The 70,294-nt window shown below is 42.6% G+C and overlaps 9 protein-coding genes across 9 annotated transcripts; 8 read left to right on the top strand and 1 right to left on the bottom strand.

Moving 5' to 3' along the window:
* The first annotated feature begins 1,381 nt into the window (after window positions 1-1,381).
* LOC106914278 (olfactory receptor 11A1-like) lies at window positions 1,382-2,331 on the top strand. The gene has a single exon (XM_014980967.2). It carries the CDS (start codon window positions 1,405-1,407, stop codon window positions 2,329-2,331), a length of 927 nt encoding a protein of 308 aa, XP_014836453.2. The 5' UTR covers window positions 1,382-1,404.
* Window positions 2,332-3,967: 1,636 nt separating this feature from the next.
* On the top strand, window positions 3,968-4,909 carry LOC106914279 (olfactory receptor 11A1-like). The gene has a single exon (XM_014980968.2). The coding sequence runs from the start codon at window positions 3,968-3,970 to the stop codon at window positions 4,907-4,909; it is 942 nt and encodes a 313-aa protein (XP_014836454.2).
* Window positions 4,910-11,563: 6,654 nt separating this feature from the next.
* LOC106914270 (olfactory receptor 52K1-like) lies at window positions 11,564-12,505 on the top strand. The gene has a single exon (XM_014980954.2). The coding sequence runs from the start codon at window positions 11,564-11,566 to the stop codon at window positions 12,503-12,505; it is 942 nt and encodes a 313-aa protein (XP_014836440.2).
* Window positions 12,506-14,523: 2,018 nt separating this feature from the next.
* On the top strand, window positions 14,524-15,481 carry LOC106914334 (olfactory receptor 52N2-like). The gene has a single exon (XM_014981065.2). The coding sequence runs from the start codon at window positions 14,546-14,548 to the stop codon at window positions 15,479-15,481; it is 936 nt and encodes a 311-aa protein (XP_014836551.2). The 5' UTR covers window positions 14,524-14,545.
* Window positions 15,482-22,088: 6,607 nt separating this feature from the next.
* LOC148155705 (olfactory receptor 52N2-like) lies at window positions 22,089-23,134 on the top strand. The gene has a single exon (XM_088012154.1). It carries the CDS (start codon window positions 22,199-22,201, stop codon window positions 23,132-23,134), a length of 936 nt encoding a protein of 311 aa, XP_087868280.1. The 5' UTR covers window positions 22,089-22,198.
* A 5,934-nt stretch (window positions 23,135-29,068) lies between these two features.
* On the top strand, window positions 29,069-30,051 carry LOC148155704 (olfactory receptor 52N2-like). Its single transcript, XM_088012153.1, has one exon. The coding sequence runs from the start codon at window positions 29,116-29,118 to the stop codon at window positions 30,049-30,051; it is 936 nt and encodes a 311-aa protein (XP_087868279.1). The 5' UTR covers window positions 29,069-29,115.
* A 3,514-nt stretch (window positions 30,052-33,565) lies between these two features.
* On the top strand, window positions 33,566-34,654 carry LOC106929756 (olfactory receptor 52N2-like). The gene has a single exon (XM_015006871.2). The coding sequence runs from the start codon at window positions 33,658-33,660 to the stop codon at window positions 34,597-34,599; it is 942 nt and encodes a 313-aa protein (XP_014862357.2). The 5' UTR covers window positions 33,566-33,657; the 3' UTR covers window positions 34,600-34,654.
* A 3,701-nt stretch (window positions 34,655-38,355) lies between these two features.
* On the top strand, window positions 38,356-40,031 carry or55e1 (odorant receptor, family 55, subfamily E, member 1). Its single transcript, XM_015006884.2, has one exon. The coding sequence runs from the start codon at window positions 38,384-38,386 to the stop codon at window positions 39,419-39,421; it is 1,038 nt and encodes a 345-aa protein (XP_014862370.2). The 5' UTR covers window positions 38,356-38,383; the 3' UTR covers window positions 39,422-40,031.
* A 45-nt stretch (window positions 40,032-40,076) lies between these two features.
* arrb1 (arrestin, beta 1) lies at window positions 40,077-67,929 on the bottom strand. The gene is made up of 16 exons (XM_088012103.1): window positions 67,828-67,929; window positions 55,829-55,894; window positions 51,766-51,826; window positions 51,642-51,686; window positions 51,327-51,523; window positions 50,920-50,979; window positions 50,779-50,846; window positions 50,546-50,681; window positions 48,764-48,848; window positions 48,617-48,689; window positions 47,077-47,214; window positions 46,906-46,989; window positions 45,824-45,847; window positions 45,567-45,637; window positions 44,783-44,831; window positions 40,077-42,699 (listed from the first exon to the last, which is right to left on the bottom strand). The coding sequence occupies exons 1-16, from the start codon at window positions 67,927-67,929 to the stop codon at window positions 42,588-42,590; spliced, it is 1,371 nt and encodes a 456-aa protein (XP_087868229.1). The 3' UTR covers window positions 40,077-42,587.
* Window positions 67,930-70,294: the final 2,365 nt, after the last annotated feature.

Below are 70,294 nucleotides of genomic sequence, written 5' to 3'. Positions count from 1 at the left end.
AACAACCCTTTCCCTAGACTTAAGATGGCCCTCATACCAGGAATTGTTCTGCAGAAGGCCTAGTAGAAACTGGACTTCCTGCAGCAACTTGACTATTCATAGGTGCTGCTGGTCATCTTCTCCAAAGCCATTATTCAGTCTGTCCTGTGTTTGTCAATCACTGAACAGTTTGGCTCATCCACAGAATGGGTCCAGACTTCCTACTTCAGTATCACATGGAGTTTTAGATAACCCAACTCTGTGCTCCACATGCTCCCACAAAGGGTTTAAAAAGGAGAACCTCTATATCTCCTTATTCTATGTTAATCTATCCAAGATTTGACTTGAGATCTTCTCAGATACTGTTCCTGAGCTTTCTCTGGGATTTCTTTATGATACCTACCATATTACCCTTTGCTTTTGAGTGGTTTAAGGGCTGACTGCGCCTTTATCAGGCTGTATGCCCGAATGGTCTGAAGACAAACAGATACACCTGAACCAATGGAATTCAACAACAGAGAATATCTGCATTTCCCTATACTCCCCAAGGAGTTTGATGAATGTCCACTGTGTGGATCTTCCTCCAGTCACAATTGAAACTCTCTTTGCTTCCTAACGTGTTTCAGGATAAACCTAACCTCCAACTCTCTGTGCTGGACTTCCTGCAGAACTTAACTTTCCACAGTGCTGCTGGCCATCTTCTCCAAAGTCATTATTCAGTCTGTCCTGTGTTTGTCCAGGATCAGTTCAGAGGATGAACTGATTCTGTCTAGCATTTGGTCCCTGAGGGTTCAGAGCCAAACAGACTATGCACTTCCCTTTGGGATTTGAAGATGACCATCCTAAACAATCATATGTTATTCTTATTACCCTTCCAAGATGTACCCCAACAACACCCCTCAAGCCAATAAGGTACAGTAAATAGTAAGGATGTGATGGACAGATGGATGTATTAATATTCTTATTACTTTCATTATTAGTGGTAGTACTATGAACATTACTAATATTACTCGTGGTTGTGTTTACGTGATGACAACCAATGCAGTAAGACAACCTCCCTGATGGGTCACCTGGCAACATTTCAAAACAGATTTTATATTTCTTTCTCTCCTAAACTTTCTGAACTTCAACAAACTTCTGTTAATGATGTCCCACTGCAGCTGTGGGTGTCTTAAAAACAAAATAAAACACCACAGACACACTCTCATTTGTCCAAAGAACTTCAACTGGAGAAGATGCTGTAGATGTTGGCTAATTTTTCCAGATACCATTGACTCAAACCTTCAACCTGACCATGACTGAATGACTGTCAGTATTATTACAGTGTCCAACATGTAGGATGGAGGCTGCGGTTGAATTCAGTTTCTTTCACTAAAGGAAACTTTTAACATTATAATCAAACTATTGGGAATGTGAAACGTTATAATGACAAACTCTACACAGATTTTATTTTTCTTCCTGACTGCTTATATTGACTCTGGGGTTCTGGCGTATTTATACTTCACTGTGGTTTTGTTTTTGTATATTTTAATCATTGTCTCCAACGTCCTGCTGATCGCGGTGATCTGTGTGAACCGGAGCTTACATGAACCCATGTACATGTTCCTCTGCAGCCTGTTTGTGAATGAACTGTACGGCAGCTCAGGCTTGTTTCCCTTCCTGCTGGTTCAGATCCTCTCTCATCTTCACTCAGTTGCTGCTCCGTTCTGCTTCCTTCAAATTTTTATTGTCCATACGTACGGAGCAATTGAATTTCTAAACCTAGCTGTCATGTCGTATGACCGGTACCTCGCTATCTGCTACCCCCTGCAGTACAACACCAGGATGACACCTAAAAAGATAACTGTGCTGATCGCTGTGAGCTGGCTGTATCCGTTTGTGGTGGTTTCCTTCTCAATGTCTCTGATACCAGTGATGCTGTGTAGGAACCAGATTAACAAAGTCTACTGTGACATGCACTCTCTGGTCAAACTGGCCTGTTCGGACACCGTAATGTCAAACATTTATGGACTTATTGCTACGTTCAGCACCATCTTCATCTCTTTGCTCCTGATCCTCTACAGCTACATCAAGATCCTTGCTGTGTGTTTCTCTGGGTCCAAACAGACCCGTCAGAAGGCTGTGAACACCTGCACACCTCACCTGGCCTCCATCTTGAACTTTTCCTGCGGTGGAAGTTTTGAGGTTTCCCAGAGCAGATTTGATATGAGTTTTCTGCCAAATGTTCTACGGATTTTTCTGTCGCTTTACTTCCTGACTGCCCAGCCTCTTTTTAACCCGCTGATGTACGGCCTGAAGATGTCAAAAATCAGAAATATTTGTAAAAGTCTAATTATGAATGCAAAACACTGACATAATTGCACCAAATTAAAAATATTCAAAAATTAAATAATTTAGAAATAATTGCAATGTTTTTAGTGGCTGAAATTGAATCTTAAAGCAAACTGGGTCTATAATCAGACAGTGATTTGTTTTTAAGGAGCTTTCGGTTTGAGAGGATAACAATAAAATTTTCAAAAACTCATCTTTAATTTATTTCAGTAAAGTGTTTTACAGACACAAATACACTGAATAAGGTATTTTTGAATGTATCCAGATGAACATGTTTATTTTGACGCCTCGTGAAAATTTTCAGACTTCAGAAAAGCTTCACTTCACATTTTCGAGAATTCTACATTTTTAAATAAATTTTAATGTCTATCATATATTGAATTAAAGTGGAGAAACATGAGTGTTACCTCTAAATTTTATATTTCAACCACTATGGGTTTGTTTCTGTGTTTTACAGAGTCCTCTCAGTAGCTGATTGGGGGATTTATTATTTATAACCCAATAATATGGACATAATTTACCAAATATTAATGATTTATTCCTTGACTAGACCTGTTTGAAAGTCTGTTACAGTGTCAACATGGACAGTGGTGGATTAGACCATTAAATCTATATTTAATACTGATGAATTCACAAAATCACAACTCAACTCTTAGTCAATCTTTAAGTGATAACTAACATAAAATAACCGGTACCAACAACTTTATTTGCCTATTGAATAGTATGTTAGTTTGAGCGCATTAGATTGATTTGTTTTGGATGCAGCAATGGATTATGTTAGTATAAATGAGTAAACTCCTTTTAATTATTTAAACTTTTATGCTCCTGAAAGTACAGGGTGCAGAGAAGGAGTAAAAATCATTTTTCCTTCAGATTTATTCTTTAGTCTCAGCCCTCGTATTAGCTACAGCTGTTAAGAATGTTTTACCTTAGTCATCCAAACTGTAAAACACTAAACCCACTAGGCCTTACTGTAATATTTTTAGATCAGGTCTCAGATTTACTCTCTGAGTTTTAATTAAATCCTGGTAAAATAATCATAATGGAGGATTTTAACATAGTGGTCTCAGTTGGTGTTACTGTAAGAATCCAGAGACCTACCCACTCCTGTCATCATCTTAACATATGACAGTGTGAAAAAATAGCAGTACTTTCCCATAATACTGTAATGGCTGACCATTTCCAATACACCTTGAGTTTATTTCAGCAGAACCATAATGCTGTATAATACTTAGTTTTGTTGTATTTTCTGCTGTTCCAAAACTTCCCAACCTTCAACAAACTTCAGTTAATGAAGTCCCATTGGACATGAGGGTGTATTAAAAACGTCATAAGGACCACAGAGGAGGAACCGCTCCGTTTTGGAGGGAGGGGCACTGATGATGTTCCCACGCTGGCTGTGAGGAGGAAGGTGTCTCCTGTGTTTGGGTCAATCTTCAGTGTCCTGTGATGATGTTAGAGATGTTGGTTCCAATCTCCAGTTACTGTTAACTCAAACCTTCAGCCTGATCAGGACTGAGTGATGAAAATCCTCAAAGATTGTTGTCAGTATTATTACACTGGGTCCAACATGTAGGATGGAGTTTGTGGATAATTCAGTTTTGTTGGTGAAATTCTTTAACTAGAGGAAGTTGTTTCATGCTCTAACTGAAATGTCATGATGGTCAACTCTTCACAGGTTTCATTCTTCTTCCTGACTGCTTATATTGACTCTGGGGTTCTGGCGTATTTATACTTCACTGTGGTTTTGTTTTTGTATATTTTAATCATTGTCTCCAACGTCCTGCTGATCGCGGTGATCTGTGTGAACCGGAGCTTACATGAACCCATGTACATGTTCCTCTGCAGCCTGTTTGTGAATGAACTGTACGGCAGCTCAGGCTTGTTTCCCTTCCTGCTGGTTCAGATCCTCTCTCATCTTCACTCAGTTGCTGCTCCGTTCTGCCTGCTTCAGGTTTTTATCGTCCATTCGTACGGGGCTGTTGAATTTCTAAACCTAGCTGTCATGTCGTATGACCGGTACCTCGCTATCTGCTACCCCCTGCAGTACAACACCAGGATGACGCCAACGAAGATCGCTTCGCTCATCGCTGTGAGCTGGCTGTATCCGTTTGTGGCGATGTCCTTCATGATGTCTCTGATACCGGTGAAGCTGTGTAGGAACCAGATTAACAAAGTCTACTGTGACATGCACTCTCTGGTCAAACTGGCCTGTTCGGACACGGCATTAACCAACATTTATGGACTCACTGCTACGTTCAGCACCATCTTCATCTCTTTGCTCCTGATCCTCTACAGCTACATCAAGATCCTTGCTGTGTGTTTCTCTGGGTCCAAACAGACCCGTCAGAAGGCTGTTAACACCTGCACACCTCACCTGGCCTCCATCTTGAACTTTTCCTGCGGTGGGAGTTTCGAGATTTCCCAGAGCAGATTTGATATGAGTTTTCTGCCAAATGTTCTACGGATTTTTCTGTCGCTTTACTTCCTGACTGCCCAGCCTCTTTTTAACCCGCTGATGTACGGCCTGAAGATGTCAAAAATCAGAAATATTTGTAAAAGTCTAATTATGAATTATGAATATTTTAAAAAAGCATAATACATAAGAATAAAAGTAATGTTTTTTGATGTTGACATATCAAATCCAAGATTTTATTGGTTCCATAAATATGGCTTCCAGAGGATTTATATAACATCTTTAAAAAGATTTTAACCGTTGTTTTTTTCTCTAACAGGTCTTAAGCACAAAAAGACAGAGTTAAGTATTTTAGAGAGAAAGTCAGAAGAAAATCTGATAATTTTAACATAATGTAAAACCTACTGAAAGTTGTTTTTAGTTTTTATAAAAGTTGCATGTATAACTTTTAAATTAAATCCAATGTCTATCAAAATGTTGCAACAGTGGAGAAAAATATGAGAATAAAGAATTTTCTTCCTGGATAAATGTGAGTTTCATCTGGCTGCTGTCTAACATCTTTAGATCAACCATAATCTTTTTTTTTCTTTGCAGATTCTTCTCAGAAAGTTATAGTAGATAAATTTATTGTTTATAATTTGCATATAGTTCACAAATTAATCAACATGACATGACCTGGTAAATAAGGAGAAGTTATGCATAAAGCCGTCAGGTAGCAGAGTAAACATCGGTGGATATGGTCAGTGTAGTATTTCATAGCACACTGGTTCTGGGCTTGGGCCAAAGATTTACACTGAGGGAAACCAAAAAGGCAAGCTATGAATCCCCAACTCTGCTTTAGTTTACAGTTTATGCTGAGGTAAAAACCAAACATCAGAAACTGTGTGCTGTGTCTGCAAAAAGAGACTGACTTGATAGTTTATTGGAGATTCGTCTACTTTCAACCCTGAGACCCCTTCAGAGCCGATGCACAGATTTTTAATTTCCTTGTCGACCTGGATAAATAAAAAAAACTTTGTTCAGTAAAGTCTGTGTAAATAGTGTAATCTTCATAGAGCTCTAACATTGACCTTTTGAAGGTGACACTGTGTACGACATGTTGGTCCCAAGGCCTGGCACCATAACAAATTTTTCTGCATGATAAACTGTCCCAGAAGTTACGGCGATAAATGATAATGTTGTTTTGACACCACGTCAAGGAATATAATGGTAATAATGGCATAATAGCGCAAGAATACGTTCTCAAAGATCAATAAATCTTCATTTCTAATTAACATTTACCACCAAATTAGTAAACAACAGGAATAGCAAATCAAACAAATTATGAAGTTTCTGTAAACAAATCTGTCCTTAAAAAAGGTTTAGTTGAGACCAAAGCACCAGACTGAAGACGTTCATCATCTGGTTTGTAGCATAAAGAGAGAAAAGAGACAAAGAAAATCATGCAAATAGAAATTAAGGTTGTTTTAATTTATCATGCCATGAATTGATTTACTGATTATTGCAACAGACATATTGGTCACCTTTAAACTGCTGATACGAGGACGTTTCAGGAAAGATGTTCTGTGTATAAAAACGTAGAACGGAGGGTCTCCGTTCATTACAGGCCCTCATTACATCATACGGATTATTGCACAGATCTGGATGAATCTTAGCTGAATCATAAGAGAGTTCCCAAAGAAATATGAACAGTTCAGATCACACAACTACTGCATCTGGTTTTTGTTGTCACAGAGGACCGGATGATATGGAAAAACCTCCAGTTGAAGGTTCTGTTAACCCAAAACTCCCTGAAACAGGACACTATGAAACTCAGCATTTACTGTGTTCTGGCGAAAAACATCCTAATAGCCGTCCCACATCTGTTTTTTCTTCAGACATAGACTTCCAGTCTCCAGTAGGAGTGAACTCATGATGAACTTATAATAGTCTCAAAGCCTGTCGGATCACAGAATGGGGCCAGTGGGATGTTGAGGCACTTAGTGTAGAGAGGTGGCCATCTTTCATCAGTCAGTGACCACAGACCTCCAGCACTCTTGTGCTGTTGAGATTAGCCAAGAGCAAAGCAAGAACAACTTAATGGATTTGGTTTTCACTGTGAGCAGCTGAAATGTTTCTCTTGTTTGTTGTGAATCTTTGGGGCGATGGCGGTGATAGTGGCAGGAGTTCGTCCTGTAGCAGGACGGTTGGTAGTTCAAGCTCTGGTCTTTGGTGTGTCCTTGGGTAAAACGCTTCACCGACGCACCTGCTAGTGGTCAGAAGGGCTGATGGCGCTGGCGCCTCTGTCAGACTGCCTCCGGGCAGCACTGGCTACTATCCAGCATCTATCAGCATGGTAATGTGTGCATGAATGGGAATGACTGAGTTCATGTAAATCTTCTTAGTTTCCCAAAAAGCAGCTATGCATGTCTCATTTCATTTCATTTTTAAAGCCAAACTATCAATCTGACATCGCTGAGTTTTCATTGACCATACAATTGCGCAATTTGACATTTAAAAAATAAAATTGCTCAACTGACACACAAAAAAATTCTTTAAAAAAATTCTCGTTTTTCGATTAAAAAATGTTGCCCCTTTGATGAGGCTGTATCAGAATTGGATTATTTCACAAAACTGCAATGGAAACTTTTTCCTTATCACACAAGTCACATAATCAACAACTGGTTGATGCAGCTGGAGCAAACAACGAAGAAGACGACGACAGGAAGTAGTTGGAGGATGATGGTGCAATATGATTTTTAATGACTTATCGCGTGAACAAATGTGTTTATGTTTGATTTTAATTGGATTTCTTATTTAATGGAAATACCGCAATTACAAACTTTTGTTTTTTCAACATTAGCGGAAAACAGACATTTATTAAGGAAATTCAGCTAAGAAGAGAAACTCCGCTGTCATTAGCCGAGTTGTCAGCTAAACTCTGACGACACTTTTAAGATTCTATAATAAAAGATTTTTATCATGCTCCTTTTTATTAGACAAACTTCTCTTCCTCTTTTTGGCTAAAAATTCACAAAGTGAAGATACAGAAAGGGAGGAATTTGAATATGCCGGATTAACATGAATTTTGGGGTAAATTACCTAAAATGATTTGAGACTTTGGGAAAGTTCAGTTTCCAGTTTGATAGAAACCTAATGACTGAGTGTCTGTTTCAACTGGCAGACATAAAGGTGACTGAAAAGACTCCCAATCTTCAGATGATGTTGCTAAAACTAAATGAATTTAAAAGTTATATGGTGAGTTGCATTACCATATAATAAAGTTTGTCCTTGTTTGCCATCCTTCCTCGGTTAAGTACAGTGGAGAATAAACACCCAACGCAGCAACCTGGAGCCGACTGGTGGTTACCATGGCAACAGCAGAGCATCCTCTCCTGGTTTCTCCCACTGCTGGCTGCACTAATTGTCCTGCGTCATAATGTCCACACAGAGACGCCCTCTGGGCCCGGCGTTGTGCTCCAAATGGTGAAACTGGGGCTCTCCACAGGGGCTCATTACCGATGCGACACAGTTAGCATGATGTAACCGCACAGATGACCTCCAGGAGTGACCTTGACAGCACCCTGCAGCTCAGAGTGGTTTCATCTGTTACTGCAGTTTCATGACCCAGAAAAAGAAAGTAATGGATGCAATCTGAAAAGCTCGAACAGAATGGGCCTTCCACAAATAAACTCTGAACTTCAGCTGCCATTTTATTAAAAAATTATTTTTACTTGTAGATTATTTTTTGGACATCTCTTTTGAATTTTGAAAGGATCTTTCCGTTACTTGATAGCAACTTTTGATGACTGTACCTGTGCAACAGGACTACAGTTCCCATAATGCTTTTCGGCACAGAATGTCTGGACTGTGCATGTTCCAGGGCTTCCAGTAAAGCATGTTGTGATTTACAGTATCTGGGTTTCGGTGGGATCATCTCACACATCTCTGTGTGTATTATGATCTCCTGGTCATAATACACACAGAGTTTCTGCATGTGGGCCTCATTCCTGCCTCTGAGTTGGTCCGAAGACTCCATGACCTTCTACAGGCTCCTGGCGTGGCTGTATGAACCCTCAGCAACCCTCAAAGTAGCATCTGCTTCCCAGTATATTCCTTCTGTTGCATAGGTTTCAAAGGCATTTGGAGTTAACTGCGTAGATTGGGAATTCTCAAAAAACACCAACAAACTTGGATGTAGGCACAAAGTGGGAAAGTCCACCTTTACAGAGGAATGGGAAAGAACGATCGGTACCAGCTCTGATGGACTCGCTTCTGTTAGTCTGCTGCTATGTAGCTCCTGTGTGTTAATGGGTGAATGACTGGATGTAAAGTCCTTTGGAGTTCTCCGGACTGGATAAAGAACTATAAAAGAGCATGCCATTCCTACTTTTCCTTAACATACAAAGTACTCCAACTTTGTATGTCTTCAGACTGTCTACTAGAGAACGGCCGTCCACAATGAGCCTTGTTCTGCTTCTGCTGGAGATTTCCTCCTGTTAAAGAGGAGTTTCTCCTCTCCGCTGTCAGTAGATGCTTGTCCATGAATGCCTTAAATAATAAATTGAACATGACTGCGTTATGTGAATTGTAGCATCAGTCGGACTGGGTGTGTGACCAGATTGAACTGACTTTTCATTTTAAAATGCCTTGAGATGATATGTTGTGAATTTACACTATAGAAATAAAGTAACTTGAATCAAACTGTAAATTAACAGTTACATATTTGTGGGATTTTGTTCTACAGTTAGGTGAAAATATTGACAAGTTTAAAAAAATTGTATTTGTTGATCAATATGCATCTTTACTCACGCAATGTTTGGTGCGACCAACAGATTGAAACATTCCTTACTTTTTTCTTTTTGTTTTGTTTATATCTGATAAGAAGAGCCTGGCATAAACAAACATCCTGCTTTGATCTAGTTGTATTTGTTTCAAACATCGTGGATGTTTGAAACATCGTGGCAAAATACACTGTAAAATGAAAGCATTTTACAGTGTATTTTGTCAACAGCGACATATGGACGTTTGTAATCCATTTTTTATACTTTAGCATCCAGTGAAGCTTTTTAGCGTCTCGGTTTGGTTGCTCAGCGCTTTGTCTCCGTGGGGAGTTGGACCTCCAGCAGAATCAGAATATAAAGCTGCAGCAACAGAGGTTTTTACAGTAAGAGATATTTTCACTTTGCAGCAGCTGAAATCCTGTAAGATCCAATCTGTGGTTTCAGCTTCGATCTGCTGGGTTTTAATGATGCTGATGAGCTTTTCCAAACAGTCAAAGGATCTTATTGTAGTGAAATATTCTCCACCTGCTCCTCAAACTATTGTGTGCATTTAGTATTAATGTGGATTCCTTTGAACTTTAAATATAGTAAATACTTCACGTTATTAACTTGTTTCTTCTATAAACTTCACATTGTTTAGTAAGTATGGATGCTCAGCTCTGCATAAGGGTTTCCAGATATAATATTCGTCTATAAAATCTGAGCTTCTCATTTCCTCTCATGATTATAGATCTTACATGATAATCTCTCTGCTTTGCTCCGTTTTCTGATCAGTTTCTGTGTTTGACACAAAACCAACAGGGCTGAAGGTAAAGATTCAGGCTTCTCAGTTTTAGTGACAAGTTTGAACCGATGGTAGACAGTCGTCAGATAAACAACAAATAATTAAATTTTTCCATGATATCGGTTTATTTAATAACTCAGTTGTGGTTTCTATCTGACTTTCTCTTTGTTTGGTGTTCAAGGATTATGGTTCATGTTTGCTTTCCTGTGTTGCTTCTGTTTAAAAAGGTTTGCAGACATTTGTTTCTCCACCGCCCCATGAAGGTCCAACCACAGCATTTCTTTAAGATTGAAGTCTGAACTTTATCTTAAACACAATGAATCTTTTCTTTTTTCAGCCATTCTGCTGTAGTTCGTGTGTGTAGTCTGTGTTCGGGATCGTCACTCTGTTGATGACCCAGTTTGGGACAAGCTTCAGCTGTTGGACTGATACACAAACACTGGACTCTACAAGACTTTGGTTTATAGTTTAAATCGAGGGCAGCGGGGCATCCTGGAGCTTTGGCTGCAAACAGTGTTCACAGGCTGAGGAGGACTCAGTCCTTTGAATTAAATGAGTTGGAGAGGTGTCCAAGAATCGATGGACACCAACCCTTGAGGCCGTTAAGGGACACTGCTCTGCATGTTTGAGATGTCTTTCTCTGCTTCACACACCTGATTTAAATAAATGGTTCATTAACATATTGTTGCAGAAGTTGGAGAGGGAATGGCCCTTAAGGATGAGCTCTGTTCTGCATCTTCTGTCATTTATGGGTCGTATTGTCTGCTGATTGACTGTCGGTCCAAATTTTGTGTTTTTAACTTCAGCATAGTTCATGTTGCTATGTGCTTTAACATGTGACATATTTTCAGCCTTGCACAGATTTTCTGTGCCACACTGGTATCTTCCAGTTTTGGACTACAAAGCTTTGGTTTTGCCTTTAACCCTTCTGGTCTTAGCGCGACGCTCAGGCAAAGCGCAGCAGATGTCACAATCAGACAACCAGGAAGTGATGGGTGCGTCCTGTCAGCGTGTCAGTTCCCAACTTTGAAAAAGCGTACGTGGGGTCAGTGCAACCCTGCCAGGACTGCGCACAGAGTAAAAAAAATTCACACAGAGTCCACTGCACCCACTCTTGGGACTGCAGGAGGGTTTAAAAATGATGTGAAGTTCAAAACTTAGCATGAAAGTCAACTAAAAACAAAAGTATATTGATTTGTTCATAGTATTCATGAGACAGAAAGAAACTAATGTTTCTGTCTTTGTTTTCAGGCATCAAGGCTGTAACAGGCAGGATTAAGTAAAAAGAAGATGCAGAACATCTCTTCACAGCAGCACTTTATCCTGAATGGTTTTGCAGAACTGGGCGACCTGAGGCCGGTCCTCTTCGTCCCGTTCCTCCTCATGTTCATCGTGGCTCTGCTGGCCAACTCTCTGCTGGTTTATGTCGTCGTTTCTCAGAGGAGCCTTCATCAGCCTATGAGCATCCTCATCGCCGGCATGGCTTGTGTTGATCTCTGCCTCCCAGTGTTCTTTGTTCCCAACATGTTGCTCAGCTTCCTGTTTGACTGGAAGGGGATCTCTCTGATTGGCTGCCTGGTTCAGATGCACTTCATTCACTTCTTTGGAGCGTTTCAGTCCACCTTCCTGGTCTGGATGGCTCTGGATCGATACTTTGCTATTTGTACGCCACTTCACTACCATGAACTGATGGCGCTGCAGAGATTCCTGAAGTTTATCGTCCCACTGGTTGTCAGAAACATGCTCCTCATCTCTCTGTTTGTGAGTTTGGCAGGAAAGCTGTCGTTCTGCAGGAATGTGATGAACCACTGTTTCTGTGAGCACATGGCCTTGGTGGAGCTGGCCTGTGGCTCCACCGCCATCAACAACCTTGTAGGTCTGCTTACTGTCTTCCTCATCCCTGTGTTTGACTTCTTGTTTATCGCTGCATCTTACATTCTGATAATCAGCACCATGTTGAGGTCCAGCAGCACCAGCGTCAAAGCATTACACACCTGCATCACTCACGCAATGGTGATCACGGTTAGCTTAGCCGTGGCTCTCATTGCTTTACTTTCATATCGGATAAAGAATGAACTTCCTGCAGCCGTCCGAGTTTTCTTCAGCACCATGTACCTGTTGTTCCCGAGCTGCTTCAACCCGATCATCTATGGCATCAGAACCACCGAGATCAGGCAGCACATGCTAACAACGCTGACGCACTGGAAACGATTGGTCCAAACTGAACCTTAGTGTTCCTAAATACTGAAATAAGGATGCTGCTGTTGAATTTACAGTAAAAATGTTGATGGGAGACTGAAGGCATAAATATTTCAAACACTAACATCACTGCAGATCATTATTCTCTGGTTCAAGATGGGATTAGTGGTTAGCATTATGTGGTTATATATTAAACCATGTGGTTCAATTCAATTAAAAAATACTTTATTGATCCCAAAGAGAAGCTAAATGTTGTAACTGATGGCTGTGAGCAGAAAGGTCCTCCTGTAGCAGTCTGTATTTCAGCAGCTCTGAATAAGCCTCCTGTTGTATCACAGTCTGATGAAGAGGATAATCAGGGTAGTGCATAACCTTCTTTGTTCTATGTGAAGAGTATTTATTTTCTTCCTTATTTTGTAACTTATTCCAGTCCTAGTTCAGCTCCTCCGTGTCTATTATTCACATTTCACCCAAAAATAATCAAATAATCAATCATGTTGGGTAAAATATTTCAGACGGTCATGCCAAGGTCACCATCTGTTAAGTTCAACCCTGCAGCGATCTCAGGAACGGGCGAGCAAACTTCCTATGAGCTGCCCCCAAGTGACTCAGGAAAGGAAATGTGCCCCACCTTTTCTTTAAAATGTCGGAGTAGCTGAACATATAAAAGGTCTGAGTCAGTGGGAGTCTGGTTTCAGAGCCAGGTAAAGAAGGTATGAGCAGACGTTCAGTAACAGGTGAAACTATCAAAGCTGAACTGCCAGCAGATTATTATTTAAATTCAAATCATTTCTGTTGTTCTAACTTTGGTCTCACTCTATTTATTCTCCTTCAATCTTTCAGGGATTTGAGCCTAACACAGGAACATTTAATTATCTTTTTCAGTGTTTTAGCAAATGTGTTTTCAGATCAAAACTTCTCTTTTTAAGGTATGTCTGATGAGAAAATTCCTCTTGGTTGTTTCAACATGCATGTTTAAAATGTTGCCAATACGTTTTCTTTCAAAATCACAATCTGAACTGTTGTAGTTCAGGGGTCAGCAGGGAACCAGAACTTTATTCCTTTAAACATACATTGCTGATGTACAAAATTAGTATTTGTGGTATTTTCGATTTTAACAATTTACAATACAATTATGTTGGTAAGTGTAATTTGTTTGCAACTTGTTCAGCATTTAGCTGCTTTTCTTCTCTAGTTGGATGTCGTATTAAAGCAGATAAAGGTGTTTCCTGCCATCTTAAACTCTGAATGTTTTCAAAAGATAAAACTTCCAATGAGAAAATTATTGTGATTACATTTCAAATCTTCAGGATCACTCTTCACTCTCCACTGTTTTTGTTCCAGTACAAAAAGAAGAAATGTGAGAAACTGTCGGTGTAGAAAGTTTATGTAACAAATACTTATTTTTTACTAAGTATTTTAATGACAATATGAGTTTATGTAGGTGCAAAGACACTTATTTAACAAGTTAAATAAAATACATGTTGTAAATACAGGTAAAAACTTAAACTCAAAACCTAGCCTAAAATACTTCAGATAAAACTCAAACATTATTATCTAGAGAAAACCTTCTACAAAGCAAGTGATTTGTTTTGTGATAAAATATCACAAAACATGTTTATGACTTCTAAAAAATGGCCAAATTAATTTTTCATGAAACCAAAGTATTTTAAATGCATGTTAATACCTCTTTTTTTCTATGGGATATGGAGAGTTTAACAGTTGGCTTGGATTGAGGTTTTCTTTTATTTGATGTGTTGTTTATGCTGAGGGGTTTTCCACAGTTCATTGCATTTATTTGATTCAGGTGTGCTGGAGTAGTTTTCAAGGATGCTAATGTCAAGACAACAGGCCATGAAGGCCACAAATCTGTCAGTGCGATAGTTTCCAAGTGCAACTTAAAAACCAAAACTTTTGGATGAGGCAACATGTCTTCAACATCAGAAGTAATTCAACTGCTTTCATTTATGTATGGTTGGTTGGTAGGAAATCAACATTGACCTGATTTCTTTTTTCTACTTGTTTTTCAGGCTGACCCTGAAGCTCTGGACCAGGACGGTTTGGTAGGAGACGATGATGGAACCATTGAAGGAAAACATTTCTTCCCATGAATACTTCATCTTCAGTGGCTTCAGTGAACTTGGAGCTCTGAAATCCTTCATTTCTATCCCCTTCCTGATTCTGTTCTTTGTGTCTCTGTTTGCCAACTCCCTGCTGATCTATGTGGTCATTTCACAGAGGAGCCTCCACTCCCCGATGTACATCCTCATCGCCTGCTTGTCATTTGTTGACATGTGCCTGCCACTGATTCTCATCCCCAACCTGTTGCTGAACGTCTTGTTCAACGCGAGTGGGATCTCTCTGAGCGGCTGCCTGGTTCAGATGTTTTTAGTTCACATGTTAGGCGCTTGTCAGTCGGCTCTTCTGGTCTGGATGGCATTGGACCGATACTTTGCCATCTGCAGGCCCCTTTCCTACCATGATCACATGTCTTTACCTGGATTCCTCAGGTTTATCATCCCTGTTATGATCAGGGATGTGATCATGGTGTCAGCGGTTGTGATTCTGGCAGGTAAAGTGTTGTACTGCTTCAGGAATGTGATAAACCACTGTGTCTGTGAACACATGGCCTTGGTGGAGTTGGGCTGTGGCAGCACAGCCATCAACAGTCTAGCTGGGTTATTAGCAGTATTCTTGATCACTGTAGTTGATTTCTTGTGCATCACCGCTTCATATATAATCATATTCCGTTCTGTGCTGCGTTCAGGTAAATCCAGCGCTAAAGCTCTGCACACCTGCTTCACTCACATCATCGTCATGGTCATCAGTTTGACCTTCGTGCTCACAGCTTTCCTGTCGTATCGGATGAACAGTCTCCCAAACGCTGGCCGTCTCTTCGTCAGCATCATGTACATGTTCCTTCCCAGCTGCATAAACCCGATCATCTACGGAGTCAGAACCACTGAGATTCGACAAAGTATCCTCAAAGTGCTGTTTACTTATTGGTAGGCAAGAACTGTCAAACATTTTTTAAAAATAAAAAATAAATTTTAGTAAAGTACTTTTTCAGTCATCCTACTAAATCTCAAAACGAGAGGATCCGGTTTGGTGGCCTTAGGATCGCATCTCTGCTTTTTGCACATGATGCGATCTTATGGGCTTCACTGCAGCGGTTTGTGAAGCTGCTCAGGATCAGTGCCTCCAAATCCGAGGCCATGGTCTTGAGCCAGAAAAGGGTAGAGTGTCTTCTCCGGGTCTGACACTTCGAAGAGCCTCTGACACAGGGGACGATGCAAGGAATTAATCCACGCTACAACTAGGCCTGTCACGATAACAAATTTTGCTGAGCGATTGTCTAAAAAAATTATTGCAATAAACGATAGTATTGTTTCAAGACCTTTTGACGCTGATTTAATGGAAATGACTAATAATGGATGTGATTTCCTGCCATAGATAGATGTACTTTATTTTCAAAAGAACACATAACATTGGAACTGATAAACTATATAAACAAAACAAGCAAAAATAAAATGGATTCTCAGTCCCCATTAACAAAAAACGTACTTGAATAAAATCTAAACGTAAAGCCAAAGTGGAAACAAATACTGCATTCAACCAAAAGAGTGCAGATTATGAAGTCTGTATACCAGGGGTCACCAACTCCAGTCCTCCAGTCCTACCATCCTGTAACTTTTAGATGTGTCTCTGCTCAAACACACCTGGATCAAATAAACTGCTCGTTTCCAGCCTATTGCAGAGAGGAATGAATGCTGGTGAGGGAATTCAGACATTTTGGAGCAGAGGTGAATCTAAAAGTTGCAGGATGGTGGCCCTTGAGGACTGGAGTTGGTGACCCCTGCTGTATACTATATTGCCCTTCAGTAATCAGTAGATTTAAATAGAGAAGATGGGCACATCCGACTAACTAATGCAATAGTTCACACTGCACGACTTTTTGCCCCATTTTCCCCTTACGACAATCTTAGATCCTTGACTGATCTAAGATTGTCGCTAGTGATGTCGTAACCGATCATCCTGTAGTGTGATTTAGATCGTCGTGGCCGCTCCGAAATAAATCAGGGGTTTTCCCCAACTGGGAGCTTAACGCTGAATGTGACTGGTAGCCAATCAGAAAGCGCCGATTCTCCTTTGCGCTTTCTGAGGGGAAATTACGGAGGGGAATCCCAAACAGCTGACACGGCGCGACACGAAGTCCAGCGGACATCGGAGATGATATGTGGAAACTACATAAATATTTATTCAACATTTCGTGCAAAGAATATAGAAATGACAAGGGGAGGAGTTGGAGCCAAATTGCTACCGCAGCTGATAAACCCAGTAAGTTTTCAGCTGTTCTTCGTTAACGTGACATAAATAGGTTATAATGATTTTCATTCAGTCAGGACTTTACGCTGACTCTAGCCACATGCATCACAGGTAGATTCTAGTAAAGCATTGATTAATGTCTGATTTTAAAATTAGTTAACTGGACTGTAGCCATTATTTTGGACACCACAAGGCACGACGAACCCGATGGTACAGTTATACCCAGGATTTCTGTCGGCTAATGTGTCTCTCAGGTTTTGAAAATGGGCCGACAATGGGCGACAACTCGTGCCGTGTGCGCTGGACATTACACTAAGGAAAGGAGGGTCAGTGGAGAGACCGGAGCTGAGTCTTTCTTCATTCAGTGTCATCAAGAGAAAGAAAAAAAGGCAGGAAGAGACGATAAAGCCGATAATTAAAATGAGGTCAATAGGTTTAATTTATCTTGCGATTAATTGATTTATCGTTTATCGCGACAGGCCTAGCTACAACCGGACATTCTGACTTGATTACTTGCAGCTCCAGCATAACTGAACTTGGACTACAAAATTGCTACAAAGAAAAAACATGGTGGATTCCCTAGAACTAATTAGCAGGAAGTCATGACCTTGTTTTGCAATTCCACAGCAAATGCGGTGATGAGACAATAAATCATTACAGACAAGAGAAGAATGAACAGACTGAAAAATATAACCCAAAGAGATTACAAAGATATCTACGCAGCAGCAATAGAATAACACACAAAATACACAAAAAATATAGTTAAGGGCTAAAAAGATTAGATTTTGATTGATGTTCCCTTTAAGTGAAAAATCTACAGGAAGCACCAATTTCTTTTATTTGACTAATTGTTGGAATAACAATAGAATAACTTGATTGCTACAATGTGGAGTCTAACACCATTTTAAAAGTTAATGCTAAAAGCACCAAGCTAGCAGACTAACCCATAGAAATGCATTAGAGTGGCATCAACAACAAATTGACCAATTCCAGCCGATATTTTATTATACCACAGAACCAAACGGCTTCTAAAGGCCTCAGTTGTCGACACTACATATTGTCACATGATTAACTTAAGAGTGCCTTTAGCGTGGAATATTCCACAGAGTTCACAAAGTGCTGAGAAGACAGAAGGAGCAGTTCGGCGCAGAGGAACATCATTTTTGAACTCACCCCTGGATGGAGGGGACACCGGTAACCGCCTTGGCACCAACATCAGGAGCTACAATGAAAAGCCAAGCTAGGTTTTGTGTTTTCTACACTGATAATGAAGTTCATCATGAGCCCACCATTTAATCTTCTGATCCCGGCTGGAATCAGACGGCACCTGACTCCAGCCGGGCTTTAAGCCTCATGAATCCGATCTTTATTGGACATTTAGTGTCAGTGTTGATGGAGCTAATAAATGTCCAGAAAGGAACCAGCCGACTCGCGTCTCCTTAATCAAAACTGGCACAAAGCTCAAATTTTAACAGGGCAGGGAAACCCCAACACCGACCCACAACCACCAGAGACATAAACAGTAAACGCCACAGAGAGCTGAGCCAGTGGATGTCTTTGTTAGCTTTGATCATTTTCTAAAATGAAAACCTAAAATATTATGGGGCCCAAAAACGTTTCACTCGATCAAACAAGTCAGAGTTGTAAGGAAGTCGTTGTTTTCACTCTGTATGATGAGTGAAGATGAAGAGTACAACAGGAGTAAGTCGCAGTGCGGACATTTTAGGTAAACCCCATACAGACATCAGTACAGGTTTTACTAAGACTGTAACATTTCTCGCCATGTGTATTAAAATCTCCAATCTTATCGGATTTTTTATCATTCAGACAAGAAGTCTGAGAACTAGAGATGTGCCGATCAGTTTTTTCCTCCCTATACCGATACCGATCACATAATTATTTTTTTTTTTTATCATAAACACTACAGGTTACATTATGTGGAAAAAGGAACCATGAATTCACCTTAATTTAGACAAAAACTTGTTTTTAATAACTTTTTCCAAGAAGAAAACTAAACAAAACAGGCATTGTGCAAATTGTACTGCTATTGATAATACTATCTTTAACAGACTGATGACATATGAAGGATCTGAAGAGGCTAAATAATGCAAAGAGCCAAAATAAAACCTCTCAACATTGCCAAGAAGTTCAAGTATAAAACTTAACATTCAAAGGCAAAAACAGGATCCATTACAATAAACAATCCAGAGTTACTGAATGAAAACTTCCTGTTAGCATGGCGGCTAGCTGATTACTGCTAGTTCTGATTGGCTGTTTCTGACTGAGCGGAGTAATTATGCAGATCAGGGAGGAGATCGATTATTTTTTTAGAGATGATCTGTCTCATGTTAGGACAGCGAAAGTTTTAATATGTAGGTAAAATGTATTTTTTAGGTTAGATGCTGCAGCTTTAAGCAGGTTCGGTGTGAGAGTCACTACCAGGTGGAGCAGAAGCGAAGCTCCGTCTGTCAGATATTACTACCTGTAGCGTAGCAGCGGTTCAACAGGAGAGCAGAACCAGCGTCTTTCATCGCAGCTCGAAGACTTAAATAACTTTCCAGGTTATTTGTTTAGCTTTCTGACCGTCATGCTAATCCGGGTGAGTGTTTGTAGCTGTGCGCTGCTTTACCTGCTATCTGATCCTCCGTATGTCTTTTTTACTGCAGTGAGCCTCGATGTAGCCAACCTCCGTCAAGTATGGCATTGTTTTTATGTCGTATTAGCTTCGTTGTGTTGATGCATTTTGACGTGCTTCAATTTTCCGCCACAACACGCAAACTTCCCCTTTCACTCAGTGCGTTATAGTTCCACATCGCTGAGGATTTGTTGCTGCGCGTTTGCGCAGAGTGAAGGAAAGAGGAGACCAGCTGCACAGGCAGGCTGGAAATGAGATGATCGGTATCGGCAACAAGAGCCAATGATCGCCGATCACCGATCATGCACTTTTTCACGAAAATCGGCCCGATTATGATCGGTGACCGATCGATCGGCACACCTCTACTGAGAACTAATCCAGAGTACCATGAGTTTGGTCAAAACAAGAAAAACAAGAATGGAGGACGTTTGAAGATGCGGTTAAATTGATGCATAATTGACCTTTCATCTTTACTGGCTCTGAATGAAAGGTCAATAAAAAGTTACGTTTTGTGTCATTTCCCATCCCAGCATTTACGTCTCAGGTTGTAAAAGTTCAGAGGTTTGCTCTAACGTTTCTCTAACCAATAGCAGAGCGTGACAGAAGATATAAAAATCAGAGTCAGAGGGATTTTGTTCTCACAGCTGGATGAAGGAAAGATGCCCAGTCAGCAGAGACGGTCGGCACCAAACTCCGAACAGGTGAAACATTCAGAGCCGGGATGTCAGTGGATCAAACGCTAACTTCCAGTTTAACCATTGCTGATGTTTTATCTTTATTTATTCTCCATTTCTCTCAGGCACTCGAGTCTAATACAGAAATTATTTTTTCTGTTTTCAGCATTTTTGTTGATGTGATCCAAACTTGAGGAAACGTTTGGTCTTCTGAAGGTTTGATTTATAAATTCCTCTTTTTCAGTTTAACTGATATTTTTATTTTAAAGTGCTGCCACAAAGTTTAGTTTCTTTTCTTTGGAGTTTTGAAATTTGTAAAGTTTGGAGTTCAGCAGGAAACCATAACATTTTTAACACAGTATGAGTTATTTTAGATTTTAATTGCTTACAACCCGGTTATGTTGCAGAGTTTGATCTGTTGTTTTCCTGCTCAGCCTTTAGCTGCTTTTCTCCTTTATTTTTTTTAAATCCACGTAAAAACATAAGAGGCTACAAAAAGGGGTGAAATCTTTTCTTGCATTTTTTTTTACTTTTTGAGGACTTTATTAAAATGTAAGGAGTACATTCAACATTTTTCATGATCTCTTTTCATTCAGAAGCATTTGTTTCAGTAAAACTGGAGATTTACGTTCTTCCAAACGTTCAGTGTGTGAACAGTTGATCAATGTGGAGAGTCAGTTACAGCCGTCTGCCTTCAGGCAGAAACACATGATTTTTCAGAGTATTTTACAGAAATGAGAGTTTATCTTAGCACATATTTAATAAGTAAAATAAGATTTAAAGACAAAGTCACTGTGAAATGTTATTGTGGACATAGATAAAAAATTGTGAAACTTGTAAGAGGAATAAAACTACAGGTGTTGTCAAATGCCAAAGAAAATGATGTAAAATCTAATTATTTCTGTGAAGGTGAAAAGTTTTATTATTGAGATGTAAAACCCATGAAATGTTTTGTGCCTCTATATCTGACTAACCCCACTAAAAGAAGAATTTAATAATCCAAAACTCGCCAATGTTTCCTCTAAGATGGCATTAATTTCTCCTGAGACTAAAGCATTTTAAATGTTTGTCTTAATAGTTTCTTTTTATATCAATTAGTGCATCACAGGCCAGGTTAGCAACAGAGTTTTATGTTTGTGTGCTGTTTCAAATGTTTATATTATTATTTTTATTATTATTATTATTATTAAATCAGCTGTTAATTCCAAAACGATTTTCTTTTTTTTTGCGAAAAGAAAAGGTTTGAAGAGTTCAGATGATAAGTTCTTTTTGCTGCTAGAATAAGTTTATAGTAAAATGTGACTTTTCATCCATCTTTAAAAGCATCTGTGGATTTCCTGTTCGCAAAGACGAAACTGCCTGAAATTTAAGGATTAAGTTCATCAAAGTTTTCACTTTATGCACTTTAATCTTCATCCTGCCTGATTTTGCTCTGAGGTGGTTAAAGGCCTTCAGATAACAGAAGATGTGAGCATAGTGCTGAAAAGCTTGGTGCAAAAATCACATCTACACAAATCCATCATGTCTGCCTGTTCTCTTTACAAACTCAAGTTTCAGTAAAGAAGATTTTATCTAAGCCTTGAAATAAATGTATGAACTTGTAATTCTTGCCCAGAATGGTGAACCATGTTTCTAGACAGAGGCGAGGCTCAGAAACATCCACCTGGGTGCCGGTGCTGTGAAACGTGTCCCCTGACAGATGAAGGAGTGATCTTTGTGGTAGTGAATCTTCAGCGGCTCAGATTACTTCAACTTTTTAACATTTCTGAATGTTTTCTTCGTCAGGCCGCCATCTAGAGTTTGTCCTGTTGGGAGCCTTTAATGCCAAGGTGGGGAATGACAAAGTTACCTGGAGAAAACAACAAGGTGAACCTCTGTAATTTTAATCTGAAGGAATGGGAGGAAGCCATGAAAAATGGACCTTTGGTTGCTGAACCACTCAGTACCCTGGAAATGAAAAGCAGTTTCCATTGATGCTGTTTGGTTAACCGGATGATGGGTGGATTGATGGATGGGTATTAAGTGAATATTGACCTGTGTGTTTTCAGGCTGACCCTGAAGCTCTGGACCAGGACGGTTTGGTAGGAGACGATGATGGAACCATTGAAGGAAAACATTTCTTCCCATGAATACTTCATCTTCAGTGGCTTCAGTGAACTTGGAGCTCTGAAATCCTTCATTTCTATCCCCTTCCTGATTCTGTTCTTTGTGTCTCTGTTTGCCAACTCCCTGCTGATCTATGTGGTCATTTCACAGAGGAGCCTCCACTCCCCGATGTACATCCTCATCGCCTGCATGTCATTTGTTGATATGTGCCTGCCACTGATTCTCATCCCCAACCTGTTGCTGAATGTCTTGTTCAACGCGAGCGGGATCTCTCTGAGCGGCTGCCTGGTTCAGATGTTTTTGATTCATATGTTAGGCGCTTGTCAGTCGGCTCTTCTGGTCTGGATGGCATTGGACCGATACTTTGCCATCTGCAGGCCCCTTTCCTACCATGATCGCATGTCTTTACCTGGATTCCTCAGGTTTATCATCCCTGTTATGATCAGGGATGTGATCATGGTGTCACTGGTCATAATTCTAGCAGGTAAAGTGTCGTTTTGCTTCAGGAATGTGATAAACCACTGCTTCTGTGAGCACATGGCCTTGGTGGAGTTGGGCTGTGGCAGCACAGCCATTAACAGTCTGGTTGGCTTATTAGGAGTCTTTGTGGTCCCTATTGTTGATTTCTTGTGCATCACCGCTTCATATATAATCATATTCCGTTCTGTGCTGCGTTCAGGTAAATCCAGCGCTAAAGCTCTGCACACCTGCTTCACTCACATCATCGTCATGGTCATCAGTTTGACCTTCTTACTCACGGCTTACTTGGCGTATCGGATGAACAGTCTCCCAAACGCTGGCCGTCTCTTTGTCAGCACCATGTACATGTTCCTTCCCAGCTGTATAAACCCGATCATCTACGGAGTCAGAACCACTGAGATTCGACAAAATGTCCTCAAAGTGCTGTTTACTTATTGGTAGGTAAAAACTGTGAATTATTTTTTTAATACTAAGAAAATTTTCTACAAATGTCAATAAAGTACTTTTTCAGTCATTCTGTCGTACTGCTTCTTTCGGGATCATTGTTTGGTTTACGACCCAAACTGGACCAATTCCCTCCCTTTGATAAAGAAGTCACATTCCAGTCAGTTTTTTGTCCTATGGCCACAAAAAAGATCAAATCTCCAGTCTTATCTCCAGTGATAGTTGGAATCAAGTTTTGTTCTGAAATCAGTATCACCATAATTGGCCAACAGGACTTCCTACGAATTTAGGAAATCCTGACCAAACGTTTTACATCAGCAGGACTAGATAAACCCGCCGGGAGACCAAACCCTGCTACCAGCCCACAGGTGACCTTCCTAGACGACATCATGACACATCCAGGTGCTCAAAGATGGCGACCGTTCATCAGTGTGATAGGGAACAGTCTGTTGAATGGATGGTTTGGTGAATGCTCCAGTATTAATCCACAGATGGTCCATAAGCATGTGTGAAGACAAATGTGCATCAAGACAGCAATTCTTAACAAGCCAGCAGAAATTCTTGAAAATATAGATAGTAAACTAATTATAAGTAAATTGCATTATTTACTTGGATTGGACTAATTTCCTTACATTAAAATGAATATTCACAATCAGATCAACATACGTTGCAGAATCTCTAATCAAACATTGTAAATAAACTACAATAAAAATTTTAGCGCAAGTTTGCAACATGGTTCACTAAGCAATTGAGTCTTGTCCTTAAAGTGAAGTCCTGCATAGAACTATGAAACCTAGAGCAAGGTAGATGTCAGTTTTACATTAAAACAATCAACAAATTATCCATTTCTGATTATGTGAAAGTTTGTAAGTTGGTAGAAACCTTTGACCTGCAGATCAGGATATCTCATGAAATCATCAAAGCCTCTGTCCAGAAACTGGGAAACAGAGTTTAACTGGGAAAGACAGCTGGAGTTCAGATTGGTCAAATCCAGTGACAGATTTTGGTCTACTCTCCTTTTCAGAGTTGTGTTATTCAGTTGCATTTAAGGGTTTTTGAGCATGATTTGCCTGTTTAGGGTTATGCCACATCATCTCAATCAGATTAACATCAGGGCTTTTGACGTTAATCTCCTACAGAACCTTAATTGTTCTGTTTTTAGGCACTCAGAATTAAAAGTTTGAAGGAAGTTGCAGAGTTTATGTTGTTTTTCTCATTTCCCTTCCCAGCATTTACACCAGGGGTCCCCAAACTACAATACCTGAACAATACCAGAGAGCATTCAGATTTTTTTTCATTTATTGTATTTTCCGGTTTATATGTGGATTTTTCTTCAACCACCAGGGGGCTCTTTAGCAGGAAGTGTGTCCTGTAAACTGTGGGGCGAATTACTGCCATCTGTTGGACTTTTAGGGAACTGCTTGACTTTTATGTTATTTAATCAGTAGGTTGTTTGCTAGCGGTAGAGCAGATGAACACGTGTCTGTTATGAACGCTGCATTCCAGGTTGAATTCTTCGAAGCGATGCCTGTAAGTAGCAGCTTATACTTCAAACCGAGCCTTTATGTTAACATATGAGAAATTAATATATAATAGTTACTTTCCCTCAGTGGAATATATACTAGTTAGTCCCAGTGACCGTTTCACTCATGGTTTTTGCCCATGTGCTTTCTGGGTAAAAATCAATCGAGAAACGCACCCCCCACCCCCCAACAATCTCCGGCCCCCCACCAGAGAAGGGAAAAGTTATGTGGCCCTCACAGGAAAAAGTTTGGGGACCACTGATTTACACTTTTGGAGTTGTAATAGTTCAGCGATGAGCTCTATTTTGTCTTCAGCCAATGGCAGCGGGCCAGAAGGTATAAAAGTGCTGACGCAGAGGAAGTAGTTTCTCACAGCTGGGTGAAGAAGAGATGTTTAGCCTGCAGAGATGTTCAGTAGCACACGTCCAACAACAGGTGAAGCATACAGCATTATGTTAACTTGTAATTTAACCACCAGATCATTCCTGTTCTCACTCAGGTTTTAACTTGTGTGTCACTTTATCTTTCAGGTACTTTAGTCACCGATACAAAATCACTAAATACTTTCTTCCTGTGTTTTCAGCATATTTGTTGATGTGAAGTCAAACCCGAGGAAATAACTTCTGCTTTTTCTAAGGTTTGTCTGACAAAATAATCACTAAAGTTCTACTGATTTCTCTAAAGTTCGGCTAAAAGGTTTATATCAATGTCTTTTGAGGTTGAAATCTTAAATCACTGGAGTTCTGAGTTAAGCAGGGAACTGCTTAATCAGTGAGTTTATATTTTATTGTAGTTTTTAACAGTTGTTCAGTTTTTATTTATTTGAAACCAGCTCAACCTTTATCTGCTTTTCTTTCAAGATTATAAACTCAAGTGAAAGCAGAAGATGTTGCAAAGTCATTTTTCTTTATTTTTAACTTATTATAAAAGGTAAAAAAGACAAAAATTCCATTGAGAAAATATTGAATAGATTCCAAATTTGTTTCTTTTTCAACAACTTTTCTTGTTTCAGTGAAACAGGTGAGCCAAGTGAGGCGTTGGAGGTTGGGGAGTTACTTAAAGCAGCTTTCCATCACAATCGCTTTATTTGCCAAGACGTTTACAGCATGACAGAGTTTTTCTTGGCATAAACTCACATATTTAATAAATCATGCTGAAATGTTGTTAATATAAGTCATGCAAACTCTGAAACTTGTAAGATAAAATTATGGATATAAAATTCCAAATATATATTTTAAATCTTTTAGACATCCATTTCTGTTCAAATAAAAATGAAACATTTTGTTATTGAGATAAAAAAAAATCTGTGATGAAGTAAATGAAACATTTTTGCCTCCATTTCTGACCAAAAATGCTTTTTTCTGCTGCAGTGTTAATTTCTCATGAGACTGAAGTATTTTAAATGTTTTATTAATACACATCTATTAATAGATATATTTTGTTTTTTAAAACTTTCTGTTATTTATCTCCTTGCAGATTTCTTTAGTTTCTTGCTTTTCCAGGCACTGCACCGGATTTTAGCAATAGGTAATCCACTAGTTATTGATAAATGAGTTATCACTGATTATAAAATACTTTTCATGTATCATGTAAAAACTATCAGAGTTCATTAAGGGTTCTTGTTCAGAACATGAATAGTTCTTTGCTCTCAACTCCTAGAGTAAAATGTTTTATATATATGTGCGTGTGTGTGTGTGTGTGTGTGTGTGTGTGTGTGTGTGTGTGTGTGTATTTAAAGCTATTTGTGAATGTCCTGCACTCAAAGATGAAACAGTCTGGAATTTAAGGATTATGTTTATCAAAGTGTTTTCTTCTTTTCTGTAATCTTTGTCCTGTCTGTTGAAGGCCTTTACATAAAGGAAGCTGTGAGCACAGAGCAGAAATGTTTGGTGCAAAGACACTAAGATATAAAAATATTAATTTATTTTGAAGTGTAATCGTGTTCCTGGTGAGAATGAAATGCATTTGGAAAGAAACTAATGTTACAAAAAGCATTCAGTTTGTCCTCCAAGCAGCGCAAGCCTCAACTATAGAGGAAGGTCTGGATAACCTAAGCCAGCATAACTACAAGCTTCACTAAAAAATGAAACAGGTTTTAATCTTAAAAGTAGACAAGGTGTCTGCCTCACTGAACAGGAGCCTAAAAGATCTGCCTCCTGTTTTACGTTTAGAGCCTCCAGGAACCAGCAGTGATCGTGTTTTATGAAATAAGAAAGGTTCTGTTAGGAACATCTGGACCAATCAGATCTCTCATGTATTGTACAGATTGATTATTAACAGCTTTGTGGGCGAGAACAACTCCTAATTCCCTTATGAATGTTTATCAGAAGTCCTGGTCCTGTGTTTTATATCAGCTGAAGGCTTTCAACAGTGTTTGAGGACTTCCTGATAGTAAAGAGCCTTGAAACAGTGAATGCCTGGGCCATCACCGCTTGGCCAGACTGGTCAGTCAGCTTCCTATAAGACTCAGGACTTTGGATACACCAGTTCAGATTACACATACTTCCAATAATTTGTTGTCTTTGCATGGCTGCCATGTGGAGTTTAATCTTCTTGTGAGGCTTTATTGGCCAAGTGAGGAATGACAAAATTACCTAGATAATACAACCAGGTGAACCTCCTCCTTAATCCCAAGCAGAGTCGTGTCCGGTTGTTGAATATTTAATCTTGGGTAGGGCTGAAACGATTCCTCGAATGATTCGAGTACCTCGATTACTAAAATTCCTCGAGGAAAATGTACCTGCCTCGAAGCTTCGTTAATTTATGTTTTATTAGTTAGCGCACCGTGTTCTGGCAGGGACTTCATTTGCGTTGCGCGGAGCTCTCACTTCCGCCTCTGAGTTGTTGACAAAAGCTAAGTCTCAGCGGCATAAAGTCCAATCTTCAAGATTGGCCCGTGGGGATTTTATTGATTGATGATAATGCCCGACTTTTTATCGTTTTTGGGGAACCAATAAGCATCCTTAAAATGACTGGGGGAATGCCTGGAGTACGGCAGCATTTCTCCTCCGGGGCTGCTGGTTGAAAGCGAACGGCGGGAAGAGCGCTGAGGTGAGCGGATAGACTGAACAGGGCGGGCGGCTGAGTAGCTGATGCTTACCGTGTAAATGTAGCTTTACCGACGAACCGCACAATAAATTTCATATCCCGGTCTGAAGAAACGGGTGGCGGAGCGCATCGTACATGGCTGGTAGATGAGTTTCTGAGTGTGACCAGTGAAGGTGTTGTAAATATCCCGTATTGCTTCCCCCCGTGTTCGTCCCCCGGTCTAACGGTTCGTCAGTCCGCTGGTCTATTTCCTCCCCTCCTCCCCATCTTACGTTCGTTCATTCGCCCTCTCCTCCCACTCCAGGCGGCATTTCCCGTATTTTCAAACCCAAAGCGTGACAGGTTAGGTGGCAAGGTGAGTTTAATTAATCTATTAAACTCACTGAAGATGAATACATAAACTAAAAGCTGGATTGTAGACATTTTTATAAGCATATTTGTGAGCCTGCCTCTTTGTTATTAAATTCAATATAATTTCAGATTTTTCTATAACTTTTCTTCTGGTTAACTTAGAAAGTGAGCTATTATTGTTACAGGCTAGTTTTCTAAACTACAAAAAAGCAACTGTTAGGGATGCTCAAATATGAAAAATTGGACTGATATTGATATCTGATAGTAACACCGGTATTATGCCAGATTTACCAATATTTCATTTTATAATTTTTTTTATCCGATTACTCGATTAATCGTAAGAATAATCGATAGATTACTCGATTACTAAAATATTCGTTTACAACAGCCCTAATCTTGGGTGATGCATAGTCAACCCCATATTTATCATAGAAGCTTTAATGTCTTTAGGATCTGGTCACATAGGACTAGACATCAATAATCAGTACACCTACAGACATATGTCTAACAAAGGGACAGAAGGTTAAATCAATTATTGGCTGGTGTTAAATTGGAGGTGTAAATGACTACGAGACATTATGAACCCAATCAAGCTGTTGGGATAAGCTACAAACATGTGGAGATCTCTATGCCTAAGATTTTCCACTTAAACCTCAGAGTTTTGTTCTTGTTGTAATTTGGAATTGAAATGGACCATCTTCAAGACTTTGTTGTAGATGTGGCTTCCAGGAAGGTACTGGTTGTCTGTCTTTTTGGAAGTTGGACAACAGGCAGGAAAGGTTTGTAGAAGTCAACCATCCAAGAGACCTTGTAATGACTGACCTCAGGTTTAGAGAAACTAAAGCAAAATGAAACTGAAGGAACGTGAAGGCCGTGAAAAATGGACCTTTGGTTGCTGAACCACTCAGTACCCTGGAAATGAAAAGCAGTTTCCATTGATGCTGTTTGGTTAACCGGATGATGGGTGGATTGATGGATGGGTATTAAGTGAATATTGACCTGTGTGTTTTCAGGCTGACCCTGAAGCTCTGGACCAGGACGGTTTGGTAGGAGACGATGATGGAACCATTGAAGGAAAACATTTCTTCCCATGAATACTTCATCTTCAGTGGCTTCAGTGAACTTGGAGCTCTGAAATCCTTCATTTCTATCCCCTTCCTGATTCTGTTCTTTGTGTCTCTGTTTGCCAACTCCCTGCTGATCTATGTGGTCATTTCACAGAGGAGCCTCCACTCCCCGATGTACATCCTCATCGCCTGCTTGTCATTTGTTGATATGTGCCTGCCACTGATTCTCATCCCCAACCTGTTGCTGAACGTCTTGTTCAACACGAGCGGGATCTCTCTGAGCGGCTGCCTGGTTCAGATGTTTTTGATTCATATGTTAGGCGCTTGTCAGTCGGCTCTTCTGGTCTGGATGGCATTGGACCGATACTTTGCCATCTGCAGGCCCCTTTCCTACCATGATCACATGTCTTTACCTGGATTCCTCAGGTTTATCATCCCTGTTATGATCAGGGATGTGATCATGGTGTCAGCGGTTGTGATTCTGGCAGGTAAAGTGTTGTACTGCTTCAGGAATGTGATAAACCACTGTGTCTGTGAACACATGGCTTTGGTGGAGTTGGGCTGTGGCAGCACAGCCATCAACAGTCTGGTTGGGTTATTAGGAGTTTTTATGGTCACTGTAGTTGATTTCTTGTGCATCACCGCTTCATATATAATCATATTCCGTTCTGTGCTGCGTTCAGGTAAATCCAGCGCTAAAGCTCTGCACACCTGCTTCACTCACATCATTGTCATCATCATCGGTTTGGCCTTTACGCTCACAGCTTTCTTGGCGTATCGGATGAACAGTCTCCCAAACGCTGGTCGTGTTTTTGTCAGCATCATGTATATGTTCCTTCCCAGCTGCATAAACCCGATCATCTACGGAGTCAGAACCACTGAGATTCGACAAGGTATCCTCAAAGTGCTGTCTTCTTATCGGTAAGTAAGAATTGTGAAATAATGTTGTAAAAAAAGACCACAATAAAGGACCTTTCAGTCATTCTGCTGCTGTTTTGTTTGGGATCATTGATCAATTTGGACCAAACTTCAGCCATTGAACAGAATCAATCACATTTGACTGAACAACACAGAGGAGGTTATGGCTGACTCAATAGCTACAAGATCCTTAAATGACAAAAAAGCTCAAATCACTAGTTTTTCACCATACTTGATATACAAATATATAGACAATAATGGATCAAATTAACTGTACGTTTTTTTCTTTTTCATATAAACAAACTTTAAAGAAAAAGTACACAAAAATAGCGGGTTGTGGTAGTGGCAGGTGTGTGTCTGTATCTGGTGAATATTTGGTTCTAACATGTTTGTTTTTCATTCAGTGGGTATAAAATCCAGAAATCAAACTCAATTTAGAGTAGCAATAGTTCATAATAAAATGACTCACATAAACGTAAACAGTACAACGTGTTTTTTTTTCAGAAAGTTATTCAAGTAAATGCAATTGAGTAAATGTCACTACTACACAAGTATGCACAAAACTTCCTTTAAACTGAAGAAAATGAAGAAAATCCAACGATAAAAAGCAGACTGGAGAACTAAATTAATCGATTTCACATATTTATTCTGTTTCAGGAATAAAACAATCCATTAGCTTTATGAATTTAGCGTACGTTCATGTTATGCTAGTCCTAATGATGGCGGCTCCCACCAGGTTACTCACCCCACCGGGGATTACCGGTCCGGTAACAAAACTGCTCCAACTCCGGTCCAGCTGTCCACTTCGGCTCACGGTCCGGTTCTGCAGTTCCAAAGTCCAGGAAAACATGCAGAAAAATTTCATATCCAGCTATTTAGTTGTTTGTTTGTTTTTTTAAGTCCACAACAACATAGAATCCAGGTTCTTCCGGCGTGAACAGTCCGTATCAGCGGCCAGCTTCGTTATTGTTCCCACTATAAACATAAGTATTAAAAATAAAATAAAATACTTTGTACAAGAGCGCTTTATGGCGTTCGGTTCATTAGCTGTATTAGCTTACTCGCGGATCTGTTACATCCAAAATGGCGGGCGCTGTGACGTATCGCAGTTCTTAACCCCCATCTCTCCCCCCGAGCCATCATAGCCAATCAAATTGCTTAAACTTGATATTAACCTTGACTGACCAATAAGGTTGAAGCAACCAAAAGGATTTACTGGCGGTAGTAAATGGCAGTTACTAGCAACAAACGCCATTTGTACTGCACGTTTTAATGTCAGCAAAAAGTACACTTGAATATTTTAATGTGTATGGCTACTAAAGGGCATAAATAATAAAATGTTTAAGTGTAAAACACCAAAAGCTAAATATTACTGTTTGAGGTGAATAGGTGTACCATAAATTGCAGTTAAGGAAAGATTTAAAGTGTGTGAGAGAAACCAAAGATATGACTTTTTAGGATTATTTGATGTTGGACACATCAACATGTTTTCAGAAAAAAAACAGGCAAGTTAACAACTAAAGCTCTTTATTTCTTCGTTTTCTCAAGGTTAGAATGTGAGAGAGAGAAAACAAACTAAATAAATTTTTTATATTGAAATAACTTTTTATGGATTTTATACCAAAGATTGATTGATTTTACCAGAAGAAATGAAGTTAACACAGGAAATAATTTATTTTCAAACTGTATAAAATGTATAAAAAGATTTTATTGGTATTGTGTTAATTATTTTTAGTATGTTTTAAGTTATAATCTTTGCAGCCAATGGTAACTTGACAGAGGGTATAAAGGTGGAGATTCAGTGGGTTTCCTTTGACTGAAGTCATCTTCGGTTCATTCAGCAACAAACTCCAGCCAGCAACAGGTGAGACATGTAGAGCCGAACTGTCAGCAGAGCTTCAGTAACTCCCAATTCAACCATTAAATCTTTGATTTTCTCTGCTTATTATTGTCATATCGCAGGACGGTTGGTGTCTACAACAAGCCAGCTGATCTGAAGGACTTTGAATATTGTAATTTATTTCTTCAGGATTTTTATTGAAGTAAAGCTAAAATATGAAACAGCTGCTTCTTCTTCTTCTGCTGCTGCTCTTCCTGTTTGTCTGATGTTTGAAATATTACTTTTTATAATGTTATATAACCAGTTTCCATTTTTTTCTTTCTTATGCGAGTCAGAAATTTGGAGTCAAAAAGGATTTCTTAAAAAACAAAGCTGTAAGTATTTTTTTTGTCAGGGATCACATTTAAATTCACAAGAACTGATAAAACACAAGATTTCCTGTTTTGTGATCATTTGTGGATCCGTTTTGCTTCCAGATCAGTTTTATGTCAGTCAGGTTTTGCCCTTCATGTTCTCTTGCACTGTTGCTGCTTTGTCAGAAGTCAGAAGTTTATCGTTCAACGTGCAAACGCAGGACATAAAGTCCTCATAAAGATACAAAAACACAACTTTCTAAAAACAGGAATGCGTCAGTGGTCTGGTTTTGTTGAATATTCAACACATTTAGGGTGAAATTACAACCTGGATGCCTCAGGCTGCAACATATTCTGCATTTTATTTTGTTTTAAATTTTAACTTAGAAATTCTGTATCTTCACGTCTCAACTAAGATATTCTTCAATTATTTAAGACAAACTAATTAGTTCTTTTCTACAAACTCCACAGATACAAACTTGTGAAACAAAGGCCAGTTGAACTCAATTAAAAACTGATCAGAATATAACTTTAATACTGAGAGTGAAACTCAGGAATGACTGGACTTCATGGATAGCAGAACTGCAACAATTTATAGGCACATAGATATAAATTAGTTTGAATCGGCTGGAGAGGGAAAATCTAAAGCATGCAAAACAAAACTCAGTAGAATAGAATAAAATCTTTATTCTCATTGTAACAATGAAACACAACAAAATTTAGGTGCAACTCGACAGATAAAAAATATAAAAGTTAACTTAAAGACAAAAATAGGCAAGGTGAAACTAAACTCTTGGCAGCATTCAGGATGGTGAGGGCTAATGGGTAAAAACTGGTTTTTATTTTGTTGGTTTTTGTCTTTATAGATCTGAAATGTTTGTCTAAAGTCTTGAAATGTGAGCCGAAGCTTTCTGACATTCGCAGTGCAGCAGAAAGGCCTCCATTGCTGGAACAAGTAGAATAGAATACATTTTATTATCATTATACAAGTGTACAATGAAATGAAAAGCACTTTTTCCAGTGCAGACATGTACATTAAAAAGAAGAAGTGTACGTAAAATGTATATATACAAAAATTTACCAAATTTAGAAATACAGAATATGAATAAATATAAAATATATATAAATATTGCACAGTAAATATCACAAGTGGTTACACTGTAGGTAGGTACCGGTGGAGGTGAGGGGCGGAAATAACTTAGTGCATGTGTGAATTTAGGATTGTTACAGCTTTTGGGAAGAAAATGCAGGCATGAGGCAGACAGCAGTCACTGCAAAGAAAACAATATAAATTAGTTATATTGGACGTTTCCAGGGGCCAAGTTAGGATTGGATGGATGAACATTGAGAAGTGAATATTGACCTGTGTGTTTTCAGGCTGACCCTGAAGCTCTGGACCAGGACGGTTTGGTAGGAGACGATGATGGAACCATTGAAGGAAAACATTTCTTCCCATGAATACTTCATCTTCAGTGGCTTCAGTGAACTTGGAGCTCTGAAATCCTTCATTTCTATCCCCTTCCTGATTCTGTTCTTTGTGTCTCTGTTTGCCAACTCCCTGCTGATCTATGTGGTCATTTCACAGAGGAGCCTCCACTCCCCGATGTACATCCTCATCGCCTGCTTGTCATTTGTTGATATGTGCCTGCCACTGATTCTCATCCCCAACCTGTTGCTGAACGTCTTGTTCAACGCGAGCGGGATCTCTCTGAGCGGCTGCCTGGTTCAGATGTTTTTAGTTCATTTCTTAGGAACGTGTCAGTCCTCTCTTCTGGTCTGGATGGCGTTGGACCGATACTTTGCCATCTGCAGGCCCCTTTCCTACCATGATCGCATGTCTTTACCTGGATTCCTCCAGTTTGTGATTCCTCTTCTGGTCAGGAATGTGGTCATGATCGTGACAGTGGTGATTCTGGCAGGTAAAGTGTCGTTTTGCTTCAGGAATGTGATAAACCACTGCTTCTGTGAGCACATGGCCTTGGTGGAGTTGGGCTGTGGCAGCACAGCCATCAACAGTCTGGTTGGGTTGATGACCGTGTTCCTGGTCACTGTGTTTGATTTCTTGTGCATCACCGCTTCATATATAATCATATTCCGTTCTGTGCTGCGTTCAGGTAAATCCAGCGCTAAAGCTCTGCACACCTGCTTCACTCACATCATCGTCATGGTCATCAGTTTGACCTTCGTTCTCACGGCTTTCCTGTCGTATCGGACCAGAAACAGCCTCCCAAACGCTGGTCGTCTTTCTGTTAGCATCATGTACCTGTTTCTGCCGAGCTGCTTCAACCCAATTATCTACGGCATCAGAACCACCGAGATCCAAAAACACATCTGGAGGACGCTGTCATTTCGCAAGCTGTGACTTACAGCTGAAAAACGATTTACATATTGTTTATTAATAAAAATGTTTCAACCGTTTGCTTGATAACATTTCAGTTTTTAAGAGGATTTTACTCCAACAGTCCAAAATATTGTGATATTTGTAAGGAATCACTTTAAGTCTAAACTTCGACCCCAGGCTGTCGCCACATTTATTGTAGAAGCTGCTTTTAAACCTTATTTGTTCTGATCCAGCAGCTTCATGGCTGAATCTAACTTTACTTATCAACCAACAAACCAGCACCTGGTCTGGAAATGTGATCAGAACAAACTGCGGTTCTGAACTGCAGAGTTAGAAACCAGAACATGGAGCTCTGTCTTTTAGAAGACACCGCCCTATTGGTGGTTCAGTATTCACGGATTTTTCTGTAACGTAACTCCAAATTATTTGCATAAAATTTGCCTCTTCATGGACACACCTGATGGTCCTGTCGACCCGGTTCTACTGGAACCAGAACATCTGCTCCACCTCCAGAGAACTCTTTCTCTCTGCTCTGAGTCAAACCAACCTGTTCCCCTCCTGGCCAGTGGGGGCGCTGCACCAAGAACCACTGAGCGTTCTCCGGTCCGCTCTGTGTTCACATATGGATTCAAACCAAACCCAGACCGAGGTTTGGAAGACCAGAGTTTGATTAGCATTCAAAAGCAGGAAGTGGACTGCATCGCAAGGAATTCTGGGTAAATATATCTAAAACAAACGTGTTGCTTTGCATCCTGGGTTAGCGATCAGGGCAGAGCCGCAGCTCAGGGACTCCCAGCAGGAGAGACTAATGAAGCAGAGCAGAAACCAACGCCAGAGGAACATGAAGGCTCCCAACTCAACTCACCAAAACATCTGCAAACAGAGGTGAAAATCTGACCTTTTTCTGGTTCAACATCAGGAAGGGAAACGTAGGAATCCCTGACATGATCAGTAATTTGTTGATGAGTTTGTTTTTCAGTGATGATAAACACGTTTTATGAGTTTAACTTCACGGTTATGCCAAAATGGAGAATAAACTCTGGAGAATCTGATTTCAACCTCCTGCAGCCAATCACAGTGCTGCTGCCTTCAGGGTCAGCTGTCCTGTGGGACGTCTGGACGTCGACTATAAGACGATCTGAGGGGAGACTCGGTGTCCTGATGAGGATCCAGCAGCAGGTAGGACATTTAACTGGGTTAATGTTTCAGTTTCCCTGTAGACGTTTCCACACAGAAACTGGAGTTTATTTATTTAAGCAGATCAGAGGTTAGACCTGGTTTTACCATGAAAATAACTTCATGTTTACGCAACTACTTGGTTTTAATTTAAACCAGTCTAACGAACCAGACTGTGTTGTGGTGAATTTCTCTGGTTCTTTTAACCAGTTAGTGATGGAATCAGGATTGTGTTCACATTCTTGCAGTTTTGTTTCTATAAAACTGCATTTTTACTTAAAGTTCCTAATTTAATGTAATTAGGGTTTAGTTAGAAATTGAGTTTTTTTCACTCATTTTTTAAAATAAAAAGCAAAAAGTAAATTGAATTTAACAAATATTTATTTGATTTTTCCTGTGTAATTCTTTGTCGATGTTAGTTTAGATTGTTTATATGATTATTTGTGAATGAGGCAGTTTTGTTCGGTCACTTTGCGTTTTCTGATCCTAAAACCTAAAGAAACATTTTAATATGAACTTACAGAAGGATTTAAAATCTGACGTTACGCCCGTCACGACCGTCCCAGAAGTTATTGTGATAAACAATAATATTGTTCTTTTAAATGTAAAACTGAAGTTTAAAACGCCAAATCGATTTTAAAACTGGGTTTTGCAGTTTTCTTGACCAGGTTCTGGTTTTGATCCAGAATGTTTTTGTCTTTTTCCATTTCCTGTTGATCCTTGACAGGGATTTAATTTTTCCTTTTCTCTGCTTTTATTTTGAAAATGAAGCTTTGATCAAAGATAAAACTAAAAATGATCTAAGTCATATTTTAAGTTGTTTTTTCTGTCTGGTTTGAGGTAAAACTGATGAATCTGTTGGTTATTGGATTTTATTTTGTCTGTTTTTTATTCTGAGCATTGAACTCATCACCAGAATGACTGGAAACCAGCAGAAGTAAGAAACATTTTATATTTACTATCTAAATACAGACAGTAAATCTAGTTCTAACTCCTGGGACGTGTTTCAGTGTGAAATTAAATTAAATAATGCAGATGTGAAAAACAGGAAGTTCTTTAGCTTCATGCGAACTGACAGGAAATAACTCAACCTTTTATTTTTTCTGTATCGTACCAAGTTCTTGTATTTAAGTGGTTTTATGATGAATGTTTTGTTTCTGTAATAGTTTGAAGGATTTATAGATGATAAAATCTGTTTCACTGAGTTTAATATCTAAATATTCAGAATTTATTTAGAACCATAAAATTCATATTTATTATGGGGGGGAAATCTTAATTGTTTTATTAGTATCTGCATCCTGTGGCTGCTGTGTTTTTATTTAGTAGATATTTCATTATTTCACAGACTAACAAAACTAAATAATAGGACTTTAATATTTTTATGTAACTCACTTGCAGAGTTTGGTAGTAAACTTACATTTACTTGAGCAGCTTTTTGGAAAAATAATAATTTTAAGAGTATTTTTACTTTTACTTGAGTAATTTAATTATGAAGTATTTCTTCTCTTACTTGAGTAAAATTTCTGGATTTTGAGTAAAAAACAAACATGTTTTAACCAGAAATCCACCAGACAGACTCACACCTGCAGTTTCTGCTAAAGTTTAAACAGTTTTTTTATTGAAAGAGACTGATTTGAAATATTTTGTTTTGCCTGATTTTGTTATTTTGTATTTATCTAAATTATTTTAATTTCGGTCCTTAAAATACAAACATTTCCCTTTAACTTTATATTTTGGTTCGACTGATGATGTGATTTTTAAATATTAAATGACTGATAATTTGATCAGGTACTCAGTACTTCAGTAAAGTTTTTACCAAATACGTTTTCTCTTTTACTAGAGTAAAAACATGTTGAAGGTTTTGGGTTCTCTGCCCCCCTCAGCACAAAGCAGCAAATAAAAATAGATTCTGTTTGTTAAATTGTTATAGAAACACCTCAGAATGAGGAATCACAGCAAAAATGATTATTATAAAAACAGATTATCTGAATCTTTACTGGTTAATTTTCCCTTCTCGACAGTCAGATTGGAGAAAATCAGACAATATTTTCATAGAATCATCTGTGAAAACCTGGGAGTAGTGATGAACTCTGACCTGAACCTTCGGAGTCACATAAAGACAGTTACAAAGTCGGTCTTCTATCACCTTCCACTGAGAGAAAATACTTTAAAATGCTGTTGGTAGTTTATAAATCACTGAACAGCTTCAAGATCTGCTGCTGATCAACATTCCAGATGAAGCAGCTTTCAGCTTCTATGTACCACATATCTGGAACAAACTTCCAGAAAACTGCCAAACAGCTGAAACACTGAGTTCCTTTAAGTCCAGACTAACAGTCAAATGTTTAGAGTTGCTTCTGAAACGTAGTAAATGAAACGTTGATCAACATTCTGATGTGTAACGACAGCAACATGTAATGTTTACCATGTAACGTCTTTTATGAGGCTGTATTTCTGTTTTGTTTTTTTGACGTAAAGCATTTTGAAGTGTTGCTGAAATGTGCTATACAAATAAGGTTGACTGATTTGATTGATTGATTGATTGATTGATTGATTGATTGATTGATTGATTGATTGATTGATTGATTGATTTGTCCAACCTGTTGTTGTTTCCAGGTGAGGCAGCGCCATGTTGGACGCTCCGCTCACCAGGAACTTGTCCCACTCCAGCTTCCGGCTCAGATGTTTTCCGGAGCTGCAGGACCGCCGCTGGATTCTGGCGCTGCTGTTCTTCCTCTGCTTCCTGTCTGTGCTGCTGGGAAACTCTGCGCTGGTCTACGTGATCCGCAGGGTGGCGCGCCTGCACAGCCCCATGTACGTCCTGGTGTGCCTGCTGTGCGTGGTGGACGTCCTGCTGGCCTCCGTCATCCTCCCCAACATGCTGCTCAACCTGCTGTTCGACTGGAGCCACATCTCGCTGGCCGGATGCCTCATCCAGATGTTTTCCACGTACTTCCTGTCGTCGCTGGAGTCCACGCTGCTGTTGGTGATGGCGCTGGACCGCTACGTCGCCATCTGCAAGCCGCTGCGCTACATGGACATCATGAGCTCCTCCGCCTTCCTGAAGCTGCTCGTCTTCGCGCTCCTGCGCAGCGTCTCCATCATGTCGGCGCTGGTGGTTCTGGCCGGTTCTCTGAGGTTCTGCGGCTCCAACGTCATCCAGCACTGCTACTGCGACCACATGGCGCTGGTCCGCCTGGCCTGCGTCAGTACGCAGAGGAACCACGCGGCTGGGCTGGCGGTGATTGTCTGTTTCGTGGGTGTGGACATCCCCGTCATCTTCTTTTCCTACGTGAAGATCGTGAAGGTCGTGGTGCGGGCGGCGGCGGCCAGCGAGGAGCGCCTGAAGGCGCTTCACACCTGCAGCACGCACCTGATGGTCATCGTGTGTTTCTACCTGGTGGGCACCATCACCTTCCTGTCTGGCAGCCTCAACATTCCCATAGCAACGGGCCTCAACACCCTGATGGGCGTCGCGTACATCCTGATCCCCGCGACGGTCAATCCCATCATCTACGGCGTTCGCACCAAAGAGATCCGCCGAGGCCTTCAGAGGATGTTCAAGCTCGGAGAAAGGAAGATCGCGTCTCTGAAGGTTTCTTCTGGAAAAGGACAGACGCTGAGAACTTCCGGTCAGGAGCCCACAAGTCTGACTCTTCAAAAGTAACGCAGTATAAAGTATTCATGAACCAAAGGCCTCCATCTTAATATCGTGACTTTAACCAATACTGAAAACAAATTAGGAGCGTCCAAAGTAATCCGGTTCTCAAGGGCCGCACCTGATTGGACCAGCAGGTCATTGTGGGCGGATCCCAGTGTGAACGTTAGGAAGTGTTTTCAATAACACCAACTATTGGTAACAAATAGAAACCATTTTAGTTGTGCTAAGCCTGAAGCACTAATCATAAACATTAGCTGGGCTAAAACTGAAGTGCTAAATTGGACCATGTTGGTGTCCAACATGGCGGAAGAGGAGTGTGAACAGTCCTCATCCACTTCAAAATAAGAGCATTAACATAAACGAAGAAGAATCCGCAACAGTCGTTAACCTAAACCTAGACGTTTAACTTTATTCAACTGCAAGTTTGCAAAACTATAAATCACTTGCAGCCATTTTAATAAGTAATGCTCGTGTTTGATTGTTCAGATACTGACGAGCAGGAAGGGCTTAATAATACCTTACCATTATATTTAAAAACAAAATCAATTTTGTAAGTAAAATAATGTGAAACTGGAGAAAGCTGTTAAAAAAATAAAAACAAAGTTTTGATCACAAATGTCAGGCTGTGTATGAATATCATGACTGACGGTGAAAACACTCAGAGCTTCTAATAGTGTTTTTATTAAAGACTGTGGGGAATATACAAGTTTTCTCTGACAATATCAAAATAAAAGACAACTGAACTAAAGTATAAACAGATATGATGGGTTTCTTCCTCATCCTCCGACTTCCAGTCTCCAAGACAAACTGGTGTCTGTCCGTGTTTCAGACCCAAACACCTGTCAGACTTCAGGAAAATACAAGTTCAGGAATCTCACTTCATATTAAAATCAGCAGATAATAAACAGAAACCGTCATTAACGGCCACAGGGCTGACGAACAGAAAACTAACATTTAACACAGCTGAGCAGTTCACAGATCATCATCAGGAGTTTAGAGGAACAAAATCTGCTTTTAAAAAATAAAACTCAGACAGAAATCTGCAGTTAATTATAGATTAAATTAATTATTTTAGTATATATTAATATGTGGAAAATATTGTCAATACTTAAGCAATTTAAAGGATTTCATCTTTTACTTTATTTGCTGTTCAGGCTGCCACCAGCAGGTGGCGGTAACACAGCAGGTTGGAGACAATTTAAACGTGCAATGTTGTGACAAAGTATTCACCCTACACATTTTTAATAAGTGTCTTATCACATTTAATTGAAATTAAACTCATTTACTTATCAGACAAAGATGATTTCATTTTACTGAGGGGAAATAAGAGACTGAAAACCACCTGAACCAGATCAAACACTAAACTTCTGTTCATCAGAAATCTTCTAAATCACTGAGGAAGTATGGAGGTTGTTTTAGAACCAGATTTTAGCTTGAACTTTGACTTGGCCACTCCAGAGCTTTGGTTTCTGTTTTACATGTTGACCTGTTGATCAATATCCTGCTGCAAAACCCAAAAGGGCTTGAACTGATGGTCAGAGTTTCCTTCAGGGTTTCCTTTCAGAAAGCAGAAATTATGGTTCCATCAATTACAGTAAATCACCAGAGGAACGAAGGAGACCAACAGCCTGACACACCAAATCCATCCGTCTCTGAAAGGCTGCGTTGGTTTTACTCCGGATGAAACCATCTCCTTCCACTTTTGACTCATCAGGGTGTCAGCGGTAAATGTGAGGAAGACCTTCGTGTTCTTCTGGATCAGCTCTGGTTCTGGAGTTGGAACTCTCCCATTTTCTCTTTTCATCATCAAGCATGACCTCTGACCTTAACTGGGGCAGTGAGGTCTGCAGAGGTGTTTTTCCTCCTGACAGTCCGGTAAACTCGGTGCAACATTGGCTACATCTCAGCTGGTGCAGTTCGCCTCCTCCTGAACTGTCAGGTGTTTGTGGTTGTGTAGCAGCAGATCACTGAGATCCACCTCCTGAAGCTCCTGCAGTGAACGCACGAGCATCAGAACAAAAACTGCTCTGATGGTCTTTTCCACCACATGGACACTCAGCTTCATGTAACTCTCTATAAGCCGTGGTTTCAAGGGGCATTTAGGAAAGACGTCTGATGAAACGCTGTTCCAGCTGGTCTGCAGGATGAGGCTCCCTGTCACACAAGCCTGAAAACACCAGCAGGACGTCTGAGCAACACAACAACCAGCCAGAGGAGGCGCTGGCCTCCGATTGGCCCAATCACAATCCAGTCTAGAATCTGTGGACAACCTATTAAAGTTGGGTGGTCATAATCTTATGGCTGGTTGGTTTGCATACCAGCTGTTGGGACCATACATAAGAATCGTCATTAGTTAAGGCCACTTTTCACTGATCTGCAGGACCGTCTTCACCTGGATGTCAGAACCGCGGCTGGGTTTTAAGAAGAACCATGAAGTACAGCAGAACTCTGTGGAGTTGGACTCGTAACGATCTCTGGTGTCATTTAGGATCTACATGCATGTTCCAGTGGGTCCCACAGCATTTCTTTAACTATACCACTGCTTTGGTTTTTCTACGACTGGTGATGCTGGGCACAGCTTTCAGAGCTGGAAGATTATTTTTAACCCAATGATGATGATTTGGGAAATGATCAACGTGTCGGAACAAACCAAGGAAAACTTCATTATTCATGACCTCAATAAACAATAAAATACTGATATATTTCATGCACTGGTCCCTTGTTGTCTCGTTGGGTCGGTGCCTCTTCACCACCTGCAGATGTAAGCTGAAGTCCCTGATGTTGATCTGGTGGGGAACCACTGCAAGTCATCCGAATTGGGCAGTGTTTTTGTTTTTAAAGACCCTTCAACATAAAACACTGAAGCTAACCTCAACACAACTGAACTCCTGATCGTTCTCTAATGGAAATACGAAGAACAAAGAGAGGCATGCTTCCAGCGACCGCCGGCTCCGAGTTCCTGCCGAGGCTCAGCCTGACGACACAAGGCTGCGGTATTCTACACCCTGCGGGACGCAGAGAGAGGACAGACATGAACAAACACACAAACACGCCACCACCGAGTGTTTGGAGGGTGTCCAGACTGTGGCTCGGCCTACAGGTGACCTCTGCCGGCTCCACACTACAAACAGCAGCAAAACAACAACAGTGACGGCCGTGGCGCCCGTCGCCTCTATCTGTCGTCGGGTTTGGGTGAGTCCAGCGGTTCCTCGTCTTCCTCCTTCTCGTCTTTAGCGCCAATGAGCCGCTGGCGGGCGAAGTCCTCGAATATGATGTCATCATCACTGAGGGACGGAGAACGTGACTGAGATTAGTTCAGAGCTTCGGTTCAACAACATCAATCTGCTGCCCACACGAACAAACCGCTGCCCAAAATTATTCATACCCCTTAGATTTAAAGTTATCGCCTAACTTGAGAAATATTTCCTCTTGCTGCAACTGAAACTATGTGGGTCAGAAGAATAAAAAAACGTGTTAGTCCCACTTTTATGCAAATGCTCATTTGTACCTGTTAAATATTTTGGGATTTTGTGAGATTCCTGTGTTCTCCAATGATCCAAATAGTCTAACCAGATAAACATGGTTTAATGTGTGCAGATGGCTCAGAGGGAACAGCAGCAGCTTTCTGCACTTGGTTTGTATTCAAGTCAAGGCTGCAGCAAAGTGTTAAATTAGGACCTGTGATACGAATTATGGCAGCGTGCAACTCAAGAAACGGCTGCAAGGTAATAAAAGTCTTCAACTCCCAACGGCCGCAGCACAAAACATCATAAAAACTAATAAGAATGCTGCAGAAAGTCAAAGAACAACTGGGAAGGCTGGTGATGCAGGAAGTGCAGGAGAACCAAAGGATCAGGGCGTCCAGTGGATGCGGCGCAGCAGCGTCCGAGTCCAGACGGTCCAGCAGAGGCGCCAGCTGACCGAGGCAGAAAGACACTTTTCAAGTAAGTTTGCACCAAGTCTTGGATAAATCTCTGGGGAAAGAAATCTTCTGGCCTCTGTTTGAATCTAAAATCGAATGTTTGATGCTAAAAACCATAGAAAGCGTTTATGGTTAAACATGGTGGAGGAAACATGATGGTTTGGCATATTTTTCAGTCAACAGAAAACCTAATTACAGGAAATGGCCAAATAATCATGGTGAGAGTTTAGCTGCTGTGTTTATTCATTACTGAGAGATGAATTGATTATTTTGGTTTTGCCATTTCTTGTTGGTTAAATGAAAATAACTTTAAATCCACTTCCACCTGCAGTCTGAATAGTTTGGCATTTCGTGCAGCTCTCTGTAAATCTTTGTCAGATGTTTCTCTGTGACTCTCAGAGACGGTTGAGGTGAAGATCACCGTGAGCCACAGGGGGTCCTATTCCTTCCCCACTGGATGCTCAGTATGATGCTCATTCCCACCATGTGACTGGCTTCATATTCACGTTTTGTTGAACAGGCGTCTCTAAAAATGAACCTTTTCTAAAAAGAAAAACCAGATTATTCAGACAAGCAGCACCAACATCACAGCCTTCAGAGGAAGGTTGTAGGTTTGACTCCAGATTCCTCCTGTCACATGTTGACACACGTTAACCCAAAGTTGCCTACGAATTGGTGTGAATGGGTGAAAACCGGTTTGAATATGGCTGTCCATTTACCTTTTTAAAACACCGGATAATCTTTGACTTTGTCCAGACAACAATCCATGTCTGATGAGTTGAGAAGAAGGCAGAAAGTGAATTGGAATCGATATCCATAGAGCAGATGAGAGTCTAGCCTGATGAGAGGATGAATTTTAATTGAACAAACACAGAGATGCTTCTGCTGACTCCCGTTAGGTAAAATAGGGATGCACACGCATTTTACATGTTTAGAGTAAAGCCTTCGATAAAACCCGCAGCATGAGCCTGGATGCATTTTGAGAAAATAAAGCCAACAAACCACAGTCTGCTTGTTTTCAACATTTAACTGAGGATAAATTCATGCGCAGGCTTAATGAGACTCATTAGACCGAGTCACGGCTTGTTCAATTAAAAAGCTTCCAAAGAAAACATCAGAAAGTGCATTAAAACTGAAAATAAAAGCAGTAATGAATCCCACTGAGCATGGCAGACCTCCTAATAGGGTCTTAAAGCAATCTCACTATCATAGTAATAATCAGTAAGATCCAGAGTGGCTGCTGACAGCCACAAGAGTTTCCAGTTTAAAGCCCATTTCCTGCAGCTCCCACAGCAGCACGCATTAGGATGCATTAAGGCTGAGACTCTGGAGATGGCTTCAGAGCTGCTAATGCGCTAACGGGCCGAGAGGAAACCCTCTCTGCTGCCCGCACCGTCCAATCAGAGAGCCAGCTGACGAGCAGGAAAGACAGGAGGGCTGCTTACTTTGTGTCAAACTCAATCAGGTTAGTGTCGATCGGAGCTTCATCCGGAGCTGCGGAGAAGTCAGAAAGAGGCAATCAGAGCTCTGTCATCACACCACAAACCAACATGATTCACTGCTCTTCTCCATGCAGGGTTTCTTTTTGTTTCTAAGACAACGTTGGCGTTGTGGGCAGGATTTCTGGCAACAGTGTAAACAGAAATGAGACACACCGGATTCGTTATGGAATCCGATCCGACAGAAAAACGTTTTCACCGTTTCTGTTGACATCATTATATTGACATTCTACAAATAATCTACAGGAGAACATATAACTCACTCTAAACGCACATTTCAGTAATAACAGCCGTCACTGTATTACCCGTGTTGATGCCAACATTATCAGATGATCACACATCAGAACATGCTAGGACCGTTATTCATAGTTATATGGCAGATTGCTGCCATGTGGGAGAAAAGGAACCCCAGACCATGAATATTAACCATGGTAACTGTTCATGTATTCACATAGAGGGCATCAACAACCAAGAAATAAGATATGTCAGATGGGAAATAACTTTTAGTTTTCAGCCTGTGGACAGACGTAGTTTTTACTGAAGGAAATTCCTCCTGTTTGATTTATTGGGGGCTTGTCCGGGATCATTAGGCTGTTTTCTATCCAGCAATGTAATCTAAGCCATGATGGAGAACTTTAGCAAATTTAACTGTTTTAATCCAAAAGACAGGAAGGTTTTTCATTGAAATAATTCAGTTTATTATTCAGTCAGAAATGTGAACACATCTCACCGTCTCTGTAGATGGACTCCTCCAGCGGCTTCGGGTGCATTAATGTGAAGGGCAGCTCAACAGAGACGTCACTGGAAAACAGATCATCCAGGTGCACTGAAGCTCATAAAACATCGCTTTTCAACTGCAGATTCATTAGGGGCATTTATTAAAGTGGATATGTGTCAGCACCAGAAAGGCGGTGCAGTAAGATGTTCGGATGACCTTTTGTAAATCTCAGCATGAACGTTTCCATCCGTGACAGAGTGAAAGGTTACCTGGAAGCCAGATCTCCGAGAAGCCTGAAATCAATAAATATTTAACACCATCAGTTTCAGAGCAGCATCATTTCCAGCTGTTTAAACTGAGCCAGTCTCTTCATTTCATGTTATCAACATCACGTTAATCCACTTAGTCACTTCTACAAGCTGATTCTTTCACCAGAGAGTGCATGTCAGATACTGCAGTCAGAGATGAGACAGTTTTCTCTTAGGAGCTAGCTCCTTTAGACTTAAAGTCGCAGAGACACAAACTGTGAGTAACTGGCTGATTTTCTGAAAGGATGCATGAAAACTGCAGGACATTTTTCTTTTAATGACTCTAAAGCTGAATCTTTATTAAAATTACTTAAGAACTCCAGAACCAGTTCCCATTTTCCTTTCTTGTGGTTCTTCAAAGTTTTCCTAATCCGTTTCTTCACTACACCCTGAGAAACACCAGGTTTTCAGGTAAATCACTCTATTTAATCTGAAATCCTGTTTTTTCTCAAATTGTGTTAAACTGAGTTATTTTCAGCTTTAAGAAAATAACTGGGATCCGACTGCATCAACCTGTGGCAGGCTGTCTTTAAACCAAACCGGTGAAGTTTCAGGATTTCTCTGCGGAGCTTTCGTCCTTCCCGGACTAATGTGGCGTTGTTGGCAGGATTCCCAGATTTATTCAAGGTTTTATGCTGAAGTTGCGCAGCCTGCCATGAAACTCAGGTTAAACAACAGATATTCTCCTGATCCAACTCGTCCCAATGGTTGGGTTTCAAAGCAACGCCTACAGCAGGGGGCCCAAAGTGGGTCCTGGAGGCCCGGCATCCTGCATGTTTTAGTCTCTCCCTGGTGGTTGCAACAACCTCCTCAGCAAGTCAGTGTTCTGCTTCGGCCTCTAATAAGACATCATTTGGTCCAGCTGAGCTAAACCAGGGAGAGAGTAAAACATGCAGGATGCCGGGCCTCCAGGACCCACTTTGGGCCCCCCTGGCCTACAGACTTCAGATCAAAACCAGCGTTTCCGCTTATTCTGATGCATTCACTATTAACGTGTACTTTCCGGTTGAAATGACTGAAAGTAAAACTGAGAGGCAACCCACCCGCCTCGGGACACCACCAGCTTCACTTTGACTTTGTAGGACACGATGATGCCGAGGATCTCCCTGTTGGCTCCTTCTCTCAGGCTGCCCAGGAGAGCAAACACGCTGTCAGACACCAGCAGCCAACTCTCCGACTGACAGTGAAGGCACCACGAGCGTGGCAGGACTCACAGAGTGCTGGAGGCCAGGTTGGTGTCTTCGTGCTTCAGTTTTCCGTCCAGGGCGAGGCCGCGCTTCTCCCGGTTGTTGGCCAGGAATGGAGTGAGGGTGAAAACTTTGCAGAACGTTGAGCTGGGAGCCACAACGTCACTGAAGACACAAGACAGAGTTACTGCTCAGCCGTCGGCTGGCCAAACGTTCTGCCACAGGGGCTGACAAGGAGTCATGGGCCGAAAGAAGAAAAACCTAAAACCAAGCAAATGAAGTATCCTGGTATCTACTGCAGAGAAAAACCGAAAGGGATTTTTACGACGTGGTCTGGGACCAATGTAGGAAGGAAACGGGAATACATTTCTGTAAAAACACTCTGAAATTTTCTCTGAAAATTTTGAAAAGAACATTTATGGCATTTGAAATTAAGACATTTCCAAGTTTTTTGTAGAAAATTTCTGATATTGATCTAAAAATCATATTTTCTAGCAAACAGAGATTACTCTGAGAGTTTCTGAGTTTTCTGCAACGGCCCAAAAACGCTGCAGCAGATTTAGCAGGTTTTCTGTTTAACAGGTTTTGGGTCACTTTGTTTCAACACGTTTTCCATATTTATCGAGTTTAAGAGAGAATAAAAGCTGATTTTTCAGTAAAAGTCTCTGGATAAACTCGGTTTTATCTTTTAGAAAACATGAACACTTTGTCTTATACTTTACATTTTCCCATGTAAGAAAATTAACAGTTTTTAATTCTGCATCTGTGGGCCACAAATGGCCCCCGGACCCAAACCGGCCGGTTCTGGGTTTCCACTGTCAGTTTGCTGGTCTCTACTGGGTCTGAGTGTGTTTTTAATTTAATGCATATTTTAAACTACATCTGTTACAATAAGTAATTAATCCATTAACTGCATAATAAATTAAAATGTGCTCAATAATTTCCATTCTGGTTGATATTTCTTCAGTTATGGCATCATTACCAATGTGTTGTTAATGGCTTCATTTCTGTTTTATTTATTGTTTCAGATTTTTTAATAAAATTAAAGTTTAATGGTTTGAAGTGACAAACTTTCATTATTATACCTTCATCAATATATTACATGAAAATGGTCCAAATGAACAATATTATCACTTATCATGATAATTATTGGGGCAATTTATCAACATTTATTATCATGACAGGTTTATTATAAACTAAACATTTATTTTAACAATTTACTTCCATTTATTTTGATTCAGATTCCAGTTTGGACCAATTGGCTCCTAAAATATGAGACTCTGATGCCTGATTAAACTAAAATAACATTAAATGACACCAACCTGCTGGCAGGAATTAATATTAATGAAAATATTTCCTTACAGCAGCAAACTCTAAAGAGAAAATAGAAAATTATTTTAAACTGTTTGTCAAAAGACTCCCTAATCCTGGATTAGATTCATCTGTGAATCGGCTGCATCTTGTTCTTTGGTTTGTAATCAGAGCCTAAATGTTGCTGAACTGAAGCTTTGATTTGAGTAATTGGAAATGTTTTCTGATCCCTCCCAGTGTTTGTACTGAGACTCACTCCGACTCTTCCACGGCGACGGGACATTTGTACTGCGCCGTGTTGAACAGGCAGATATCCGCGTACTGCCGCACTGCACACACACAAACCAGAGTTAAGCGATCCAACATGGCCGCCGCTGCAGGAGCCACAGGAAACGGCCTGCACCTGAGATCTTCATCTTCTTCACCGTCTTGTTGGTGTTGTTGGTGACGTGAACGTTGACGCTGATGGGCTCGCCGTGGTAGTAAATCTGAGACAGAGAAGAAGAACTTCCATCAGAACGACGTCGGACAGGAAGCCACCGTTAGCGCCACCTTCTGGACAGACCGAATATCTGGAGACTTCAATGTGTCGCCAACAAATAAAGAAAGTTTATCTAAAACAAAGTCCCAAAGCTTGAGGAACAAAACGTTTTTAACCAACTCCACTAACCCAGTCAGGCAGCAGCTAATTTACTCAGTTATGTTTATTTGAGAGAAATTTACTTTCAGGAGTATTTTTTACTTCAGTAATTTTATTATGAAGTATTTCTGGATTTTCTTCCCACCGAATGAAGAACAAACATGTTTTAACCAGAAATCCACAGACAGACACCACCTGCAGTTAAAGTTTTATCAGTTTTTTATTGAAGGAAACTGATTGGGATTGAATGTTTCCTTTACCTGCTTTTGTTCATTTGTGATTAAGTTATTTATGTTAATTATTTTCATTTTGGTTTGTGAAATACCAAAATTTCCACTTAACTTTATACTTTGGTTTGTCTGATGATGTCATTTCTAAATATTAAAGAGGACCCCTTACTCAGTATTTAAGTCGATTTTTTACCAAACACTTTGTTGCTTTAATTTGAATAAAAATATGTTGAAGTTGTGCGACTTCAGAATCACTTTTGGCTAAAGCTAAGCTGAGTAAAGCTAACAGCTGATACTGAGGCGACGGTGTGCAAACCAATCACACTGTCTGTCTGTGAATCCACTGAAATCAGACCATCTGGAGCGTTTTCTTGCAGAGCAGGTTCACCTCTGCGCCGTTTATGCATGAAGGCTCACATCCAGAGAATAAGCTCCAGTGTGTGCCAACTGTAAAAAGCCTCAGCGCTTGCTCAGCTCGGCGAGCTCAACGCTAACCTCTAAAAGCTCAACTACAGCAGCCGTATGGCGTCTGGCCCAGCCAAAGTAAGAAACCATGACTGGACGTGTTGAGGATCTGAGGACGCTCCACTGCCAAGCAGGAGGCAAAATGTTTCCCTGTAAACCATCACATCATGTGGCGCTGCGCGTTGCTTCAGCAGGTAAACCACAACATGCAGCAATATCTTAAAGGGGCAGCGCTGTGTTTTCCAGCCACAAAGCTCCATTTTAAAGCACATTACACCTATTTTCACATCAGTTGTTAGAAAAATGCTGTTTGTTTCAAATATGACTTAAAAGAAATTTTATTTTGTAATGTAACGCCTTGGAATTGGGTCTGTGTCACTTTAAGAAGCTCCTGCTCTTTCCTCCATTAAGTCATACCAACATGGCTCCACTATTAACCCTTAACGACATTTTTACCAGCATTTCACTGAGCAGAAGCTCCCATGATGAGCTCAGTTCCACCAGTTGTTTGCTAATTGCTGCTGGCTAGTCTGAAGGATCTGAGAGGGGGAGGAGCTTAGCCTCGAAGGCGGGGCTCGGTCCAACCAGGCGTTTTGTAAAGCTGAATGGTTGCCATGAAGATTAAAGGATTTCCCAAACATGCATGAAAGAATCAAAGCAACACTGCAGAGAAAAACTTTATAACATGATGGGAAGATTAAAAAAAGGCTGATTTCACATGACATTAAATAAGTAATTATTTTCCCTGACCTTGGATGACTGCAGCCCAAATCATCAGCTAAAAGAACCACAGTGTTTAATTTGCCCAAACTGTCCCAGCTGCAGCATCTGTTCGTGTCTCAGGTGTTACCTCCTTGTCCAGCGACGCCTCCAGGTGCAGCGGTTTGTCCGACATCAGGAACTGCCTGGTGGTCTCGGCCGTCGGCTGGGGGCCCGGTTTCTCCGGGGCGTACTGAACCTTCCTGATGACCAGGCGCACCGAGTTCCTGAAACAACCAGAACCAGAACCTAGTCCCAGCAGCCCGACAGGAATCCTCCCATCCTGCCTTACCAGGGGCCCGACCGCGGCTCAGCCACTTTTACCTTTTGTGGATTTTCTCCTCCAGATTTTCCGCGCAGAAAGCTTTCACCTCAAAGTCGACGCCGCAGGCCTGAGGACAGCAACAGGAGGAGACAACGGTTTGACTCCTCCTCAGATCAGACGGGACAGAGAAATGAAGCTACCTTCCCGGTGTCCTCCGGTCCCGGCTGCAGGGTGACGGAGCACGGCAGGTTCAGAGGGATCTGGAAATAAACCCGTTAAAAATTTAAAACTCACTCAAACATTTATGACTCAGCAGCAGGAGGAACATCGTCTCTTCTGATTCCAGAGCCAAACCTCCTGAATCAGCCGTTTAAAGAACAGCTAGCAGCAACTTTAAGGTGAGTGGGCGGAGCCTATCTGCCATTTAACAGCCGACTGGCCCGATAACCAGCCTGGGTCCAGCAGATTAACATCTACGGTGGTCAGCGCCATTTATGAAACAGATTGAGGTCAGAGTGCAAAACCAAATCTTTCATCTCTAAAAACCAAGCAGAAAGTGAAACTTTTTGACAGACGTGCCAAACCAGAGCAGCAGTCTCTTCGGTACCTCGAAGGTGAAGGGGTAGGCGTGCTCCCCCAGTTTTTTAATCAGGCGTTCCTGGAGACGAGTCAGACTCTTCTTCTCTTCAGGCAGTGGAGGAAACGCCTGGATGTTCGCCACAAACAGGTCCTTCCTGAACGTCAGCCCCAGGACGTCCAGGTCCTCCCGGCCGTACCGGAACGCACAGGTCAGCGTGACGAACACTGGAGAGAGCAGAAAGATCAGCAGCTCCAGGACACTTCCCAGAGGAACCCCGCCAAATTACAGAGCGCTCCGATTCCTCACATCCAACGCCACACAACCAAATGTCAGGGGCCTCACCTTTCCTCTCCTTCAGGTATTCTGGGTCAATTAACACAACACCATCTGCAGAAACACACACAGAGTGAACACAGAAGCCTGACGGTGGCCAGGTTTCATTTCACAGCCTGAACTAAAACCTCACCGACGGGCTCCACCAGGTCCACATGGTCCACAAAGTCTCTCTTCCCCAGGTAGACCGTGAGCTGGTGGAGAAATAAAACCTTCAGCTCAGAATCCATTTTCTGATGTGAAAACATAAACCGAGCAGACTGGTTTTTACTTTTCTTCTATTTTATGTTGTTTCATTGTGCGACATTTGGTTAACTGTAATTTCTGTTAATGTGCTTAGCAAATAAAATGCATGATAATTATGTTTTGGTATGACAAGATGATAGGTACTTTTTCTCAAACCTATATAAAAGACCACAGACAACGTATATGAATTTTATGACAAAGCTTTTGCAAAAGGAGAAATCTCCATCAACAACTTCTCCAAGCCGTTCACAGAGAGTTCTGATTTCCTTCCACGCGAGCCCCTGTTTTATTGTCCAAGCAGAACAGCCAAAAGGGGCAGTCAGGAAGAACAACAAAGGTCGTAAAACTTCTAACCTAAACAAACCAGCCAGGTGTGATATCTGATCTACGGTCTGAGCTCAGTTCAAATCTCGGTCAAGCTGTTAACAAAACAAAATACGACTGCTCACAGGCAGTTAGGAGGTATTCTAGTTGATAACAACTAAGATCTGAGAAACACAGAGTTAACTGTTTCACATGAAGATGAAACAGACAGTCCTGACCTCCAGGTCAGTTCATACACACATAAGGAAGAGAACACTTTAAACAGAAAATTACAACGATCTATAGACTGAATGTGAACTAAAGTATTAACAAAATGATAATACCGAAAATTCTCTAACACAAGATATGCTACGCTATGGTATTTTATGCTATGGTTAGCTATGCTATGCTATGGTATTTTATGCTACGGTTAGCTGTGCTACGCTATGGTATTTTATGCTACGGTTAGCTGTGCTACGCTATGGTATTTTATGCTACGGTTAGCTGTGCTACGCTATGGTATTTTATGCTACGGTTAGCTGTGCTACGCTATGGTATTTTATGCTACGTTTAGCTGTGCTACGCTATGGTATTTTATGCTACGGTTAGCTGTGCTACGCTATGGTATTTTATGCTACGTTTAGCTGTGCTACGCTATGGTATTTTATGCTATGTTTAGCTGTGCTACGCTATGGTATTTTACGCTATGTTTAGCTGTGCTACGCTATGGTATTTTACGCTACGGTTAGCTGTGCTACGCTATGGTATTTTACGCTACGATTAGCTGTGCTACGCTATGGTATTTTACGCTACGGTTAGCTGTGCTACGCTATGGTATTTTACGCTACGGTTAGCTGTGCTACGCTATGGTATTTTATGCTACGGTTAGCTGTGCTACGCTATGGTATTTTATGCTACGTTTAGCTGTGCTACGCTATGGTATTTTATGCTATGTTTAGCTGTGCTACGCTATGGTATTTTACGCTATGTTTAGCTGTGCTACGCTATGGTATTTTATGCTACGGTTAGCTGTGCTACGCTATGGTATTTTATGCTACGTTTAGCTGTGCTACGCTATGTTATTTTATGCTATGTTTAGCTGTGCTACGCTATGGTATTTTATGCTATGTTTAGCTGTGCTACGCTATGGTATTTTACGCTATGTTTAGCTGTGCTACACTATGGTATTTTATGCTATGTTTAGCTGTGCTACGCTATGGTATTTTATGCTACGTTTAGCTGTGCTACGCTATGGTATTTTATGCTACGGTTAGCTGTGCTACGCTATGGTATTTTATGCTACGTTTAGCTGTGCTACGCTATGGTATTTTATGCTATGTTTAGCTGTGCTACGCTATGGTATTTTACGCTATGTTTAGCTGTGCTACGCTATGGTATTTTACGCTACGGTTAGCTGTGCTACGCTATGGTATTTTACGCTACGATTAGCTGTGCTACGCTATGGTATTTTACGCTACGGTTAGCTGTGCTACGCTATGGTATTTTACGCTACGGTTAGCTGTGCTACGCTATGGTATTTTATGCTACGGTTAGCTGTGCTACGCTATGGTATTTTATGCTACGTTTAGCTGTGCTACGCTATGGTATTTTATGCTATGTTTAGCTGTGCTACGCTATGGTATTTTACGCTATGTTTAGCTGTGCTACGCTATGGTATTTTATGCTACGGTTAGCTGTGCTACGCTATGGTATTTTATGCTACGTTTAGCTGTGCTACGCTATGTTATTTTATGCTATGTTTAGCTGTGCTACGCTATGGTATTTTATGCTATGTTTAGCTGTGCTACGCTATGGTATTTTACGCTATGTTTAGCTGTGCTACACTATGGTATTTTATGCTATGTTTAGCTGTGCTACGCTATGGTATTTTACGCTATGTTTAGCTGTGCTACACTATGGTATTTTATGCTACGGTTAGCTGTGCTATGCTATGGTATTTAATGGAATTCAACCTTTATTTAACCAGGATAAAATCTTCTTGAGATTAAAAATCTGTTTCCAAGTGTCCTGGCAAGTAGCAGCAGCATAACTACACTACTTACTTACAGATGGACACACTTTCACTCATCAACAACATGCTATGCTATGCTGTGACATGAAATCGTATGCCATTCTATGTTAAGCTATGATTGTTGAATTTTGCGGCGCGATGGTTGGACTACGACAGGTTTTGTGGCGTCAGAATCGTGTTGTCAGTTTTGGAGCGAACAGTAGGAATGAGAGAGAGAGATCCGATTATGAGTACTCGATTACTAAAATATTCTTTTACAACAGCCCTGCTTTGTTCGTCCGTATGGGGCCCTCTGTCTGCTCTGTCTCTTATTTAGCTCTTAGAAGGTTGTGAGTTTAAATTCAGTGGATGTGCCCTGAGACACGGCATTTCAGTCCCGGCTCCCTGCTAATCTGCTCATCAGTATGAGTGCAAACAGGGAGACTAAAAAAAGTTTAATCCCATTTAAGCAGCCGAGTGGAAACGTTACGGTTTTCAGTCTGATGAAGACGCTCTGGGTGTCAAAAATCAGTGAAAATCTTAAATCTATCTTCTTTAAGCACAACAGACAGCGCGTTCTTCTGTTTTCAGTTCAGTAAAATCCAGATAAAACTGAATTATAAACTAATCTGTTTAAATCTGGTTCAGAGAAACTGAGGAAATGAGACGGTGAGGATGAATTATGGATGAGATCAGCGATGACATCGCAGCAGAAAAACTAAATCGGGCTGCATAACAAAACATTTCATGTTTATTTAAACATGAAATTATGTTTTACGAAGCATCATTTTATTTTGTTGTTTTAGAAAAAAACATTATTTTATTTATAAATACTCAAAGTAGCTCCAACCTATTAGTGAACTAAACCAAAACCATTTTATATTTGAAAAAATATTTAATTTTTCAAATATAGAAAATGAGAATAAAATTCAATCTTATTGGACGGTTTCAGTGTAGGTCAGGGATGTCCAAACTGTGGGTCAGGGGCCGTTTGTGGCCCTTGGATTGATTTTTGTTGATTTATCTGCCTGACTTTATTTTATTTTCTCGGCCTGCCGGTTCTTTAGACTCAATGATTTTGGCCCCTGGTGTAGATAAATTAAAATATTTTAAATTGTTTAAAGTTTAATTTTAAGATTCAAATTAGCGTGTTAACGTTGTACAAGTGCAAAGAATAATCATTCTTTGATGGTTTTGTTACTATAGTTACAATCTGATGGTACAAACTCAAACTTTTCTTTGTGTTTGAAATACTGAGGAACTTTAAATATTTATTTTAATGGATTCCAACAGTTTCTTTGTAGCTCAGTTTGTAAAAATGTAATTTATTCAGATTTCCTGCGGAGCGTAGTTAAAGTCACACTTTATACTCCAACTAGAAGAAGCAAACAGATCCTGATCTCTCAGCAGCAAACAGTGCCGCCCATATTCTAATGCCACCCTGGGCTTCTGCCCATACGGCCCATTTCACCCATCTGAACCTTCAGTTCACTAACATGTTCATTTTATAACTTCAGTTCTTTTAGTTCAGTGGAAATAGAGCGTAATATTTTTAATACTCTGCTGCCTTCAGGACTCCGGGCCTCCAGAACGCGTCGCCCTGAAATAAAATAGAGGAGGATTTTCTGAGACTCACCTTCCCGTTGGGACTGGCCTTCTTAAACACTCTGTAGGCAGACAGAGACAGAAACGGGTCAGGAACCAAATAAACCAGTTCAGTTCAGTTCAGTTCAGTTCAGATCAGTTCCAGTTCAGTTCAGTTCCAGTTCAGTTCAGTTCAGTTCAGTTCAGTTCAGTTCCAGTTCAGTTCAGATCAGTTCAGTTCAGATCAGTTCCAGTTCAGTTCAGTTCAGTTCCAGTTCAGTTCCAGTTCAGTTCAGTTCAGTTCCAGTTCAGTTCAGATCAGTTCCAGTTCAGTTCAGTTCAGTTCAGTTCAGATCAGTTCAGTTCCAGTTCAGTTCCAGTTCAGTTCAGTTCAGTTCCAGTTCAGTTCAGATCAGTTCAGTTCCAGTTCAATTCCGTTCAGTTCCAGTTCAGTTCAGATCAGTTCAGTTCCAGTTCAGTTCAGTTCAGTTCAGTTCAGTTCAGTTCAGATCAGTTCAGTTCCAGTTCAGTTCCAGTTCAGTTCAGTTCAGTTCCAGTTCAGTTCAGATCAGTTCAGTTCCAGTTCAATTCAGTTCAGTTCCAGTTCAGTTCAGATCAGTTCAGTTCCAGTTCAGTTCAGTTCAGTTCAGTTCATAGGCCGCCTATTACTAAATTGTCTAATTTATTTTTACAAAATGATGTAATCAGATGGAAAATATATTAAGTTATGTAAAACTTTGCCAGAATTTTAACATAAATTCAAATGTCTGAATAATTTTCCACAAAATAAAACCAGTTGCTGGGTTTCAGTCATGTGACCCGGATGACGCGTGAAATTCAGATGGAGGTCTGGAAGGTGATTTCTCCGGTTGAAAACAAAGCAAAGTTGATCACAACAGTAGCTGATCCCCTAAATAGGCTGGAACATAAAAATATGCGTCCATTTAGGATGTGAGCCGTATTATCTCGGTAAAAAAGGACTTCTCTTATAATCTTGAGGATTTATTCGCATCGAGGCGATCAACGTAACAAACTACCTGGAGCTGCAGACCTCATGTTGTACGATGAGCCAGAAGAAAGTTTTCAAAAGCCTGGAGAACAGTTTTAGTTTCAGGTTGGGTCAAGCATTTAGGATCAAAAGCAGCATTAAATGGCTGCCGACTTGTTTCTGCCGGGTGAGTAGCGAGTTGTGCTATGTTAACGATGCTATCGCTAACAACGAGCTAACCATGTTATTTTATGAGCTTGAATCTCCTGGTAAATAATTGGTTTAGCTTCTGTAAACCCAAATTCATGCTGGATTTGTACGTTAATGTTGAGTTGCTGCTGGATTCGGGTCCAATGTCAACGATTGGCTCCCAGGAACCCCGTGTTCGTGTCTGTTGGTGTCCAGACACGAAGCCTGTGGGGGAACAGTAACAGCTCCCTGTCTGTATGGCTGGTAGGTTAATTTATTTACCTTTTTTATTTTTTTTAATTTAGCATTAAAGTCCCACTGAATAAACATATTTTCTGTCCGTGACTCGGCTCTGAGCTAGCTGCTAACAACATTAGCGCTCCGAGGACAGCCATGCTAGGGCATAAAAACAACATATCTGACCTTATGAATGCTTGTCTTTCTAAGTAACTGTCCAATAAAATATCTGAAAATACAATTTAAACGATGTGATTGTTTCCTGTTAGAAAGTGGTGCTGCAAACGCTGGCTTTAGAGGAGATCCACTTTTCTCCTCTTTTTTCAGTAAGTTTTTTAAAATGAACTGATAGTTGGAGCCAACAGGGGCCCTAAAAGCTGCTCCTGCGGCCCTGCAGAGTTTAAACCAGGCTGGTCCTCCTGCTGTCCCTCCCCGTCCCCCGTGGGCCCGCGCCCCGCTGCAACCCCTCCTCTGAGGTAATGCGGTAATAAATTAGCTCCATTAGCTCCAGCAGCATCGGGGCGGCGTGTTACCGGAAACCGGCCGGACTCCTGGGAGCTCAGAGCGCCATCAGCCGCTCCCCATAAACTCACTAATTATTCCAATTACACTTTAACTCCTCAGATCCCTCCGCCCTCAGCCGCTGCACCACCTCAGATCCCTCCGCCCTGCAGGAGGAAACTCTGTTTCTCCTGATCACTGCACTTCTTGTTGGATCTCCTGTAGCTGTCACTATTGCAGCGGTGCAGAATAAGCTCCTGACTGAAAACTCTTTTCTTTTTTTTCCAAATAGGAAACATCCAGATTAATTAAATGTTATTTAAATTGGAATGGCTGAAAATGACTTTATGTCTGAATATCTGGATGAGCTGGAATGTCTTTGTTATGGATTACAGCAGATTATGTTGGAATAAACTGGAATGTGATGATTATAATGAATTATGTAGTTTAATGTTTAAACATGGAGAATATTAGACTGAGTTGAGCTGAAGCTTCATTATTTAAACTGGAATAAATCTGGTTTAAACTCTGATTCATTTAAAGATCTTAGATTAGAAATGGATCTAGATTAATATAGATTAAAGGGAAATAAATATTTAATTTGATTTGATGGTTTATAGTTTGGTTAAACTGAGTTGGTTGAAATTAAAACAAATTTGGTTAAAAATGTGATTTTTTTAAAGAAAGCAGAGAATATTGGTTTGAGTTCAAGTGGAATCAGTTTTAATTACTGCGGAGTTGATTTATCTACAGACTGAAGTGACCAGTCCAGGCCGGCGGGTTGATGGAGGAAACGCTGCTGCCGTCCGCAGAGAAGAACGAAAACACATTAAAGATTCATCAGACCGACGGCGCAGACTCATCTGACAGCAGACAGGAAGTGATTAGAGCCTCAGATCGATCACTGATCAATGCTGGTGTGAGAACCAATAACTCCTGACGCACAGATCAGTAAAACATTTAAAGGTGGATTTGTCCAGCAGACAAGCCAAACAAATTCTCCGCCATGTTTAGTGTTAGTGCCAGCAGGGGGCGCTGTGGGAAACAACCAGGCAGCAGGTCAGCCGGTCGGATCAGAGCCACAGAAAGAATCTGGCATTTTTAAATTAATCACAGAAACTTTCTAGAAAACACTTCTCAAAATGTTTGACTTTTGCAACTCAGAAAATTCCAGATATTTTTCTAGAAAATTTCTGAGAGAAATTTTTAAATTTTCAAGCTCAAAAATGTTTTTTTTTTTTTTTATGGAAAATGTCTGAGATTAATGTCAAGACTTGGCAGAAATTTATGCTGCTTTTTTATTTTCGATCTACAATGACTCTAATGCACCGTTGTAAATTAAAATGTCGGCCATTTTTGTAGTCCAGAGGCAGAAACAAATGACCAAGATGATAGGTAATCTCTCAGAAGACTCACTGAACTGCTGTGGGACTGAACTGAATGAGGATCATGACCACAAAACTCATCCGATTCATTTTTGAAAACGATATAATCCAAATGTTTCCGTTTTTATTTTGGTGCAGGACAAATGTGGAGGATTCCATCCATCCACTTTCTAACACCCCTGTCCCTTAATGGGGTCAGGAGGAGCTGGTGCCTCTCCAGCTAACGTTCCGGGTGAGAGGCGGGGTCGCCTGGACAGGTCGCCTGGACACAGGTCGCCTGGACACAGGTCGCCTGGACACAGGTCGCCTGGACACAGGTCGCCTGGACGGGTCGCCTGGACAGGTCGCCTGGACACAGGTCGCCTGGACAGGTCACCTGGACGGGTCGCCTGGACGGGTCGCCTGGACACAGGTCGCCTGGACACAGATCGCCTTGTCACAGGTCGCCTGGACGGGTCACCTGGACAGGTCGCCTGGACACAGGTCGCCTGGACACAGGTCGCCTGGACACAGGTCGCCTGGACGGGTCACCTGGACACAGGTCGCCTGGACGGGTCACCTGGACACAGATCGCCTGGACGGGTCACCTGGACACAGATCGCCTGGACGGGTCGCCTGGACGGGTCGCCTGGACGGGTCGCCTGGACGGGTCGCCTGGACACAGGTCGCCTGGACACAGGTCACCTGGGCACAGGTCACCTGGACACAGGTCACCTGGACACAGGTCGCCTGGACAGGTCGCCTGGACACAGGTCGCCTGGACACAGGTCGCCTGGACAGGTCACCTGGACACAGGTCGCCTGGACACAGGTCGCCTGGACACAGGTCGCCTGGACACAGGTCGCCTGGACAGGTCGCCTGGACACAGGTCGCCTGGACACAGGTCGCCTGGACGGGGTCGCCTGGACGGGGTCGCCTGGACACAGGTCGCCTGGACGGGGTCGCCTGGACGGGGTCGCCTGGACACAGGTCACCTGGACAGGTCACCTGGACACAGGTCGCCTGGACACAGGTCGCCTGGACACAGGTCGCCTGGACAGGTCGCCTGGACAGGTCACCTGGACACAGGTCGCCTGGACAGGTCACCTGGACACAGGTCGCCTGGACGGGGTCGCCTGGACGGGTCACCTGGACACAGGTCGCCTGGACACAGGTCGCCTGGACAGGTCACCTGGACACAGGTCACCTGGACACAGGTCGCCTGGACACAGGTCGCCTGGACACAGGTCGCCTGGACAGGTCACCTGGACACAGGTCGCCTGGACACAGGTCACCTGGACACAGGTCGCCTGGACACAGGTCACCTGGACAGGTCGCCTGGACACAGGTCGCCTGGACACAGGTCGCCTGGACACAGGTCGCCTGGACACAGGTCGCCTGGACAGGTCACCTGGACACAGGTCGCCTGGACACAGGTCGCCTGGACACAGGTCGCCTGGACAGGTCACCTGGACACAGGTCACCTGGACACAGGTCACCTGGACACAGGTCGCCTGGACACAGGTCGCCTGGACACAGGTCGCCTGGACAGGTCACCTGGACAGGTCCCTGGACACAGGTCGCCTGGACACAGGTCGCCTGGACGGGGTCGCCTGGACGGGGTCGCCTGGACACAGGTCGCCTGGACACAGGTCGCCTGGACACAGGTCGCCTGGACAGGTCCCTGGACACAGGTCGCCTGGACACAGGTCGCCTGGACAGGTCACCTGGACACAGGTCGCCTGGACAGGTCACCTGGACACAGGTCGCCTGGACAGGTCCCTGGACACAGGTCGCCTGGACACAGGTCGCCTGGACACAGGTCGCCTGGACAGGTCACCTGGACACAGGTCACCTGGACACAGGTCGCCTGGACACAGGTCGCCTGGACAGGTCACCTGGACACAGGTCGCCTGGACAGGTCCCTGGACACAGGTCGCCTGGACACAGGTCGCCTGGACAGGTCACCTGGACACAGGTCGCCTGGACACAGGTCACCTGGACACAGGTCGCCTGGACACAGGTCGCCTGGACACAGGTCGCCTGGACAGGTCACCTGGACAGGTCCCTGGACACAGGTCGCCTGGACACAGGTCGCCTGGACGGGGTCGCCTGGACGGGGTCGCCTGGACACAGGTCGCCTGGACACAGGTCGCCTGGACACAGGTCGCCTGGACAGGTCCCTGGACACAGGTCGCCTGGACACAGGTCGCCTGGACAGGTCACCTGGACACAGGTCGCCTGGACAGGTCACCTGGACACAGGTCGCCTGGACAGGTCCCTGGACACAGGTCGCCTGGACACAGGTCGCCTGGACACAGGTCGCCTGGACAGGTCCCTGGACACAGGTCGCCTGGACACAGGTCGCCTGGACAGGTCACCTGGACACAGGTCGCCTGGACAGGTCACCTGGACACAGGTCGCCTGGACAGGTCCCTGGACACAGGTCGCCTGGACACAGGTCGCCTGGACACAGGTCGCCTGGACAGGTCACCTGGACACAGGTCACCTGGACACAGGTCGCCTGGACACAGGTCGCCTGGACACAGGTCGCCTGGACAGGTCACCTGGACACAGGTCGCCTGGACAGGTCCCTGGACACAGGTCGCCTGGACACAGGTCGCCTGGACAGGTCACCTGGACACAGGTCACCTGGACACAGGTCGCCTGGACACAGGTCGCCTGGACAGGTCACCTGGACACAGGTCACCTGGACACAGGTCGCCTGGACACAGGTCGCCTGGACACAGGTCGCCTGGACAGGTCGCCTGGACAGGTCGCCTGGACACAGGTCGCCTGGACACAGGTCGCCTGGACACAGGTCGCCTGGACACAGGTCACCTGGACACAGGTCGCCTGGACACAGGTCGCCTGGACACAGGTCGCCTGGACAGGTCACCTGGACACAGGTCACCTGGACACAGGTCGCCTGGACAGGTCGCCTGGACAGGTCACCTGGACACAGGTCGCCTGGACACAGGTCGCCTGGACAGGTCCCTGGACACAGGTCGCCTGGACACAGGTCGCCTGGACACAGGTCGCCTGGACAGGTCACCTGGACACAGGTCACCTGGACACAGGTCGCCTGGACACAGGTCGCCTGGACACAGGTCGCCTGGACAGGTCCCTGGACACAGGTCGCCTGCACACAGGTCGCCTGGACACAGGTCGCCTGGACAGGTCACCTGGACACAGGTCACCTGGACACAGGTCGCCTGGACACAGGTCGCCTGGACAGGTCACCTGGACACAGGTCACCTGGACACAGGTCGCCTGGACACAGGTCGCCTGGACAGGTCGCCTGGACAGGTCGCCTGGACACAGGTCGCCTGGACACAGGTCGCCTGGACACAGGTCGCCTGGACAGGTCACCTGGACACAGGTCACCTGGACACAGGTCACCTGGACACAGGTCGCCTGGACACAGGTCGCCTGGACACAGGTCGCCTGGACAGGTCGCCTGGACACAGGTCACCTGGACACAGGTCGCCTGGACAGGTCACCTGGACACAGGTCGCCTGGACGGGGTCGCCTGGACGGGGTCGCCTGGACACAGGTCGCCTGGACACAGGTCGCCTGGACACAGGTCGCCTGGACAGGTCCCTGGACACAGGTCGCCTGGACACAGGTCGCCTGGACAGGTCACCTGGACACAGGTCGCCTGGACAGGTCACCTGGACACAGGTTGCCTGGACACAGGTCGCCTGGACAGGTCGCCTGGACAGGTCACCTGGACACAGGTCACCTGGACACAGGTCGCCTGGACAGGTCGCCTGGACACAGGTCACCTGGACACAGGTCACCTGGACAGGTCACCTGGACACAGGTCACCTGGACACAGGTCACCTGGACACAGGTCACCTGGACAGGTCACCTGGACACAGGTCACCTGGACAGGTCACCTGGACACAGGTCACCTGGACACAGGTCACCTGGACACAGGTCACCTGGACAGGTCACCAGTCTGTCGCAGGGCAACACAGAGACACACAGGGAGGATTTGGAGAGACCAATTAACCTGACATGTTTTTGGACTGTGGGAGGAAGCCGGAGTACCCAGAGAGAACCCACCATGCACAGGGAGAACATGGAGACTCCATGCAGGGAGACCGGGGCCGGGAATCGAACCCAGAACCTTTTTGCTGCAAGGCAACAGCTCTACCTACTGCACCACTGTGCAAACGTGGAGGATTATTACAGATATTAAAATCTTTTCAGTGTTGAAGAAATTTCTGGACCTCAGGTTGTGTCCCAGTTACAACATCTTTAAAAGACTAAATACAAAGTTGAACTTTGACCCCAACATAATCTCTGCTGACAGATTAAGGTTTCAGTGTCGTTTGAAGCAGAGCTGATGATAGTCTGTGGGTGGTGACTGTGGCGTTCCTCAGGGCTGTGTTGTAAGACTCTGTTTACTACATATTGACTGTTTTGTTCTTTCCCATGTTGAAATGATGAGCTGATCTGTTCATCTGTGACACGTTTTGGTGAAAATCCCAGACCGAGGCAGTCGAGCTGCTCAGCGTTTCATTTCCTCCTGACATCAGCCACTCCGCTCTGCACTTTGACCTCTAATGGCGCAGATGGTTAAAAGTCGGAGACCAATCAGAGAGCTCCGACCAAACCGGACCAACTGATTCACCGACTCTGTCTCAGTTATTCGGCTTCCTCAGGTTTTAACCTGCAGCTGTTTTCCATCTGCTGTAGTTACATCAGCTCAGTCAGGTGATCAATGTGTTCAGACTCTATTCATCTGATCGATCAGGACGCCCAACACTGAGGGAACACTAACCGCCGGATCGATGGCTGACGTTTGTGTCAGCCTGAATGGATCCTGAAGGCTCCCTGGACGCTGCAGAGTCGCATCGGCCCGTTTACGCCTGATTAACGGACGGCGGATTCATTTACGCCGACCACTTCCTGCTTCGCAGCAAATCTTCCACCAGCTCCAGATCCAAACACCCAGACAGAAGAACGTCAACCACGCTGACGCTCAAGGAACAATACTTCTGTTACTTCATGTATTTCTGTTTCCAGGAGGATTTTTTTCTCCTCCCGTGTTGAAAAGCTCAAACTTCACAGCTCAGTTCATCTGAACTTCAGCACCAGAACTTTACTGAACCGGATCAGAACCTGGATCTGTTTTCAGACAATCACAGTTAAAGACTGAAGATTTTGTACAGATTATTCAGACGCGCTGAGTAACTAAGAAAAGAATCTGAGTTTGAGTCATCATGTGGAAAATTACAAAGTTTGATGATTTCTTTCTAATTTTTTTTATTTAAAACATTAAATTACATTTCAGGCAGGAAACTTTGACTTTTTGGACAATTATTCCCTCTGGTTTCAGATGCTGTGCAGCTGGAAGAACATTTGCTCTTTTTTTTACTTTTGTTTTGATAGCATCAAGGCATCTCAGAAGGTCAAATAATGCCTGAACTTTGACCCCAAATCCCAGAGGAGTTGAAAAGGCTTCAGGATGCAGAGAGAGGAACTTCAAACCATCGTAACAGAAACGTTCGTATCCCCGACAGAATTAAAGAGGAGCAGCAAAAGCAAAGGAGGTCGGTTAGCAGAGCTGGAGTCGTCCAGGTTCCTGTGGAATGCATCACTTCTGCTGCCTGGATGTCGAGCCGTTAGCATGTAATGCTAACAGCCACAGCTAGCCTGTCACAAGAACTAATTTTGTTGGAGGATAAATTGTCCCAGTAGTTTTTGTGATAAATAAAAATATTGTTGTTTTGAAACAGTTTTTAAGTAAAATGTTGGTAATTCAAGTTTTCCTCTCAAAGAACAATAAACTGTAAATTTGTAAAGATAAAACAGGAACTGGAAATTAATTTACATGTCAAAAAAAAACAACCAAAACTAAATGGATTATGAATATTATATTAATTGATTTATTGTAACAGGTGAAGCCACAGTGTCTTCAGTCAGAAGCCTCTTGAGATTTGCAGCAAGACTGACTGCTACTGGAGATCCTTCCTGCACACACACATTTTCAAAGATAAAATAATTTATGATATTTCATCTGATCTGTTTCCAGTTGAATTCCTGCATTAGTTTAAACTTTCCTCCATGCAGAAACGGGAACGTCTCAGCGGATCTATGGAGAAACTCTACGTTCTGCTGATGAGGAGCAGCATCCATCCACCCTGCCGCTCCGCTGGCGGCCTGACAAACTGCACTTTAAGATGACTGCAGCACCGAGCAACTGCAGCTCCAACTGACTGCAGCACCGAGCGACTGCTGCACCGAGCAACTGCAGCACCGAGCGACTGCAGCACCAACTGACTGACTGCAGCTCCAACTGACTGCAGCACCGAGCGACTGCAGCACCGAGCAACTGCAGCACCGAGCGACTGCAGCACCAACTGACTGACTGCAGCTCCAACTGACTGCAGCACCGAGCGACTGCAGCACCGAGCGACTGCAGCACCGAGCGACTGCAGCACCGAGCGACTGCAGCTCCAACTGACTGACTGCAGCACTGAGCCGTGAGCCAAAAACAGGAGGAAGGAGCTGCAGGACAGGAAATAACCCAGATCCTTACATCCTTCTGATGATCATTTATTAAATGCTTTAGTGACAAACTATGATGATGACGATGTGACCATCAGCTGCAGGTTTCTGCTTCATTTACTGGTTTAAAGCTGCAGAGACCAGCAGCATGCTGGGATGTCACCAGTAACACCAGTAGACCTGATTCTCAGTTGAGGCTCTGCTGAAGTTCGGATTAAAGCAGCTTGTTGTTGTGATGATGGCAGAGCCGCATCACTCTGAGCTGCTCTGTATGTCGGAACCGTCGCTCTGAGCTCATTAAGATTCTCCCGACACGACCGGCTCAGATCATCGAGGCCGAGAACACAGAGACACGGAGAGTCAGAGAAACCCGACAAGGCCTGCAGACACACACCGAAACCCAGAGACCGAAACCCTGAAACCCAGAGACCGAAACCCTGAAACCCAGAGACTGAAACCCAGAGACCGAAACCCAGAGACCGAAACCCAGAGACCGAAACCCTGAAACCCAGAGACCGAAACACTGAAACCCAGAGACCGAAACCCTGAAACCCAGAGACCGAAACCCAGAGACCAAAACCCTGAAACCCAGAGACCGAAACCCTGAAACCCAGAGACCGAAACCCTGAAACCCAGAGACTGCAACCCTCTAACCCAGAGACCCAGAGACTGAAACCCTGAAACCCAGAGACCAAAACCCTGAAACCCAGAGACTGAAACCCTAAAACCCAGAGACTGAAACCCAGAGACCGAAACCCTGAAACCCAGAGACTGAAACCCAGAGACCGAAACCCTGAAACCCAGAGACTGAAACCCTGAAACCCAGAGACCAAAACCCTGAAACCCAGAGACTGAAACCCTAAAACCCAGAGACTGAAACCCAGAGACCGAAACCCTGAAACCCAGAGACCGAAACCCTGAAACCCAGAGACCAAAACCCTGAAACCCAGAGACCGAAACCCAGAGACCGAAACCCAGAAACCCAGAGACTGAAACCCAGAGACCGAAACACTGAAACCCGGAGACCGAAACACTGAAACCCAGAGACCGGAACCCTGAAACCCAGAGACTGCAACCCTCTAACCCAGAGACCCAGAGACTGAAACCCTGAAACCCAGAGACCAAAACCCTGAAACCCAGAGACTGAAACCCAGAGACCGAAACCCAGAAACCCAGAGACCAAAACCCTGAAACCCAGAGACCGAAACCCTGAAACCCAGAGACCAAAACCCTGAAACCCAGAGACCGAAACCCAGAGACTGAAACCCTGAAACCCTGAAACCCAGAGACTGAAACCCCGAAACCCAGAAACTGAAACCCTGAAACTCAGAGACCGAAACCCTGAAACACAGAGACCAAAACCCTGAAACCCAGAGACCGAAACCCAGAGACCGAAACCCAGAAACCCAGAGACTGAAACCCAGAGACCGAAACCCTGAAACCCAGAGACTGAAACCCCGAAACCCTGAAACCCAGAGACTGAAACCCTGAAACCCAGAGACCGAAACCCAGAGACCGAAACCCAGAGACTGAAACCCTGAAAGCCAGAGACCGAAACCCTGAAACCCAGAGACTGAAACCCAGAGACCGAAACCCAGAAACCCAGAGACTGAAACCCTGAAACCCAGAGACCGAAACCCAGAGACCAAAACCCTGAAACCCAGAGACCGAAACCCAGAAACCCAGAGACCGAAACCCAGAAACCCAGAGACCGAAACCCAGAAACCCAGAGACTGAAACCCAGAGACACACCAAAACATCCATAAACCCACTAAACACAGAGACATTACAAGGTCTGCAGAGAGCCGCCCATGAGACTCAGAGAACCAGGTGAGTTCTGGACCAGACTCGGACACAGCTCTCCAGTTCTGACACCCAACAAGACCCACATCATGTCAACAAGATGATGTCACACAGCTGCTGTGCAGATCCATGATCCTAATGAGGCCCGGTTGGTGCTGATGGGTCCCATAGTCAGGCAAGAACCGCACCAGTACCATCATGATACCCGGAGGAGAACTGAGGAAAAGAGGGAACCGGAACAGAACGACTGTTTTAACAAACAGGAAGGTTCATGAGGAAAATGGATTTCAAAGTAAGAGCTCAGGCTGAACCAGAACGTGATGTCTGAAGAACCTTTTGGTAATTTAAAGGCCGCTCCATGCCGACAGGTTGTTTAAAGAGCGAACATGCGGCACTCCGGCCTGAGGATGGAAGCAGAGCATGAATTATTGATCCAGCATCTCTGACATGACAGGAAACCAGCAGCGTCATGGAGACGGAGAAGGAGCGGTGCGGGTCTGGGTTCTCCTCTTCCGGATCCTCGGAGCGAATCCCAAACATCCTGACCATGTTCAGTCAAACGGCTCAGTTTGTCCAGATTCAGTGATGATGAGGAGCTGAAACTGTCTTTAACCCGTAGAACTCCATCCTTCATCAGTTCTTCGCTCTCTGGATCCCTGATTCTTTCACTGCGGCCCGGTTCTCCAACCTCCTCTGGCCCAATGCAGCTGGACTCTTTGGGTTCTTCTGGACCGTTCGGCTCCATTGACAGGTTCCTCAGATCATCTGCTTCTCTCGTTGGTTTGAATCTTCCTGATCCAACAGGAAACAGTTTACCTCCACAGGAAACTCTCTCCATGGTCCAGACCCAATCAGTCAAGGAGTTCCTCAAGGCGTTGTCTTCAGACCACAGCTGTTTATCAGTCAAATGATCCAAACAGCTTAAATTATCCCAGATTTCCTCTATATCGTTATGAAACAACATTTTCCCATCCATTGAGTTCCCACCACACAAGCCCTTTGCTCAACTTTCCGCTGAGAGGAAACTAACGTCCCGCCGACACCGACACCAACACCGCTACATTTATATTAAACACAAATATTTAAAACGTGAGCCCAAACGCCAGGATGCAGCACCACTGAAAATGATGCAGTAGGTCAGCCGGGCCAATCGGTGGCGCTGTGTCAGAACAAAAACACAGAACAAGGTTTGATCTGCGTCTTTTTGTAAATGATCGCATTGTAGCTCCATCTCTCACTCAAACAAACAAACATGGCGCCGTTCTGTGCTGTTCTGTGGTTTTTGCGTTATGACTGCGCTACAGCGCCACCGAATGGCCTGGAAGACCTACTGCATCATATTAAGTGGTTCTGAATCCTGCTGTGTTTTTTTATTGGTTCAGAAATAATCATTTTACAGTGAAATGGTCATTTCTGGCCTCCACAACGACGCGCAGCCTAAATAAACTCTGATACTAAATTCTACGTCTCAACCAATTCCTTTATGGTTTTACTTCCTAGTTCCTCTCTGGACTCCTTCACTCTTTCATTCCTGCGCTGAACATCTTGACTCTGTTCTCATGCCAGACTGGAAAACACCTGGAACATTCCTGAATCCATCCACTGACTCACCAGCGGCTCACTGGGTGTAGATGCTTCTCTTTTGGTTACTGCAGAGGTTTTATGGGTTTTACTGTTTGCTCTTTTCTGCCCAGATGATAATGTCAGATTTATACATTAGCAGGGATTAAACCGGATGTTTAATCAGTTCTGCTGCTTTAGGCTGCTGGAGGACCAACTGGCCACTTTCTTCTTCTACTCTCCAGTTTGCATCATTTTCTCTCCAGAGAAGCTACACCTGCTCTGCGTTCTGATTGGCTATGATGCTGCCATCACCTAATCGTTCTCCCTGTTAATGTTTTACTGTTCATGAACATAGAAAATAATCCTAGATCAGTTTTTCTCTTTCTGTTTGTCTCTTCAAACCTCCAGACGGCCGCTGGTTCTGAGCCCGGTTCTGGTTCTGCTGGAGGTTTCTTCCTGTTAAACGGGAGTTTTCCTCTCCACTGTCGCCCCCTGCTGGTCAGGAGGAGTGACTATTGCAAATCAACGGGTCTGCTGGATTTCCTTGGATATTTTACACTAATTTGAATAATTAACTTAAAGCATTGACTGGTGACTCGGATTAATCTGAATGTCTGACTGAGTTAAAATGGCTTTTCTGTGAACTTCCTGGAGAAACGATACTACAGAAACAAACTGAACTGAATTAGCATTTTTGCAGCAGCTGCAGCTTTAGCATGGAGCTAACGTTGGATCTCTGGCAGAACTAGAACATGAATAAAAGATTCTCATCTTGTCGTCATGCTGGAGGAAATGAAGTGAAACAAACTCAGAGCCCTGAGGAACCTCATCTGAATGTTTAACAGCTTAATTCACTGTTTGAACTGAAGTCACTGTTTTTGGAAGACGACCTGTTACTGAACTGTGGTGGAAATTAGCTGGAAGGAAAACCTCCAGAACTCTGCCGGAACCGAACCTGCATCCTGAACGTTGGCTCAACGTTTCCCTACAGAAAATCAAAGATTGAAGATGAAGAACAGGAAGAACCGAGCCGGGTTCAGGCACTGAAGCTGTTAAAGGTTTGGATCGGCACCAAACGATCAGGGAATGATTCTGGAGTTAAATGGACCTAAAGAACTCTGGCAGTCATTTTGACCGCAGGACGTTTAGCTCACATTTCTTCACCAACTCAGATCGGTGGGCAACTTTGGGTTCAGAGCCGAGAGGAGGAACCGAACCTACAACCTTCTGACTGCAGCTCTGCCCGGACCGGACCGGATCTGAGCAGAACTTTGGTTTTCTGTCCAGGTTTTACTGATTTGACTTGAATCTCAAAGTTTCGTGTTGTCAGAACCTCCAGAACCTCTGACTC

This window comes from Poecilia mexicana, unplaced genomic scaffold, assembly GCF_051168715.1.
Source record: "Poecilia mexicana isolate PSO_F unplaced genomic scaffold, ASM5116871v1 scaffold_13, whole genome shotgun sequence".
NCBI lineage: Eukaryota > Metazoa > Chordata > Actinopteri > Cyprinodontiformes > Poeciliidae > Poecilia > Poecilia mexicana.
This window is presented reverse-complemented; position numbering and strand designations above follow the sequence as displayed.

Bases quoted from the DNA above. Each gene is read 5' to 3' on its own strand.
- LOC106914278 (XM_014980967.2), top strand. From the start codon at position 1,405: ATGACAAACTCTACACAGATTTTATTTTTCTTCCTGACTGCTTATATT.
- LOC106914279 (XM_014980968.2), top strand. From the start codon at position 3,968: ATGATGGTCAACTCTTCACAGGTTTCATTCTTCTTCCTGACTGCTTAT.
- LOC106914270 (XM_014980954.2), top strand. From the start codon at position 11,564: ATGCAGAACATCTCTTCACAGCAGCACTTTATCCTGAATGGTTTTGCA.
- LOC106914334 (XM_014981065.2), top strand. From the start codon at position 14,546: ATGATGGAACCATTGAAGGAAAACATTTCTTCCCATGAATACTTCATC.
- LOC148155705 (XM_088012154.1), top strand. From the start codon at position 22,199: ATGATGGAACCATTGAAGGAAAACATTTCTTCCCATGAATACTTCATC.
- LOC148155704 (XM_088012153.1), top strand. From the start codon at position 29,116: ATGATGGAACCATTGAAGGAAAACATTTCTTCCCATGAATACTTCATC.
- LOC106929756 (XM_015006871.2), top strand. From the start codon at position 33,658: ATGATGGAACCATTGAAGGAAAACATTTCTTCCCATGAATACTTCATC.
- or55e1 (XM_015006884.2), top strand. From the start codon at position 38,384: ATGTTGGACGCTCCGCTCACCAGGAACTTGTCCCACTCCAGCTTCCGG.
- arrb1 (XM_088012103.1), bottom strand. From the start codon at position 67,929: ATGGTCAGGATGTTTGGGATTCGCTCCGAGGATCCGGAAGAGGAGAAC. The intron at 47,215-48,616 runs GTGAGTCTCAGT...TTGTGTCTTCAG, and splicing joins GTCGCCGTGGAAGAGTCGGA to TGACGTTGTGGCTCCCAGCT. The intron at 45,638-45,823 runs GTAACCTTTCAC...TCTGTTTTCCAG, and splicing joins CTCGGAGATCTGGCTTCCAG to TGACGTCTCTGTTGAGCTGC.